This window comes from Gossypium arboreum, chromosome 10 (genome assembly GCF_025698485.1).
Source record: "Gossypium arboreum isolate Shixiya-1 chromosome 10, ASM2569848v2, whole genome shotgun sequence".
In the NCBI taxonomy this organism is placed as follows: Eukaryota; Viridiplantae; Streptophyta; class Magnoliopsida; order Malvales; family Malvaceae; genus Gossypium; species Gossypium arboreum.
In genome coordinates, this window is record NC_069079.1 from 16,202,180 (window position 1) to 16,274,268 (window position 72,089).

General features: G+C 31.4%; 4 protein-coding genes, 1 long non-coding RNA gene and 1 other non-coding gene across 8 annotated transcripts; all 6 read left to right on the forward strand.

Annotated features, from left to right (window-relative positions):
• The first annotated feature begins 586 nt into the window (after positions 1–586).
• LOC128282758 (small nucleolar RNA R71) lies at positions 587–693 on the forward strand. Its single transcript, XR_008273112.1, has one exon. It is a non-coding gene; the product is annotated as a small nucleolar RNA R71 (small nucleolar RNA).
• Positions 694–12,289: 11,596 nt separating this feature from the next.
• Positions 12,290–14,178, forward strand: LOC128281576 (uncharacterized). Its single transcript, XR_008271811.1, has 4 exons — positions 12,290–12,529; positions 12,638–12,728; positions 13,580–13,698; positions 13,885–14,178. It is a non-coding gene; the product is annotated as an uncharacterized LOC128281576 (long non-coding RNA).
• Positions 14,179–19,658: 5,480 nt separating this feature from the next.
• Positions 19,659–24,366, forward strand: LOC108489310 (uncharacterized). Of its 2 annotated transcripts, XM_053019880.1 has the most exons (14): positions 19,659–19,947; positions 20,056–20,121; positions 20,193–20,253; positions 20,335–20,459; positions 20,694–20,795; positions 21,223–21,297; positions 21,388–21,491; positions 21,598–21,679; positions 22,190–22,282; positions 22,823–22,887; positions 23,075–23,137; positions 23,231–23,311; positions 23,736–23,844; positions 23,934–24,366. In XM_053019880.1, the coding sequence occupies exons 1-11, from the start codon at positions 19,825–19,827 to the stop codon at positions 23,106–23,108; spliced, it is 930 nt and encodes a 309-aa protein (XP_052875840.1). In that variant the 5' UTR covers positions 19,659–19,824; the 3' UTR covers positions 23,109–23,137; positions 23,231–23,311; positions 23,736–23,844; positions 23,934–24,366. The 2 variants fall into 2 exon arrangements, with proteins under 2 accessions (XP_052875840.1, XP_052875841.1); XM_053019881.1 differs by lacking the exons at positions 23,075–23,137; positions 23,231–23,311; positions 23,736–23,844; positions 23,934–24,366 and having other exon boundaries at positions 19,661–19,947; positions 22,812–22,835.
• An 884-nt stretch (positions 24,367–25,250) lies between these two features.
• LOC108489311 (ethylene-responsive transcription factor TINY-like) lies at positions 25,251–26,091 on the forward strand. The gene has a single exon (XM_017793759.2). The coding sequence runs from the start codon at positions 25,341–25,343 to the stop codon at positions 25,887–25,889; it is 549 nt and encodes a 182-aa protein (XP_017649248.1). The 5' UTR covers positions 25,251–25,340; the 3' UTR covers positions 25,890–26,091.
• An 8,642-nt stretch (positions 26,092–34,733) lies between these two features.
• LOC108487623 (uncharacterized) lies at positions 34,734–39,711 on the forward strand. 2 transcript variants are annotated; one of them, XM_017792007.2, is made up of 7 exons: positions 34,734–34,983; positions 35,776–35,890; positions 35,983–36,053; positions 36,905–37,192; positions 37,399–37,441; positions 38,499–38,607; positions 39,316–39,711. In XM_017792007.2, the coding sequence occupies exons 1-7, from the start codon at positions 34,960–34,962 to the stop codon at positions 39,374–39,376; spliced, it is 711 nt and encodes a 236-aa protein (XP_017647496.1). In that variant the 5' UTR covers positions 34,734–34,959; the 3' UTR covers positions 39,377–39,711. The 2 variants fall into 2 exon arrangements, with proteins under 2 accessions (XP_017647496.1, XP_052876462.1); XM_053020502.1 differs by having other exon boundaries at positions 37,408–37,441.
• A 1,936-nt stretch (positions 39,712–41,647) lies between these two features.
• Positions 41,648–42,458, forward strand: LOC108487382 (18.5 kDa class IV heat shock protein). Its single transcript, XM_017791710.1, has one exon. It carries the CDS (start codon positions 41,663–41,665, stop codon positions 42,284–42,286), a length of 624 nt encoding a protein of 207 aa, XP_017647199.1. The 5' UTR covers positions 41,648–41,662; the 3' UTR covers positions 42,287–42,458.
• Positions 42,459–72,089: the final 29,631 nt, after the last annotated feature.

Sequence of the window (72,089 nt, forward strand, 5' to 3'; positions counted from 1 at the left end):
TCCAATAGAGGTAGAAGATGATGCTTGACCTTGTTGAACATTTTGCCTCAGCATAGGATGATTATAACCAGGTGGTGCATTATTAGTATTATGTCTCGCAACATTGTTTAAATCCCCCACACCTTGATTATTCCAACTATTTTGGATGCTGCTTCTACCCTAGATTGTAGGTGTTGAAATAAGGGTTATTATTCTGATTAAAATTACCTATGTAGTATACAGATGCTGAGTTGGATAGGCATTCATCAAACACATGGTCTTCACCAAAATAAACACATGATAGTTCAGTTGATTTCATCTCTTGGACTACAGTGGGCCTCTTCATTATTTTAATCATATTAGCTAAAGAAGATACATAGCTGTCAACGAAGTGATTGCATCAAGCACCATGGTACCAGCAGCTTTCTTACATGTCCCAACTCTCATGGTAGGATATTGATAATCATTTTTAGCAATCTTCTCAAAAATCTAATATGCTTAATTAAAAGATTTATTGAACAAGGTACCATTGGTAGAAGCATCAACTACCATCCTCGTATGTGCATTCAACCTAGTATAAAATATCTCCATGTGCGTCCAGTGCTAGAATCCATGCATCAGAGATATTTGAAGTAATTCTTTAAATCGTTCCCAAGCATTATATATCGTTTCACCCTCCGATTGCAGAAAAGATGTGATGTTATTTCTAAGCTTGGCATTCATATTTGGTGGATTATACCGTACCTAAAATCTCTGGTAAAGATCATTTCATGGTGTCGTTGCTCCCGATGGCAATGCATTAAGCCACGCTCTTGCATGATCTCTCAAAGAATATGGAAACAATTTAAGCCACAAGGCATCTTCAGGAACACTCTGTTCTCTAAATGAGTCACAAACTTCTCGAAAAAGTCTTAATCAGTATAGAATCTTCAGTGGGTAATCGCCAAACTGTCCTACTATTTGCAACATCTGAAACATTACCAGTTTTAGCTCGAATTACTGAGCTTGAATATGTGGTCTGACTATCCCTGGATTCAAATCATCCAAAATTGGAACAACATCTTCTTGAATTGGTCTATCTCGATCAGCTATCACACGTTGAATAAGAGGATCAGCATCCTAACCAATTGGATCATCATTGAGACCATGATTATTCAAACCAGGATTATTCACTTCCCTAGCCATATTACACAGCTCTTTTCACTTCCTCCACAAAGTTCTCTTCATCTCTGGGTCAAAAGGATACTCTTCGTTAGCAGGAATGCTTCTTCTCATACATTGACAGCAAACTTGTAGAAATTGAATACAACTAAATTAGCTAAAACTAAAAAAACAAAAGAAAATAACAAAACCAAATTTCAACAATTGCTAATCCTCGGTAACGGCGCCAAAAACTTGTCGATTGTGAATATGATGTGTGAATTGTGCAAGTATACACGTCGAACAAGTAATAAAGTGATAAGTGATATCGTCTCCATAAGGATTAGAATGATATGATTTGGTCGAGTTATTAAAGTGAGGTATGATTAATGTTATGACAAAAATACTGATAAGAATGTAGTGGTAAATTGAAGGAATAATGATGTGTGTAATATGAGTAACTAATAGATAATGAAAATTCTATGACAAGACAAGAGTAAGAATGCAATGGAAAATTTGAGAATAATTATGTGAAAATATGCAAATGAACAAGTAAGAAACTAAAAATGTTACGGCGAAGATACTACGGCAAATGATCGAGGGTCTACGATGTTGATTTGAAAAGTCAAGATTACTAAGATTCTGCCCTTTCTGACAGTAATGCCTCGGCAAAACCATACTTAATCTACTGCTCAGAAGAGTTCTAAAATAGTTTATTTCTTTCGAGAAAAAGAGCTTAAGTTACATTACCTTAAGTGATATATGTCTATAGGCCTTTAGCATAAGGCCCTGTACTTTTTTATTTTCTTTCCCTATGAACACTGCTCTATGTCTAAAGGCTACTACAAGTATTCAGTCGAACAATTGCTCATATCATTCAATTTCAATCTCATTAACCTAACCTTCTTAGAATTAGATTAATTTAATGAAAATGTTGTACATCCATTTATGTCTAGAGTTTGCAAACATGCAATTTTGTAAAAAGACCACTGAATGAAACAGTGTCTTAAAGCAAATCTACACTTCAGTCATTAAAGAAAATAAAAGTTTCATCAAGTAATCCCAACCCTATGAGATTTAGCTCATGGTTTGGCAATTAAAATTCAAATCCATAGTATCATTCAACATCATTTCCATCAAATCAATTCACGAAGAGTAATCAAGAAATAACGGAAGAACTTCGGGAAGATAGTTTCCACTTATCCAACCTACACTCCAGCTATGTAGTTTTCTGTGGTGGCTAAGAGGGACTGCCTTCGTCTTCTTCTTCACGTCTCTACTCAACTGCTACCCTCTATTTTTTTACCTAAGGATCTCCTTTTTTTTTCTTTTTGTTTTTCTACCCCCTTTATGGTTTCCTCCTTCAGTTTTTATAATCGTTTTCCCTACAGTAAATCTAATAGCCCGTGATTTTCTTCCCTCTTTTTCAAGTAGATATATCTGGTACAAGTTCAACTTGACCTAAGACCGATACGCTTTGATTACTGACTAGACATCTTTCCAACATTGCCATAGTATTCATGTTAACAAATTGTCCAACCTTTTGCCTCAGCAAAGCTTCACTCTTTTACTTCTTATTTCTCATCCTGCACCTATCAATCTACCAGCATACACAACCCTTCCACAAGCAATTGAAAATAACTAACATTTAAGTATAGTCTAAGCTTCTGATATAATTCTAAAACAAGAAAAATACTAATGAAATGTCCTAAAATGCAACTAAATGCTCCTAAGTATAGGCAATTAGCTAGATATAAAAGCATGAAATATAACTTTTTTCAAAAGTTATCAATAATGTATCCGCCCATGTAGAATCTAAGGTTTATTTCTCGTGATGTTTCTTAGTAAAGAAGAAGTGTGCCCATAAGAGTGTATGCCTATGAAGGGATACACCCCTGAGTTTTGTATATTGAGAAGCTATCAAGTGTATGAAGAAATCGTAGAAGACTTAATTATCTTTAAGAGCACACCTTTTGAGAGTTAGCTCCAAAGGTAAGGTATGTCTGGCTTGCTCGAATATTGTGCAAAATGGGTTCCGTAACATGATTTTCTAAGAGTCAATTGAATGGATTAGTTGGTCAAACAACATCTACATCATATTCTCTTTCATATTTTTCCTGGATTTTGTAGGGCGTTTACAGAAAAATTTATGTATACAATCAACACTTGTCAAGATCCATTAAGGGGAACTAAGTATATATATGGTATGAATGGAACATGCAAACGGCTTTTTTCCTTCTGTTCCACACTTAAGTTCTTCTTCATAAACCTAAAATATTATTTTCTTCTTCGTTAAACTAGAAGCTAAGGTTTTTGGGGTAATCAGTGGATATTTCAACCTCTTGGTAAGTCTGATAACTCTGCATGTTATGATTCTGAAAAAGTAAAGATGTTAAAAAGCATAAATATAGTCGGAAGTGAATAGGAGGCCTTGCATGGGCTGTATGTAAATGGAGTTTTAATATAATCCCATGTTCTTTTGAGTAGTTGCTATTACTGATTCGGGAAAGGCAATCGGATTTGAAACTTAGAGCTACAGTAAAGGTGAGTTTCATGTGAGTCTTTATCTTAACTCATGCATTGTTTATAATGTTAAACCATTAGTTGATTTCTTTTCAAGTAGCTGGTAAGTGTATGTGTGTGTATGTTAGTATGTGCGAGTGTGAATTATTGTAAAGATTCTGCATAATTTCAAATGAGACACATGAGTTGCTGTATGAATAAGATGATGTATGATATTTACGCATGTGAAATCAAGTATAAGAGAATATGAATTCATCAGGAGTGTGGAAATGATTATGGGTAAGTGTGTTAGACCATGTGGGAGAAACTTGTAGCACCCTCTGAGATAGCCCACTGGGACAGTAAACATGTAATTCTCTATAAATTTTGTGTTGCATATTCTTTGATGCCTGTATGGCATATTCTATAAAGCCTTCATGGAAAAAATCTGGTTAATCGCCTTTGTGGCGAGATCTAGGTAAGCTCTGAGACTCTCTACTAGCTGATGCTATGATGAAGATTTGGTAAGTTTGAAGATATCTCTATTTGGTTAGTTTTACGGCAAAATTGAATATGCTTCGAAGGCATTTCTTGAAAAGAGTTCCCGAAGTGTTTTTGAAGAGAGAATTCGCCATAGTAACTCATTAGTACAAATAACTTGGTGTAATCATATATATGGGTGGTCTATGTGTTTCATCAAGTCTGAGTTGAAGTTATCTAAATTATTTGGTATCCACCAAATCATAGTAGTTCATTGTGTGTACAGAGGTTATTTGGAGACTAAGTTGTCCACCAAGTTGGGCTTTCTAATGACAGGTAATAGGACTGTTTGGAATTCCCTAGAATGACTTAAGATGTATCATCCATCAGAGTAGGTTGTAGTTTGAGTTGATCCAACTGGTATCCTGATAGCTACCAAATTCAGTATGAGAATTCACCAAAGATGTGATCTGTATGAAGTTCATCTAGAAAGAGCAGTTAGTATATATATCCACTGGAAGTAATATCTGTGAGAATGTTATCCTGGGTGAAGTGTTCAACATCTATTTATGTGGAAATCTATCAAAGTAGGCTCTGTACGAATGTCTTTCTAAGGAATATATTCGATTTACAAAAAGTAAATGAGATCCGCTTCGAGTGGTGAAATCTGAGATCTGTCTAATAAGTGAAATGTCTTTAGGGTGGTAAAGTGTGGAAGTTGGTGTATATACCCGATATTAAGGAAGTATCTACCAAAGGTAAAAAGGAAATCTAGAATCCTCAAGATGAGGAATTAAACAATAAATGCTTCAAGGTAATATGGGTTGAAACTCACTAAGCTTGTTTGAAATTACAAGTGTTTTGTATGTTTTAGGTTCCACTTTAAGAGTGGGTATGTCAAGAGGGACCAAGCCAGGATGTGCCAGGATACTAGTTCGAGTTATGTCATTATGCATACAGAGGGTACCATAGGAGCATGGCACTTAATTCACTACGCCATGAAGAGTCTGTCTTTACCAATGTTTTAAGTTGTATCGTCCTCTACTGTTTTTGAAATTTTGATGTATTCTTAAATATTTTCTTTAGCCATAATTGCAAAAAAAAATAAAACACACTCAACGTTTGAGGGCTTTTGGTTTTGTGCCCTTGAACTTTTTTTTATTGACACATCAATCCAATTTTAATGGCAAATGTGAGTTGATCATCAATCAAGCTCCGATCAACGAAGTAAGCCTATATGACGTCATAAATGACAGCATTCTTTTTTTTTCATTTGTTTCCATCTTCTTTCTTTTCCCTTCCTCTATTTTTTTCCTTGTAGCTATTGTTACAATAAAAAAAATCTCGGTGTTTCAATTTCCTTAGAAACCCTATTAGAACTTGAAAAATAAGACCTTTTGATAGCACAAACATGAGATTTCCCAGCAGTAATTTGGGAGTAAGAATTATATTTAAAAGCTTTAGGAATAAGATTTATACCAAAATCCAGTAAATCCCAACAAAACACTTGTGAATTGTTCGCAGTAATGCCGTAGAGAAATCCTTCACCACCATAGAGAGAAGCCATGGAAGGAACAAAATTGAAAGTGGGAATCGAAGATATCTTTTTAGTTTTATCCCAACATCACTGGCACAAAAGAACCTATTTTCTCCCAAATCCGTCAAGATTGGGCCTGGTATCCATAACCAAAAGTCACAACAAAGAGCAAGGAAGAAATGAAAATGAAGAAAAATGAAGTAGGTGGCAGAAAATAGCACTTTTAGAGTGGCATGTGTTATAGTTTTGGGGGGTTTTCTTTTTTGTAAGTGAAGCTTTTGGAAAAGTGAAGTGTTAAATGGTGGAGTTGAAACTGAAAGGGAACTACAATTTTCTTTTACTACAACAGCAGCTACATGGAAAGAAAGAGAGGAAGGGAGAAGAAGAAAGAAGATGGAAACAAAATGAAAAGAAATAGATGGCATCATTTATGATGTCACATTGGCTTATTTCGTTGATCGGCACTTGACTAATGGTCAACTCACGTTTACCGTTAAAATTTGGGCTAATTTTTGAAAAAATCATAATATTGAGGGTGTCAATAAAAAAAAGTCAAGGGCACAAAACCAAAAGCCCCCAAATGTTAAGGTTTTTTTTTTCAATTAGGCATTTTCTTTATTTAATCTTTTTTTCTAAAGACAATTAATAAAATAATAAGAAGTATGTTTTAAAATGGCTATACATCGGTTATAAAGTTTTTACTAAGTGTTTATGTTTTGTAACATCTGATATCCAGATTTAATGTTTCGAGTTGGGTAGAAGGTGTTATAGAATATGCCTCTAGGTGTTTGATTTGTCAACAAGTAAAAGCAGAACATCAAGTTCCATTGGGGTTGTTGCTACCTATAACAATAACCGAATGAAAGTGGGAGAGAATTACGATAGATTTTGTGTTTACCACTCACGCCCAATGAGAAAGATGCAATTTGGGTGATTGTTGATCGTTTGACAAAACCAACTCATTTTCTGCCTGTCCGAACAAATTATTCGATGGAGAAATATGTTGAATTATATATTAATGAGATAGTGAGGTTACACGGACTGCCATCATTTATCATTTCTTATTGAGATCCAAGATTTTCTTTGAGATTTTGGGAAAAGTTACATTAAGATTTGGGCACCTGATTGAGTTTCAGCACTGCATTTCATCTTCAGACAGATAGACAATTAGAGCGAGTAATTTAGATCTTGGAGGATTTGCTAATAAGTAGCATTATTGAATTCGAAGGCAGTTGGGAAAGGTATTTACCATTAGTTGAATTTACTTATAATAATAGTTATCAATCTAGTATTAAAATGGCACCATATGAATCACTATATGGGAAAAAGTTTAGAACTCCTGTTTGTTGGACTGAATTGAGTGAAAACAATTTAGTGGGGCCAGACTTGATTAAAGAAATAGAAGAAAAGTAGAAATTGATTAAGGATAGATTGAAAGCAGTCTCTGATAAGCAGAATTCTTATATTGATTTCAAAAAGAAAGATATTGAGTATAGGGTGGGAGAAAAAGTATTTTTAAAGAGCAACCACGGAAAAAGGTTCCTCTGCTTGGAAAGAAAGGAAAATTGATTTCGAGATTTATAGGGATATATGAGATTTTGAAGTGTGTTGGTCCAGTGGCTTATCGATTAGCTCTACCACTAGAGTTGGATAGAATCCATAATGTCTTTCATGTTTCATGGTTATGAAGATACTGATCCAATCTATCTCATGTAATAAAACTTGAAGTTATTGAAATTTAGCCAGATTTCACATACGAAAAGGAACCAGTCAAGATTCTTGCACGAGAAGAAAAAGAATTAAGAAATAAGCGAGTCCCTTTGGTGATAGTGTTATGGAGACATCATCATGTGGAAGCAACATGGGAAAGTGAAGAAATAATGAAACAACAATATCCAAAGTTGTTTGAGTAAGGTAAATTTCGAGGATGAAATTTTATTTAAGTGGGGAAAAATGTAATGTCCCAAATTTATTGCTAAGTTAGGAACAGTACAAAGTCAGGTTAAGTATACTTGAGAATTTTAAAAATAGATAAAACATGACATTTGAATAATAGTATAGAAAGTAGTTAGAGCCGATAGAAAATTAAAAATACTTTTAACAGAAGAATAAAAAGTATTGGGGAAAAAGTAGAAAATAAAAATTTGAATGATTGCATTGAATTAAAGGAAAAAGGAGGAAGGACTAGAAGTGAAATTTTATCAAAATTGTAACACCATATACTCGATCCAATCACCAATCCGAGCTATAACGTATTACAACTATAAAACATTAACTTTATTTACTAACCAATCATAAATAATAAAATAGTTCATTTCATAATTCAATTACAACCATTTACATGTCATTCAATCATATTTGGACCTAAACCAAGCTTACAAAGCATTTAAAACAAACCGGAAACAATTCTAGACTAATTTGAAATTTTTACAAAAAATTCAGGTAAAAAGTGAAAACAAGGGTCACATGACTGTGTGGTCAGGCCGTGTGACAGAGCTCAGCCTATGTAGCTCAAGAACATGGTCGTGTGGCCAAACCGTGTAACAACTTGTGCCCATGTAACTTAGGGTCACACGGTCATGTTGTCAGGCTATGTAACTCTCTACGACCATGTGGACAAACTTGTACCAAAAATCAAAGAGGCTACATGGTCGTCATACAACCGTGTGGGACACACGGCCATGTGGCAGACCATATCCCAGGCCGTGTGTGCCCAAAAACACTTTCAAACACAAGCCATTTCACATACCAAAACTTAGACTCCAAGCTATGCATTAACCAACTTTCAAACCTATTCAAAATGTATCAAAACATGCCAAAACATACCAATTCACAATCAACCTATGTGCCTAACTAATATGCCCTCATTGCCACCACAATTCAAATATAAACAACAATCATTCAAGCCAAAACATAATCCACAAGTTAAACTCATTCAATCACTAATCAAGTTCTAAATACCAAATGCCAAAGTACATCCATTTATGTCAACCTTCAAATGCAAATATAATCCATTCTAGGTTCAAATTTTACCATAAACAAATATAACCATTTCCAACAATGCACAAAACATTCCAAGACACCTATTAACATAAACATTCCAAACCAACCATTCAAAATACATTTACCATCACACACCACATTCAACCAAAATACCAATTAGGATTTACATCAATACACATATTATACTTCAAATGGCACAAAATATAACTATAGTGCTTATAGTATACATAATCGAAACCCTATTTACATGCCACTTATAACTGAGCCAAAATAAAAAAAATAGCTACCGAATGAGTTGCCAGATAGTGTGATCTCCAACAATGTTCCAATCGAATGCAAGAGTCCGACAATCTACAAAGAAGAAAACCAAATAAAGTAAGCTTATGTAAAGCTAAGTAAGTTCGTAAAACAAAACATTACATACCTGTCAATTTAAGTTTACTATTTATACATAACATAGAAATTACAATCCTTTGTCTTGATCCATAATTTCTACCATGTCAACTAGTTAAGCCAGGAAAATTCAAATCATCAAAACATAACATGCCAAGTTTCATATATCAGTCTATACTCAACACAAGATAATTCATCATATCATCACATTTCATTTCCATTTCAATAATTAATTGTTTTGCCCAGAGAACAATAGTAAATTGATCTCAGATACACTGAAAGGTAATGCTCACACAAGCTGACAAAAGGACATTACCTAATACAATATATTGCTCACAAAAGCTTCAAAGAATCCGCAGCACATGCAGGATCTCAAGCCATTGGTATGGTATCTATGACTGATACATAGTACCTACTAAATATAACACCAACACAACGTGTCTACTACTGCAACATCAGTACATAATACCTGCTGGATATAAATGGCACATAGCCAACATCGATACATAGTACTTGTTGTATATAAATGGCACATAACTAACACTGGTACATAATACCTACTGTATATAACTGACATATAGCCAACATCAATACATAGTACCTGCTGCATATAAATAGCACATAGCCAACATCGATACATAATACTTGTTGCATATAAATGGCATATAACTAACAATGGTACATAGTACTTGCTGTATATAAATGACACATAGCCAACATCAATACATAGTATCTACTGCATATAAATGGCACATAGCCTACACTGGTACATAGTACTTGTTGCATATAAATGACACATAGCCAACATCGGTACATAGTACCTGTTAAATATAAATCCTAATGATATGTCATTTGTATCCTAGTTATTCATTGAGTTCACACGGGCTTTGACTTGTATTCTATAACCTATATTCTATAACCTTTTCATCTTTATACTATTATATCATGATCAATATGCCCAAATACATTTCATATGATATACCATTCAATTTACACATACTCATTTACCATGCTTTTCAAATCAGTCCTTCATTTCCAATTTCATGTTTTACCTCAATTAATCATGTTAATTATAATGTATATATACATAAACACATATATAATTAAATTCAAATAATTATAAACATAATAAATCTAATACGAACTTACCAACATACACTAGCTACTGACACTTCGATTATGACCACTCGACGACTTTTCCTTTCTTGCGATTATCAATTGATTGATCTGCTTCTTGATCTATATATAATAATTTAGCTCAATTAATCAATTCAAATACCTTAAATATTTAAATTCATGTATTTGACCATTTATCAACATTTTACACTTTTACCCTGAACTTTAACCTTTTATTCAATTTAGTTCTTAAACCCAAAACTTATACAATTGTCACAATTAAGCCCAAACCAATGCTAGCCGAATTTTTTTACTTATTCAACTACAAAACATATTTATTCAAATTTCATAAAATTTCATGCTAAGTTCAATGTTTTAACATTTTAATCCCTAAACTTAAAATTAACCAAAATCACTTTATAAAATAGTCTTTTTTAACACTTAACCTTATAAATCTATCATTAAACTTCAAGAACATAAAAAAATCATCAATGGAACATATCAAAACATTTAACAATTTTACAAAATAGTCCATGGGTTAGCTAGTTTAAGCTACAACGATCTCAAAAATATAAAAATTACTAAAAATGGATAATTGTTGGACTTACATGCAAGGAAATGAATGACCTAACTTTAAAGGTTTGAAAATGGGTTCCCAAGGTTTTGTTATTTCGAACATTTGGTGAATAATTTAGGTTTAAAATGATGTTTATAATTTTTTGGCTTAATGACAAATTTGGTCACTAACGTTTACATGTTTTGTCAAAATGACCCTAATTGTATTTTTGAGCCATTTTTTGGCCATCAACCTTTATTCTTTTTTTCAATTTTATTTTTTTAACATATTTTATGAAATTGCCGTTAAAAAAGTTAATGGGATGATGTGAGATTTCATATGTGGAATATTTTAATGAGATGTAATCTATACGAAAATATTGAATGTGTGCATTCATTTTGAAACTTTTTTATATAATTACATTTATTTTCTTTAAATTAAAAGTTATTTTTCTTTAAATTAAAATTATTTTTCTTTAAATTAAAATTTATTTTTTAACTTCATGAATTATTTATTTTACTATTTTTCACATGTAATTATTTTATTAAGTTACCTAAGTAATAGATTAGATCTCATTAAAAATATTTCACATCATTCCGTTAACTTTTTAACGGTAATTTCAAAAATATGTTAAAAAAAAGAAATTTGAAAAAAGAATAAAGGTTGAAGACCAAAAATGACTCAAAAATAAAATTAGAGCCATTTTAACAAAACATGTAAACGTTAGTGACCAAATTGTCACTAAGCTTAATTTTTTTATGTTTTATTTTATCTTATTTTATTATTTAACATTTTTAATTAATAAAAAAATTAAACTAAAACTTTCACCTACTGTCCATAATACTAAATTATGGTCTATTTGCAACATAAAACCTCCCACTTTTACTTTCTAAGCCATTTAATTAAGAAAAATCAATGGCGAGCAATTGTTACAACTTTTACAATTTAGTCCTTTTTACTTAATTAACTATCCAAACGTTAAAATTTCAGGAACAAATTTCAATACACCTATATAATCACTCAAAATTATTTAATAAAATATTTACGGGCTCGATTTGCAAAAATGAGGTCTCGATACCTCGTTTTTCGAAATCACTTGACTTTAGGGACAAACCACTTGTACTTAACTATTCATTCAATTAGCAAAAATTTATCATATAAAAATTTAATATTATATTATATTTGACATGTAACTATTAAATAATAATATTTATAGACTTTCGTCGATTTGTGATCTCGAAACCACTATTTTTGAAACTACTAGAAAATAGGTTGTTACAAAAATAAAATAAATTCATGAATGGAATTATAAGGAAAGTTAAAGAACTAAATAATAATTACTTAAATTAGATAATTATGAAAATCTAATTGGTTTGAATATTTAATTATTTATTATTTTAATTAATAAATTAATTAGACATTTTATAGAATATTATAGAAAGATGATGAAAACCATCCATATCATTTTCATCTTCACGCCACCACCATTTTCAACTTTTTCTTTACTTACAAATTTATTTTAATTAATAAATTAATTAGACATTTTATAGAATATTATAGAAAGATGATGAAAAACCATCCATATCATTTTCATCTTCACGCCACCACCATTTTTAACTTTTTCTTTACTTACAAATAGGCCATTTCCGCCATTTCCACCATTTTCAAGCTTTTTAAACGTAATTTTTCCAACTTCTTTTATGATTCCTTAGCAAAATCAGTAGAGAAGCCTATTAGCCACCTTAATTTCATGAAAAAAGTATCTATAATTGTCTTAGAGGAGAGAGAAAATAAGAATTAGGGTTTGAATTCAAGCAAGCAAGGTATGAATGATAAGTTTGCTCATGTTAGTTTCTTTAGTTAAGCATGAATATGTTATTTGATTATGATTTTAACAAGTAAATGTTATATGTTTTGATATGAAAATGAAGAAAAAGAAAAGTGAAGGATTAGTTGGAGAAAAAGGCAAGGAAGTAGGCAAGGAGTAAATAAAGAAGAAAAGATTTCATCCAAGCTTTGGTTGTAAGTGCTTCAAGACTTTTACTTTGATTTAATTTTAATTTAAGTATAAATTATGCTAAAATAGTTGATTTAGTTAATAATATGATAATATTATGTATTAAATTTGCCAATGAATACTGATAAATATGATTTAAATTTTATTTATGTTATTGAATTGAATTAGTATACTGAAATGGTAGTAAAAGAATTGAATAGTAAAATGAACAAAATAAGCCATGTGGATTTAAATCTTGAAAAGAAAATGTAAAAAAAATGTGATGAAATAGTGATCATATGTAAAGTAAATGTGTGGTGAAATTACAAGTTATAGTGAAATTTTATGGAAATAAGGACTAAGTTGTAAAAAGAGAAAAGTTTGAATTGTTTTTATTTGACTAAGTACAATGGAAAAAAATGTATCGAAAGCTCATGTAGACGAGATGTGAACTAGTAGGATATGAATGTCATGCCATTAGGAAATCTTATGCGCACAAATGAAATGTGGAACTTCGGTGCGAATGAAAGTGGCACTTTGGTGCAATTGAAATGTGACACTTTGATGCAATCGAAATGTGGCACTTTTATGCAATATTGTGATTATTTCATATATCCTATGTGTTTTATTTAGTCTACAATGGGCTATATAAATGAAACATGATAAGAAATTATTTTCAATGAAATCGATAAGTGAGTTAAACCTTGAATATTGATCTCATGCTATTTGGTATTGGTTTATGAAATTTTATATATATATATATATATATATATATATATATATATTCTAGCATTAGTTACTTTTAAAATAAAAAGTTTAATTCTTGTAATACTTACTAAGCAGTCACAAGCTTAACACGTTAATTTTCAACGTGTAGGTAAAGGTTAGATTTGTGGTGCTAGAGTGGAGGATCAACTTCAGCTCATCTCATCACATCACAAGCTTGGAAGAAAGCATGGTTTGAATATTTTGGTTTTAACTATGGCATGTACATAGGTAAAGTTTAATATGTATATAAGTCTTTTAGAGGACTTAATCGTAGAACTTGAAACTCTTGTTAATCTTATAAACTTAGCTTTATTTAGAATGAATTATGGTGAATTAAATGGTTCTTAAGATTGAAATTGATTTTATGTGAATGATATGTTGATTGTATTGGTTGGAATTTGATTTTTTGAGCAGAGGTATTAGGTGATGAAAATTGAAATATGGAAATATTGTTGAAAGAGGGGGCACATCACAATGATAAGAATTTCACTTCGTGACGAGGCAAGTCAAAGAGTGACGTTGCAAAGAGGAATCCCCCGACGTTGCAACATCAACCCAAAATTTTGGAAACTTTACATTCTAGTCCTTGTTCACACTCAGACCATTAAAAGAGTTATCATAAACCCGTTCATAACTGAATTTGTGTTCAATTTGTGTTGTAAATGTATAATGATCCTAATAATTTTATTGAGAAGATAAAAATGAATTGAATTTATTTTTTATTGCTTCGGTAACAAATGTAGCATTTTGATACTTTGACTTAGTGATGGTTTGGGTATAAGGGTGTTATAAGTAACATTCAACGTCTTTTATCGCTCAACTACTCCAAGGCTTCTAAGCTTTATACGCCAAGAAATTTATATAAAAGTATATTCGTACATGGTATGTTTTCCCCACTTTTTTTTTTTGGTTAGAATGTTCTTATCTTTCTTTATGAAAGATAAATTATTATTTTAAGGTTTCTCTTAAATTAGGTTTTTTATTGAGTTATATTATGCGGTTTTGGATAATTAAAGATTAGTGATTAAAATTTTATTATTAAATATGCTTGAAATCTTATTAAAATTGTATTATTCTTATATTGGGCTGAAACTTTAATTTTTGATATTGAATTTGATTGGTAAAGAAATAGTATAATGTTTGATATCTATGCAATTTCATTATTTTGAGTAGTAATTGACATTACTTTTGATTATTTGAATTTGTTGTGATTTACGCTTTTAATTTGGAAAATATGGTTGCTAAACTTTAGTCATATAAAATACTTAAATTTTTGATTGATATATTGGAATTCTATTATATTATCTAGATAAACTACAATGTTTTTAACTTTGTAGATATGCATGATAATTATGACAAGTCTTATATGAAAATTGAATTGATCACAATCTTCGTTCATCATCATCCCAATGAAGGGTTTGAATTGTGAAATAATTTAAAAGAAAGATATGCCATTGAATATGATAATTCTATCTAAAACTCGTTTTTATTTGATGTAACTGAAGGTGCAAGATTTTAAAACTGTAAGTATAACTTTGCAATATTTAGGATAAGTTTTCAATTAAAATTATATGTAGTGAATATAACTGATGAGGATTTGTTAGAGAAACTTTTTTAACTTTTCATATTTTAAATGTGCTCTTGCAGTAGTAATACTGTGAAAAAGGTTTTAGGAAATATTATGAATTTATATCATGTTTATTTATGGTTGAATAAAATAATGAGCAATTAAATGAAAAATTATGAAGCTTATCTCGCTAGATCTGCTCCATTTGTAACGCCCTTACCCGACCTGATCATCGAGTCTAGGTATAGGGTGTCACTATTAAACCGGTTTGTCTAGCATCAAACTTTAATAAGAAAATTTTCCAAAAAACTTTATTACTTTATTACGAATATTTCTTACAATCGGAACCTTAAACCAAACGTAATTTGACTACCTTAAAGTTTTAAATTCTAAGAAAACTACTTAATTACAATATTTCTAACCCTAAGGCGAAACCTCTGAAGGTACCCCTTTTATGTGCATAACATCTGATTGAAGGTGTTCCTTAGTTTTCTAAGGTCTGGCTTGGCCCCTCCTCAAGTTCCTTATTCACTCAATGAGTCTTGCAAACATAGGCCAAAAAATCACATAAGTTTCAAGAACTTAGTGAGTTCCTTTGCTAATATATAACTAAGCCCCCATCTTGCAGAGGTATTAACTAAAAGAAAACAAACATGCTAACTCCCTATTTTATGTAGACGTTTGTGCTTTATCTGGAGTGGCAGACTCTGATATGACTTTCACATTTCTTTATTGGCGAATAGATCGTTAAATGATCATTACCTGGTCGAGCTTATGACCAATCAGCTGGTTTGCCGATTTCTATTTGTTTTGTTATACTTACAGATTTTTACTTTTACCTTGCACATTTTACCTTCTTTCCCTTTTTCCATACATTTCTGGTCCTGAACAACCAATTACCTTTATCCTGACTCATAAACCCATAGTTTCAAAACTTGGTGAGTTGTTGCCCATATCGTCATCCTTGAATGTAAGTCTAATTGTATGCTTTATCCTTAATAGAACTCTCATTATATAGTACCCTTTAGTTGATTTTCTTATTTCGTAATAGTTTTAACGTATTTACTAACATTCCACTTATAAGGCCACTAGTAAAAACCCACGCCACACTAGCAGACTTAACCCTATTTCATATTTTCTACTTCTACCTTACACTCGGGTTGAAATGTTGTTTGGATTACTCCTTGGTAATCAGACCTATTGTGATACCTTGCTTTTAAGGTGTAACATGTTTATCTACAATAGACTATTTTGGCTTACAATATCTAGCAGATTGTTATCTGAGCGACCATTTGAGTTTACAATCTCCCTTATATAATGGTTCCCTACAAAACTAACTCTATGGTGGGTATACTCGCAATAGACTCTCCTCAAAAAGGAATAGTCTTGACAAATATAATTGTCACTTGGATCATCCTTATTAGTACTTTTTTCTATCAATAGGTTCCAACTAACCCCTCTAACATATTAGACTAGCTGGAGTATATACACTTGAACCTCCCCATATAAACTACGATTTCAACGAAGCCTTACACTGGGAGTGAATCTCTCGTTACTCTTTTAAGCCCTCTCTCTAACATACAAAGTTTTTTCAAGCACTTTCTAACTGTTATTAATGGCGAATCCTTATCTGCGATCCTCGAATAAATCCTCTTTTGTTTACCTATATACAAGGCATTACTATCACATCATTCCCATATCTGATTCTTGTTAGGTTACCACCATATGCCCTACTAGCTTCCATGGTTACCATTTTGGTAGACTTTTCTCATTTCTATTACTTTTGCCTTTTCCGGCGGATTCCTCAAACTCATTGGCTAGCTATCACTTGCTAACATTTGTATCTTTCTTCTAACCCTTTTTTCTTATTTGTGTAATTTCCCATGATTTTCGTCCTGGTGGACTATCCCGTTTTTATTTTCCCGACAGACTACCTCATGTTTATTGTCTCGGTGGACTCCATATGCTGTCATAGCTGAGCTATGGTTTTACACATCATACCTCATTTTTAATATCCTAACGAACTCTCTATGTTTCCATAGTTGAGCTATGGTTTTATACATTTTACCCCATGTTTAATATCCTGGCGGATCTTTATGTTGCCATAGCTAAGCTATGGTCTTACACATTTTACCCCATGTTTAATGTCCTGGTAGACTCTCTATGTTGTCATAGTCGAGCTATGGTTTTACATATTACGCCCTATTGCAATCCATCAATTCCTTCTCACTTCTAACCTTAATGCTTGAACACCATAGTGTCCCCTCCGCAAGCCCCAAAGCTTCGCATATCACAGTTTGCATCCGATAATTCCAGATTGCGTGTTGTGTTGTAAATATAGTAAGCAGTAGATATATGTTTTAATATTCATGCATTTTGTTTTTAATCTTCATGCATTTTGTCATTCATTTTGCCATTACATACAAATGTTAAATAACTGCCAGACTATGCTGAGTATATTATTATCAATGATGTTCGATGAGGATAATAACTCTTTGATTTATTTAGAAAATTGTGATAGTTGATTAAGCGTGTTTAACTTAGGATAGTTGCTTGAAAATTGATTCCTAAAAGTAGAATAACTTAAGTTCATTGTAATTAATCTGTAGTAGGGTTCTTTTAATGCATTTAGAATTTATTAAGCCTAAATTCAATAATTTGGTTATGAATAATAAGGAATACCATGGCGATAGTTTTACACTCCAATGTTTGAAACTGTTGAGTAGGTCAGTAATGCTTTGTTTCCTCCATTGTATTATTGATCAAAAAAACAAGTTCAAATAAGAGTGGTGAGTAAAAAATTTATTATTTGTATTAATAATAATGATTTAGGGACACTCCACTGTAGTTCTAGGCTAAGTAGCTAAGGAGGAAATTGTTTGCTCTATCCATCTTCTAAGTTAAAAGTCTTAGCTCCATGAGTAAACTACATTCAAATTGTGGCATGATATACTACCTAGAAATCTAGTGCATGCTCCATTGATACTGTCAAGTAAAGAAATCATGTGACAGGATGAATTCCCTAAAAAAAATATAATAAATAATATTTGTAATTAAAGTATTGAAATGACGGAATAAGTGAGAATAGAGAAACTGAATTTAGAGGAAAGATAACCTAAATACATTAGGAGAGGTCTGTTATAGTCAGAATTGCATAATTATTTAGGAACATTTATTTTTAGGAAATATTTTATGCAATTCATTTGCTAAACAAGCCTGTAAAACTTGAACTAATTTTTTTAGTAGAAGACTACTGAGAATGGAGGTATAGAATATATGGCAGATGGTTTACCAGTATACATGGTAACTGTGTGTTTTGGCAAATTCATGCATTCATGCATACTCATACAAATTTTGCTTGAGGACAAGCAATAATTCAAATTTGGGGTGAGATAACTCTTGAAAAAAGTTATATTTCAAGTCTTTAAAGTGAATTAATTGTTTGTGATAACTCTAAAGTTATATTTCACATCACAATAATATTCATATTAACATAATTTATTCATTACTTAAGTAATTATATTACTCAACATTAAAGATGTTGATTGGTTGGGTATCATCAAGTTTATGTATTGTATAAATATTATGCATGATTATCCAAATTTGGTTTCAAAAATCTCAAATTTTACTTAAATTACGATAATTTAAATACACTAATATTATTTTTGAAATTTTTATTTTTATTTAATATTTAATATGTATTTTTCTTATTAAAATTTTAAATATAAACAACTTAAAATAATTTTATATTATCATTATAATATTATATTTTTATTTTCATATGAAATTAGCTATGCAATATACCAATTAAGCTATTAGCTTAGTGACAAACTTGTGTGCGTTTCAAGTTGATTGGCATGAGATTCAAGGTTCGATCCCTGTGTTTGTACTAAAATCATCCATGCCACCTTCATATTGCTTTTATCTAAAACTAGAGAGCTTTTCCTTGTTCACTACAACAAACACAATCATGAAAAATCTTGTTTTTTTCGCACATTAACCTAACTCATTCTCCTAAATCCTAAGGTTAAACAACTTGATAATTTTTATTAGTCCCACACTCGAACAAACCCACCAAAAATCTTGCTCGTGCCATTGAGAAACCGTAACCCATTTCCTGAAACTCAGAATCTCAGGGTCATGTTTTGATTAAACTATAAAGCTTGGGTGATTTTTCTTAGACTCAATGACTCTTTCAAAGCATTGAGAAATTAGGTCTTATCCAGGACAAATTTAAATCCATTTTCCTAAATTTTAAAAACAAACACTAAACCATAACTTTAAAACTCTAAACTAACTCTCAAGCACAAAATGAACTCGCAAGGTTTGTTACTAATGTATATAATAAATTAATAAAAATAAATAAATTATTTAAATTATTTATGTATTTTAATTTTATTTGTACATTTCTAAATTTTAATTATTTTATAAATTTATTATAATATTTTGATTTCTTTAATTTTTTTATTTTGAAAAATTTATATATTTTTTTGAATGTTTTTAGAATTAGTATTAATAATGTTAAATGTTAAGGGTTAAATTTTTAAAATTAAAATTAAAATAATATTATATTTAAATATTATAGGTTAAATTTATTGTTGTACAATAACGGAAGCACCCAGCTGACGCTGAGAGAAAAAGAAAACCGTCTCCAATAGTTGGGTGATATACAATGGAAATTACTCAAATTAAAATATAGCTAAAACGCTGTCGTTCCACAGATAAAAAAGGCTATGAAAAATTTGTAGCAGACTGAAATGTAGAGCAAAGATAGAGGAAAAGTAGAAATGGAGGAACTGAGGAAGCTTGAACAACTCCACACAACTCTTACATTTATGCAATCTCATAACTTCGTTCGCTCTTCATCTCTCGATTCAAATCGCTTCATCGCCAATCTCGTCCTTCTCTTAGTAATCCCTTTGCTTTTATTTTCTTTTTTTTTTTCCCTTTTTCTGTTCTTTTGTTTTTTTCACATTTTAACTTAAATTGTCTGATTACTAATTAATTTGGATTTCCAGTTACAACCATGCGGCGAACTCAATCTTGACATGAAATTCCGTTTACTTTCTGAATATTTACCAAAAGTAAGCTTTCCCATTTCCCATTAATGGTTAATTTCCCCCCCTTTTATGCTAATGGTTCTAAACAATTGCAGATTTCAGTCAGCTTTCTGGAAGAAGCATCACAATGGGTTCGTTTTGAAACTGATGAAAGAGGTCAACCTGATTTCTATTTTTATATACATTTATTTTGGTTGGTTTGTGAAGTTCTGGACTTTAAATATATATATATTGCAGATTATCAAGAGGTTAATGATCCGTCCGGTAAGAAGGATTGCCTCCCATTGCAGATAAACCACGAGGAGGTAGCAATGGTGGGACTGGAAGCAATGGAACGAGCAAATTCTACACTTGAGGATTTTGTAAGCACACAAAAACACAATAAATTGGTCTTTTAAGTCACATAGTTTTATATCACTATCTGCAACTTCAGTATTGGCGCAAATGATAATGGGATGCATTAATTATGTTAGTAATGAATGAATGAACGAACACATAGGTGTGGCATTGAGCATGGGAGAAAATTTTACCTATGCTTTTGACAAATGCGTTCTATATAATTATCCCAATTAGTGATGTTATGATTGTGTTTGCAGTGCAGATCTTATTTTATGTTTCATGGAGTGGACATAGACAGCCCACTTATGATATTTGAATATTTCCCTGTTCTTGCATTCACTGAAAGTTATATTTATCAGGTAATAATCGTTATCCAAAGAAATTTTGTTATATTTACAAGTAATCTTTACATTCAATGCAGGAATATTGCATAAATTTCAATATATTTGTTGGAGCTAGTCTTATCGCTTTCAATGCAATGGTGTTGAGAAGTTGCAGTTGGAATTGGGCGAAATTTCTCTCTCTTGTAAACTTCCATTATGACAAATTAATTTTCTCTCCAAGAAGGAACGAGCCTTGCCTTGGCTTCCATTCCTTCCATTCTTGTCTTTGCAAAGTAAAATTGTTTTACTTCAGTGTAAAGGACATTCTAGAAGTTAGCGATTAATTCTCTTGTAACCTTTGGAAACATTGCAACCACTAACTTTCAAGATCTGATACCATGGCTTCTTTCTTCCTTTCTTCTTTCTTTCCTCAGTACTTTATTTATTTATTTATAATATGCAGTTAGATGGTTTGAATGAGAAGATACTCTCTATACCAACAGAAGGAGACACTTCTCTAGCAAAAGAATTTGAGAAGGTGATACTGAGATATTTCAAGAACTATTTCAGTGGTTAATCTCCTAATGATCAACTTCCACTGGCCCGTGAATTTTTTTGTCTAGTACAGATGAACTATCAGTGTTGGGCTGGAACATTTGCAAACATGTTAGAAAAGGATCCATTCAGACCACTTTTAAATGTACTTGAACTCCGGGGACTCCTTACTGACAGGTAACTTTTTTTCATACATCTATGTTGCTTGTTATTTCCTTTCTGGGAAAGAAGGGGGGAGAGACAGAAACTTATTTGGTTGACTTCTTTTTGGCAATGGATTTAGGATCAGAGAAGAATTTAGGTCTGGAGAGGAGTACTGGGCATTGGAAAGAAAGCTATGTTGTGCACTAACACACAAAATGGAGGTAGATATACCTCCTTAATTCTTGCTACTTTGCTCAAATTAATTATATTTTAACTTTTACTATTTCTAAAGAATTAAGAAAGAATTTTCTCTACCTAGTACTGATTTTCCGCACAAAAAGTAGATGACTACTGCTTTTCTTATTTTTCTGTCTAAACAGAAAAGGGAACAATGGTCTATCTAATGGTATTGAGTGAATAGATCTTTGATCTTAGCACTGCCTTGTTGAGCAAAGTTTCTCCTCATGCTTATGAACTGTGGATGGTTTTGACATATAGATATCAAGGCTTTTTGACATATAGATATCCAGGCTGCAAACCTTGCTTGAGGCTCTACATATATATTAGAAATGGGTAACATTTTAATAAATAGCACCGAGTTCTATGAGATGTGCTCAAGTAATGAATGGATAAAAGAATAATATCGTTCAAGGGGAAAGGGTTTAAAAGACTTGTACTAGTAGGAGGAAATGCACAAAAAATGTTTATGTATTAAATGTTTGCTTCTCCAGATATCTATTAAAGATGTCATGAGGGCAATTCATCTAAAGTCGTTTGACTATCGGGTGCTGAATCTTCTTCTGTATCAGTTAAGAGGTCAAGAGGTAATTTGCTGTTAGCCAATTTATACGTTTGTCTTTTGCATGTTTGTGCATGTACTTACATCTGTTTGATTTTTTGAACCATGCTGGCATTCTAACATTCTATTTTGGATGCAAGTTCAAAACACTATTTAAGGGTTTTGATAGAAGGGGAAGGAAAAGGAAATGTCTAAAGCACTACATAATTCTTTCTGACTTAATAAAATGACAACTAAAATGACAACTCCATGATGCCGTGATTTGCTATGTTGGTTTTCATCAAGTTTTTTGGAAGTACATACAATGATTCTTGCTTACAGTTTCTGCCTTACTGTAATTGTGATATTGTTAATCTTCAGTTTCAATCTTTAAACAATAAGCAGAACTGAAATTTTATATCTGCTTATAAATGTTATGCAGTCTGCATTCATACATTACAAGACATTATCAAAATGTATCCATCGCCTTTATGTTTTTACTATGATATATCTTGCACTCTATATTTTGTTTCTGGTAACTTAGATTAACAAGGCTAAATGTATTTTCTTCGAAGTTGTTTTAAAGGTTAATGACTTGCACATGGAATTCCTGTCAGTCTCTGAATTCCTCGTAGAAATATCAGATGATCTGTAAGTGTTTTCTTTCCCGTGTTTTCTGATTTTAGCTTAGATTTAAGTGGACAGTGTCAGTGGTATAGGCACTTTCAAACACACAGAAATCAACTGATTTCAATCTCATTCCTCTTGTGCCGTTTTCTCTTCATTTTTTTTTGGATAAGTGATGTTCTCATTCATTTTTGTTATAATATGCTGTAAGCATGGTGTCAATTATATACTCAACTCCCAGATGATATAACAATGCTCCAGGTTTGACTATGAGGTATTTCCGTTCTTTGATGTTTTCTAATTGTTCTGATTACATGATTCAGTTTATATGTCATATTCTTTTATTGTTTTTGTGGCTACGCTGCAGGATGACGTATTAGAAAATAATTTCAATATTTTGCGCATGTTTGTCAAAATATATGGACCTTCAACTGCCCCAGCTATGTTGGTGAGTATGAGATTGAAGTTATTTTTGTGAAAGAAAATTAGTAGTGTTTAAGGTTTGACTTTTGGGTGATGAACTTATTGCTTCGATTACATGGAACCTAGGTCTGAAGTGTGATGTTAAACATATGGATCCATTTCTTCCTATTTTCTCCTTGTTTCTAAAACCTAATCCTTGAAGTATCTCTGTCTGAATGGTATGGGGATAAGATCCTTTTAAGGATCCTCCAAATACATGGAAATCTTGGAATATACTAGTGTCGGATACTCACACCCAATTCCAAGTAACTTTTGCTTAAAATTACTTTTAGTCTCCACCTGATTTATCTTATGAGTGATTCTCGTAATACAGTCACTGTTAAAAGGGACAAGTTTCCCATACGAACTCTTATGTCAGATGGTTCTTCTCTTTTCCATTGACAATTCAGGCAAAAAACATAACAGATGCTGAAGAGAGGTATGACAATTTATTGAAAACTTTGGATCCTCAGTTGTCCTCGAAATACCAGAGAAGATGCGAAGAAGCCACTAAAGAAGGTAATTTGCAGACATTTAAATTTCGATATGGAAGCTCACCATCGTTGTTCTAGATGGATGCATTTAGGTATTAGTTGTGGAAATTTCAGGTGGCAAGGTTTCAGGAAACCCTCTTGGAACATGGAGTATTCCACCTGTGATAGTAAACGAGGATCTTTATCGATCAAACTGTCTAAATACTGAATGAACAGCTTAGGGGTTGAATGATCTAATTTGATATAAGAAGCCTCTAGTTTCAGGAGAATAGTATACCCTTCCTGTATCTAACTCTAGCTTGGATGGTGGATTTGGCACTATACATTTCCTTGAAAACCTGTTATAGTTGCAGTAATATGTTGATCCTGACACTGGTTTTTCTTTTATGGTGTCATGTATGTTTCACTGAAATACAAGGAACATTGGTTTGTGCTGAGTGTCCTGACATGTGGTACAGGGTTTTTGGTTCCGTTGGGTACACTCTATTATTATCTCAAATCAAACTTAATAGTAAGATGAAAATCGAGGTTGGAATTTTTTTTAAAATTTTCTTTTATAGTCAGAATGTACACTGTGTGTCTGAAACTGACAGTTTTTCCTTATTCAATTGCATTGCCAGATTGGCGACATACAGCTGGTTAAACGCGTTTCTATTATTATTATTATTATTATTATTATTATTTATCATTATTATTATTATTCTATATTTGGCGACAACTCGTTTTACGTCCAAAATTACCATTTTATCCATTTCCCCCCGCCCTCGTTCTGGATTTTTCACTTCCAATGTGTTTTTTTCCGAATAAATTATTTAAAAATTTTAAAAATAAAGAAATTCGATTTAACTGCTAGTTGTACCGATTTGGTAGGTTAATTGGTTTAAAAATCAATATTTCGATTGATTTTTATCAACTTATCAATAGGTTTTAGACTGATTACGGGGTTGAGAAGTATTATAGAAATATAGTAAAATATTAGAATAAATAATTTAATTTTTTAAGATTGTTTGTAAAAAGTATAGTATATTTTCAGTTTACACCTTGTAAATTTTTTAATGATGAAAAAGAGAGAGTTATTAAGAATTGAGCTTTATATTATAAAAATAAATTGCGATTAAAATAAGGTATAGCTAAATCTGAACTTGAATGCATTTAAAAAAATAATTTTTCTTTTCTAGATTTGAAGAAACATGAAATTTAAATGCAGATGAATGGAAAGGGGCAGTTATGTAAATTTGGAGGAATTGATGTAATAACATCTGGTGCATGGATGCAAACAAAATGCCAGCTATCATCCCTTAATCGTACTTTGTTTTAAGGCATTTTATTATAATAATAATAAAAATTAAGCATTTAAGTAGTATAGTGTAGTGTAATATTGGGGGGTACCACTACACTTTCCTTCCTTATCTATTTACACTCCTAACTGTCTGCTATTTATATGTTGGAGACTTACCTGCATTTTTGTACTAACCAAACAAATTACGGAAACTTCAATAATATATAGATTCCCATTCTTTCATGTCCCTCGCTGAGAAAGAGCTTTGCGAGTTTCAGTCACAAACGCCTGCCCAACCCCAGCCCAACCCACACCCTGTCGCCAAGAAACGCACCCGCCAAGACAACCACTCCCCGTTTCGCGGGGTACGTAAGAGGAGGTGGGGGCGTTACGTCTCCGAGATACGGTTACCGGGTCAAAAGACACGGATATGGCTGGGGTCGTTTGGGTCACCGGAGATGGCAGCTCGGGCATATGACTCGGCAGCTTTCTTCTTGAAAGGCGACTCTGCTATCCTCAACTTCCCGGAGTTAGTGGGGTCACTTCCCCGGCCAGAGTCTTGCTCGAGGAGGGATATACAATCCGCGGCGGCCAAAGCGGCTTTGGAGGAATCGGTGGGCAGGGTAAAAGATGAGGAGGGTCCGGAAAGCTTCGGGTGGTGGGATGATGTGGGGATGGCGGCGTTTGAGGAAGTGAAAGCAAGTCCGTTGAGGTTTGATTCAATGGAGGGAGAGCTGTTGTCTTTCATGGAGGATGATCATCATTTCTTCACTTCCTGCTTTGAGTTGTAAATATATATAAGAATGATTTTCTATTCTATATATTATTTGATATCTTCTTACCTTAGGCTTAGGGTCTTTGCTTGTTAGCCTGCATGGACCATGGTTTAGCTTACTTTATTCAACTTTTTATTAAATCCCTATGTTTGCAAGGCATAATTAGCGATGTTAGGAGAAGTTGATCTTCATTAATAAACTGATTTGAGGATGAAAACGTCTTTAGCCAATCCTTTAAATTCAATAATTGAAAAATACCCAAAGAAGAAGAAGCTCTCAATAGGGAATAGTCCTCCACCCAATGGTGGTAGAGCCACCAAGAAAGTGCAATTCAGGGAAAAAGATGGGGTGATGAAGGTGGAAATTCTAAGATGCATCAAACTGAGAAGCCTTTTTCTTTTAGGGACAAGCTGATGGATGCAAATATGGGCAATGAAACCGTAGAGAAGGATGTTATTGAGATTATGGAGGTGGATAATGACATTAGAAGTTCTCTGCTTAGACTTAAAATTGAACTCGATTGTTGTTTGGGTTGAGCTTTTGACAAAGATTTTTAGCTTCAACCCCATTCTCTCTCTATATTTTAATTATTGTTAAATTATAAATAAATAAAATCCAATTTCCAATTTCAACCTAGACGCTCAAAGCCCGACTTCATATCTCAGTTTCAGCTCTTAAACTTAGATTTCTAATCTTAAAAAACTCGTACCAAAATTTCTTTAATTTTAATGCGTGTTTTGGAGCCCTCCAATTTCAGCCATCTCTATTTCATGCTTTTCTTTCCTTGATAAGTCCCTGCTCTCACATGACACCTGCCTGAACAACGTGAGTCGAAAATCTTTTGATGTTTGCGTTTAGTTTTTCTTTTTTTGCTTATTTACTTCCATCTTCCGATATATGTTTTTTCTTTTTCTTTTGGCTCAAGAAATATTTATTATTTCTCTTTCTTTTCTTTTCTTTTTTGCATATTAATTTGTAATATATCATGTTTGCCTTGGGTTATCTTTTTTTTTCTCAATAATTTTCTTTTGCTTAAATTGTTTGTAATTTTTTTCTTCATTTTACAGATTGGTTTATTCTTATTTTGTAATAGTTCTATGTAATACTCTAAACTCTGCCTAGGAGTTTAAGTCGAATCTGGATGAATTACACCAACTATTGAAAACTAATTTTAGGAATTATCTAAAAAACATTCAAAATTTTACTTGATTCGTGGCAAAAAAAATTTTCAGAGTTTAACGTTGAAAATGGAAATTCGTTTTGTCGATTTGAGTGGTTTTATAGTTTCGCATTAAAAAATTATCAACTACTGACGAATTTAGAAAAAATCAAGTCGAGCTCAGAAACAGACTACAAACCCAAAAGATCAAAAGTGTTTTTACATTATTGCAAAACAATCCAAGCTCCTACACATTGTCCAGTCCTAAGTTAGAGACTTACCTGAACACACAAAGATAAAACCAAAAGGCGAGCTATAAAGCCCAATGTATAACCAACATGAATTACAATTAACAAAATATAGTATATAAATCAAAAAACTTAATAGCGAGTATAAAACCAAATCGGAACAGACCAGAGGATCACAAAGGTTGCCGTCATGCTAGTATAACAGAACAACACAAACCCACCAAAATAGGACAAAGTAGAACATGACAGAATAGAACAGAGCAGAGCAGAATGGAACAGAGCAGAATTGAACAGAGCTACACAAAGGATGTATGTTTATGCAGATGAGGTATTTTTCAAAATCAATCAGAATGCATACAACTCCGCTACACACCAAAATAGAGTTCCCCTAAAACTCAACCAGCCAAATCACACCAACAAATAATTGTGGACAATGCCACTAGAATTTTGTAGTTAAAACTGTCAGATCAGATACATGTGGTCAAGCCACTAAATTGTAGCCAAACTGCTAGAACAGAAACGTGGATAGACCACCAGATAATGCAGATGATCAAACTGCCAGAAACTTCCTCCTTTCACATCATCCTAAATCCCATACAATGTGTCATGGCATGCATATATAGAAGCAGAGTGATAAGCATGTAAGTAATGCTGCCGTACAGTAACAGAGTTAGTAGGCATGGGACTCTATGCGTTATAAAACAGATTTATCGAAACTTGACAAATAATATTAGATTTGCCATAAAGTCACATGCACGGTTATAAATTAGAATCAGTACCAATCAATTCAACATATTCGGATATTATATGTTCTTAAGCAACAAAGTCACGTAAAGGCGTACCAACAAACTTAACAGAATACATATCGTACCTGGATAATTCACATACATTTGACAATGGCACATTACGTTCCGATAGATCCTACTTACTTAGGTTCAAACATAACAGACATACATACAGTCGCAAGTTGTTCATTATCAGATCGTCAGGCATCAAGTTATATAGCCTAATTTAGATCATACGAACCCTATAGTAGGCCTATGTTTGTTTCGAACGACGCTTGTAGCCTGTGTCACTTGCCCGTGTGGTCCTAATTCGCAAACAGTGAGTTACACGGCTTGGACACACACCAATGTCACTGGCCCGTGTGAACCCTGCACAATTCATAACCACACATGGTCTGGGCACACACCCATGTGTCTCCAATTTTATGAATAGTAAGTTACATGGCCTAGCACACGGCCGTGTGGCATTGACAGTCTTGTTTTCTGACGACTAAAATTTGAAGAAGAAAGGGTTTCTGATACCCACCTATATTGATTCAGAGTAACAAGGATGAATTCCTGTCCTAAACGATAAGCAATTGCCCAACAAACGATTAATTCGCAGTCAAATCGCTAAAAACTAACATTCCAAAATCGAAGTTACATCGAAGAACTTTCGACACAAAACTTTAAAAAGAAAGAACAGAGGAATGGTAGAAATAGAAATGGAAAGTAAAATGAAAATAAAGCAATATCATCAACTTAGGAGGTTTTAGGGAAGTTTACTTAACCACTTGAAACTAACTACCACACAAAGAATTTCAAAAATAAAATATTCCTTATTGCTTCCCTAGAGATTTGAACACCAAACCAAAAAATACATAGAAGCTTAACCATTTAACCAATAAGCTCATTCTTGTTATTATTTGACTGAATTTAACTTATAACTCACATGTTTAAAGATAGGGATGTAATCAAAAGTAGCAAAATTTCAAGAGATAGGATCCAAATCTAGAACCTCACATACATAACTAGAACACTTAACCACTAAACCAAATCAAATCACTTGTCAAAAATTTCCGAAATCTAAACTCAAAATCAAGATATGACTACTCTTGGTTTCAAAACCCAATTTCTTCTAACGCAATTTTTGGGATGTTACACTCTAATTTGTTGAAATGGGTAATTATTTAAACTACTCAAGCTTGAGCTTTAGAGTTTCTCTTCATATTCTAAATTTAATGGTATTTTTCACTTCAAATTGATAATTTGAGTTTGATACTCACAAATTTCATCTTATTATAGATTTTGAGTGAAATTTATCTTATGTTTACTTTATTAATTGGTGTTATATGATTTTTATTCAACATTTTATGTTCTTCTAAATTTATTTGGATTGAGTTTAGATAAATAAATAAACATATTAATTGGTGTTATATGATTTTTATTCAACATTTTATGTTCTTTTAAATTTATTTGGATTGAGTTTAGATAAATAAATAAACATATATTTTAGGTCAAGCTAGTACGAGCCATACTTAAATAGAGAGAATATATATAAATATCTAGTCTAAGCTAAACTTGACACATGAATATGTGACCAAAACTAGAAACAAAATTCTCTCATTATTTCATCCGTGATAAAAGAGAGATGAAACTTTCTTTGATTTGAGCAGAATAGCTCAATAACTAGCTGTTTGAAAACCGTCATTTCTACCGAGACATTGAACGCGGAGGACAAATATTGTTGTGACAACAGCTGCAGGTAATTTTCCTATTATATTTCGTAACCAATTACAACCTATGGCTTAGGATCATCTTGTACAGACAATAAATATTTCACTCTATTATTGTCATTGTGAGTGAGACTAGCAAATATGTAAAATTGAGAAATTGTTAGTAAAAGTGGTCATGGACCGCAATCAGATATTAGTTTTTGAGAAAGAGGCAATCCGCATCATTATCCTTTTTATATGTAATGGTTCTAACATTAAACTTGCATGGTGCCTTCATAAATATAGTTGTTACTTTATGCAAAGCGTAAAGTGTAAAATTTATACAGGTTCGGAAGATTCACATCGTATAGCCATTTAAATGATAAACATGTAGAAAGGAATATATCTATGGATGACGTATATTTACTTGCAGTTTGCAAGAAGCCCAGAAGAGAATGAAGCCTCCTCACATCCTTGTTATCCATTTGAAGCACATTGAGCAGCTCCGACACTAGGTATTGTGTTTCCACTTGAGTTGTAGCTGGAAAGTCAAATTTGGTGTATTTGTTTTATGTAAAAAAAAATTAACCGTTGAATATATATTAATATATAAAATATTTTAGATCGATATGATAAATATATTTAAAATATTTACATATATGACAAATATAATTATATTAATAAATTCAACCGTTGAATTATTAAGATATTAATTATATAACTAATTACAAAAATCTATAAAAATTACTTTAGTTTTTATCATGTATAAATGGATTCCTCCCTAATTTATTAACATTTAATAAATTTTTATTATACAAGAAGAAATTATTTAAAAAGGCAAAAGTACATAGCGAAAAACAATTTGCAATACCTTTTTGGCATTGTTTTTATTATTCTACCTTGACTTAATTTTTAGATTTTTGTTTGATCAGGAAAGGTGGATGTTTTTGGTTAACAGTATTTTGGATTATGATTTCTTGGATTAAAGCAATAAAAGAAATGAAAGATTATTTTAATTAATGATAAATTAATATAATGTAATAAAATATTAATTTTAAGTTTGATTTACATTATTTTTGAAAATTAAAGATTTGTAATGTGTTCATCTTTAAATTTTAAATTGTGATTTCAATTTATGATTTTTAATATTATATTATTACTTTTCAAGCATTATGTTTTTGTTAAATATTATTTTCATTACTTTACTTTTTGAATTATTTTTCAACAACAATTAAATAATAATTAATACAAATTTATTCATCTAATTTATTATCTCAAATCATTATTTCGACACCACTAAAAAATAAATTGTTACATTGTTACATGCAAATCCTGTGAGACTTCTTTCCCTTCCTTCCTTTTCAATTCTATGGATAATGCTCAAAGTTATCGTGCAGATGAGGAATTCGGACGATAGGACTAGATGTATGATTAGAGCCTATTGCTCAAGTTTAGAGGTCCTTCTCCTATTACGCTACTTTATTTTTATTTTTCTAATTGAAAAATAAATAAATTTAATAGATAATTATGATAAAAAATATTTTATGTTATATCAGATTTATGAAATTTGAACGTAAGGTAAGTTTAATAATAATGTTAAAATTAAATAAAAGACTCCATTTATGGTGGAATAAAAAAATTATATTGTATTAGATTTTGAATTTTAATAGTGTTTTTAAAGGCTAATTTAGGGAAAATGTCCAAAAAAATATTTGGCAACATAGGTTTTTTTTTTTTTAAGTAGGGAAATAAGCTGATTTTATAAAGAGTGTATGAAAATGCGTCCAGCACAATTGGTAGGAAAGCACGCTTAGCTGGACGCATTTTCCTTCGAGTATGCAAAAAAACAAGTCTAGTTGGGTGTGTTTTCCTCCAACCGTAAATTTCCAATAATCAAATTTCAAATCTGGCCAACAGTAAAATTATAAATGGCCCAACAGTAACTTTTTTTCTTGTATAAACCTAGGTCATTTCCACTCTTTTCACTCAAATCTAATTCTCTCTATTCTCCCAAATCCTGTTGGGCGCACTTTCCTGCCAACTGTGTAGAAACACATCCAATTGGACGTGCTTCCACACTCTCTCTTCAAAATCGATATATTTCTCTAATTTAAAAAAAAAGGCTATTTTGCCAAAAAAAATTGACATTTTCCCCTAAATTAGTCGTTTCTAAAGAGTGAATGACCTTAAAATACTGAAAATTTTAAAAAAATTACCAAATTAAGCCTTTTTTTGAAAAAAATTTATGGGACTAGATCGATTTTCCGAAAACGCTTCCAGCGGGAAGCGTTTTCCCCCAACGATCACTCACCCCTACGACTATTTTCTCCAATGACTATTTAATTAGTCGTTGGTCCCCTCAACGACCATTTTATTTTTTCTATATAAACCCCTCCACACATTTCTTTTTTTTTTTTTAATTCAATCTCAACTCTCTCTCACATTCTCAAATCTCTCTTAAATTTCTCTCAATTCCCTCTTAATTTCTCACTTAAAATTTATTTCTCTCAACTCTCTATTTTTATTGAAGTTGTCTTAAGATTTTCAAAAAATATTTTTTTATTACAATTTATTTCGTGTTTTCTGAAATTAACAATGACATAATCTATAGTCCGTTTGGATGGCAAGCACATTTTTGTTAGCCAATTGCAGATTGTAAGAATTTTTTATTATATTTAATGTAATTTAATTTAAATATTTTCTTGTTATATTGGAATTTAATATCTTGTATGTGTTTTTTTATATATAGCCGAAAGATCAAATTTTGGAGACGTATATTCGTACTCTACTCGTTTCTCCATCACCTTTAACCGAACCCTACTTGCGAGATGCCAAATTTTTGCACGTGACTGTTATTGGTCGGTGGTGTAAATTGGACCCCAAACTTGTAAGCACATTGGTGGAAAGGTGGAGACCCAAGACACACACCTTCCATCTTTCATATGGCAAGTGTACTATCACTTTAGAGGACATACAGTTATAGCTCAGGTTACCAGTGGATGGGCTGGTAGTGACTGGGTTAGTTCACATAGCCGATTGAAGAGACGTATGTGAGCAACTTTTATGGAGGGTTCTGGAAACAATTTATGGAGCCCGAATAGATATGAATTGGTTAAAAAGAAATTTCGGTGGGTTCGATGAGGATTCGACTGAAGTCTAAAGAGAACAACATGCTCGGGCATACATCCTTTTGATTATTGTAGGTCTCCTCATGCCTGATAAGTCATGAAATTTTGTCCATTTAAGATGGCTTCTAAAACTTGTTGACTTTAGAGAAGTGAGCGATCTCAATTGGGGGTCATCTGTGTTGATGATATTGTATTGGGAGATGTGTTGGGTGTTTTTCCCTCTAGCAATTTCAACTCCAAAATTTTCCCCACTCAACCATCAGATATCCCAAGATTCCTAAGACGTATTTTCTAAATTGATCTCAATGTTCGAAAATAATGCACTAGAAAAAATAATGCACTGAACCTATCTGAATGTTCAAAAATGCATTGCAAATAAGGACCAAAACTCAGTTGCATTAAAAAAATTTAAAAAAATAAAAACTAAGATTTAATCAAACAGTGTAGTTGGAGTTTCGATTTTGAATCGAATTGAATTTTTCAATTCGCGATGGATGAAAATACAATGCTTCTAAATATCGAATTAAATAATTAGTAACTTTACATCTCAAAAAATTATATAAAAAAACCCTAAACTTTAAACTTAAAAAATATAAAAAAAAACCTTAAAAAAACAAAACCTTAAAAAACAAAACCCTAACCTTAAAAAAAAGAACACAAGGAAAATGTATCCAGTTAAAAGCGCTTTTCTGCAAATTAACTGAGTTGGGAAGCATTTTTGTAAAATCGGTCTAATCCCATAATTTTTCGAAAAAATATCTGATTTGGTAATTTTTTAAAATATTTCGGTATTTTTAAGTTATTCGCTCATTTTTAAGAGATAAATAAAAATTATTTTATTTAAATTTTCTATAACTCTTTTAAATTTAAAGTAAGTTTATTTTTATTTCGTGCTCTCCAAGTGTCATTTAAAGAGTAATATTGTTATATAAGGGTAAATTATACCAATAATCACTCAACTTTAATACACCTGATAAAACAGTCACTCTGATTTTAATTCAGTCACCCAACTTTCAAAAAGTAATAAATCAATCCTACTAATCATTTTCCATTACAGATGTAACAAAAAAGTGACCTAGCATTTAATAGGCCACCACGTTATTTCGAACCCAAATATATATATAAGTGTCATTTACGCAAAAAGTAAAAATATTAGCAATTTATTTAAGAAAAAAACAAAAAAAGAAGAACGAAAAAAAAAACTCAACTTTGCCTCGTCTAATGTGATAAGCTAACTGACCACATCGGCTAGTTTATTGGCCACATCACCTATCTCATTAAGCCTGTAACGAAAAATATTAATGAGTCATTGATTTGCAACTTTTCTTTAACGATATTAATAGGTGACTGATTTATCACTTTTCGATAACGTTAATGATTGATTTGTTATTTTTTGAAAGTGAGTGACTGAATTGAAACTTTACCTCGTCCACCGTGGCAAGTTGATTGGCCACGTCGCCTATCCCATTAGGCCTGTAATAGAAAATACTAATGGGTGACTGATTTGTCACTTTTCAATAACATTAGTAACTGATTTGTTATTTTTTTAAAGTTGATTTATTGAATTGAAATCAAAATGATTATTTTATCAGCTAGATCAAAGTTGAGTGATTGTTGGTCAGGGGCGAAGCCAGAAAAATTTTTTAGGGGGGTTAGGTGAAATTTTAATTTTTATAGTTTATATGTTTATAATTTATAAAGGATTAAATCAAATTTTATAATTTTAGAAGGGCCAAAATATAATTTTACTTTTATTAATTTAAAATTTTAAAAATTTTAAGAGACTAAAATGCAATTTTACATTTTAGGGGCTGCTTCCCCACTGCCGTTGGTGTAATTTAACCGTTATATAATTATATTAGATATATTTAGATTATTTTTATCATAGATAATGTTAATATAATATTGTAATATGGTGCAGATTTGTAGTAATCACGAGCCTTTTTCTGGGAAATAGGCTTGCCTTCTCAGCTATGGAGAATTCTTAATGTTAATAGAAAATGCACCTTTGAAACTTTCAGAGATTTTCTGTCTGAAATAATTCTCTGCTGCTCTTTTTCTTTTTCCTGCAATGGCCGCTAAATCGATCGAGGAGGTGAGTTTTCTTTTTCTCGTTTGTTTTTTTTTTTATTTTTTGGAATGTGTAGCTCTTAGAATTTTTTCTGTTTCTGTTATGGAATTGGAGCTGTTTTTGGACATTAAGTTTCTAATTTTGGATTAAGCTTCTTTAATTCTTTTTGAAAAGGAAAGACTTTGCTTGATTTGTCGGAAAAATAATGGAGGAATTTTACACTTAAGTCTGTTGCATTTTCTCCGGTTGCTTTCAAATTTCCTTATAACTGCATATCAATAGCAGAAATTTCATGGCCGTTATGATCTAGTTCATCTTTCATTGCTTTTTTCATTCACAAAACACAAATTCTTGTTTGGTTGCAGCGGAAATGTAGTAAAAGGAAGATAGATTACCTTCAATTCTTGCATTCTCTTCATTTTTTTATATATAAGCATTTTCGTTAGTTTCTTGTCGAATGGGATTTTTATTTATTTTTATTATGGCTATGCTAACCTAGATTATCTTGCATTGCCTAATTCCTAGTTATGATTCTAATTATTATGATTTCTTTTCTTGAATTGGTTTTGAAAATCAGTACTCAATTTTCAATAGAAATTCTTTATCACTACAAATTAGCAAATTGTATATTTATTTCCCTTTTAAATTCTAATGGTAAAGTTCCATCTTTATAGCCTTGACTTAGAATGGAATTCAAAATCTCACATTCAAATGAAATTAAAAGAGAGCTTTTCTTATTTGTTATGTCATCTTTATAGCCTTTTTTGTCGAAGTTTGTTTTGCAAATGCTTTATTTTAAGATACGGTTACTTCCAGGAGAAACCATTCTTATCGGGGATGGGGGGTGGAAGCACCAATTTACCAGTCAACATTGCATGTTTTGAGTTGATTAAGCCAAGCTTTGATGAGACCAACCATCATTGTTCTCTCGGTAAAGATTTCTGTGTTAGATATGGTATTGTTTACCTGGCCTCAGTTTTGATAATGAGCATGTTTAATGAATTCCTTTTATTGAAATTTCAGATGTGTTGCCTATTCTAATAGAGGAGACTTCATTTCCAGTAAGAGAAAAATGCAGCTTAAACACTTCACATGTAAGTTCATTCATAATCTGCTGCTGCCTTTTTCTTCTCCCCTATAAAACCAATCAAAACCAAATGACTTGGTCTAAAGGGAGGATTTCTAAAAATTGACTTGCTCTATTGAATACTTTGAGAGGCACTTAACCGGTGATTTCTTTCTTTATGCACATCATGCATCGTTGTTGATGGAAATTCAGGCTGTAATTTAATATATTTACTCTGAAGTGATGGTCATAAATCTGAAATAATGTCATTTACATGTTTTTATCTCTATATAAAGGTTTAAAACCTGTTTTTAGTTGTCTAGTAGCCATTTGATCATTAACATAAAAGGGTTTGTTTGGTATATTTGCTACAGCTTGAGAATCAGTTTCTCCTTTAAAAGTTAAAGTTAAGCGTACCACTCTTTTCAAGACCTGCACCTTAGCTTTGAGCTTTTCCTGATCTCCCTGGAATCAGTCTGATCTCTTGAAATCCCTCCTTTTCCTCCTCTCTTTTTGTTCTATCAGATTGGTTCATTTCTTGGAGAACTTCAAAAAGGAACTTAGATAAAGTTTATACAGCCGCCCGTCTTTTGAGATGACCTAATGTCAGAACTTATATTGAATACTTCAAATTTAGTCATTCTCCATGAGAATTGATACTGCAGTTTGAATTCCACTTTTTGAGTTCTATGTTTGTTATTTTCTAGATTATATATTTTCTAAACAGTAGTTTGGTTACTAATAATCTCTGTTTAAAATTTAGTTCAAACTTTTATTCTTTCATTCAAATAACTTATCTTAAAATGAGAATTTGGAAATTAATAAACTTGCTTTTTTATTTTCTCTGTGCTGCTATTAGTTTTCAGTTCCTTTGTGCAGGGCCAGGATGTCTATAGCATTTCTGTGTTGCCTGAGGAAGGAAACACGAGTCCAAAATGTACACCACAGTTAACTTTTTTGAGCCTCTTGGAAGTTCCTTTTCCATCTGAAAACCAGATGTGTTTGGATGCGAAATTGAGTTGCCACAACTGCATCAATTTGAAAGTGGATAGTGAAGATGCTTATTCATCGTGCATTCTGGATATAAACATTGAGAAAGAGCTTCCTGACATACTTACATCCAGTGATGAGATTGTTGGAAATTCTAAAACTGAAGGCGTACTGACAGTAAGTTCGATATTCCTATCTTTATAGCGTGAATCTTCCAGCAAATTTCTCCTTTTAAGATGGCATATTCAGTAAAATGCAGATCCTACATATAGTGTGGGATATGCAAAATTTAATTACTTAGTCATCAAAGCATTGATGGTTTTCCTTGAGTCTTGGTACTTCTTTTCTTCTTTCACCTTGATCTAGATCTCAATGAATTACAGAATTTGCAGAAGGTTTTGCAGAGACAGTCAAGCTTATATGTAGGTGAGAGTTCACTCAGCTTTGAACTGTTAATGTTTTAATTTGCAGGTCTGTAAGCATATGCTATTACCTATTTGGAACAAAAACTTCCCTATCTTGCCCATAATTGATATTGCTGTGCTTGCTTTATATTGCATAAGAAATGATTAATAGTTTCGCCTAAACAAGAAAACATTCCAAAGGATAGGACATTATGTTGGTAACCAAGCTGTTTAAATGCAATCCAGGTTTCCAATGTTTCTTGCGTATCATTTATTCACTCACTTGACTTATTTTTAGCATATGGGTTGGCTATAAACTAATGCAATTGGTAATATTTAGCCATTCACATGACTTGCTTTTAGCAAAGAGAAGGAAAAATTTTCGCTTACTTTGAAGAGGTCTTATTTTTTACAAGAGTTATTATTCATCTTTCTAATTACAAGTTTAAATTTGTATCAACTATTCTTTATATTATGTCTAACTATTGTAATACATATGTAATAAATAAGCTTTTTCCTTATATTATTACACTAATAACCAAACGAGGCATTAATGTGTTGATTCGACATCTAAACTTTCACTTCCAATGTGATTTATATAACTAGCAAACAACAGAGGTTCCCTTAGTTCACTGTTTCTATTGTTTTCTATTAGCGCCTGCCTGCAGGCCTAGACATTCACCCCTAAGAAGATTGAAGTTGACAAAAGAGCTTCATTTGACATGTATAATTCCAGTGAACTGATAACTGAGAACAAATGAACCAAATGCCAATAAGTAGGCCTGAGGTTGATACTTGACAACTCTATTTGTTTAAGTATTACTTCAAAGGGTTTTGAAGAAATCTAAGATTGAACTCTATTTAACATTTCTCCTGATCGCTAGACTTTTGTTTAGCTTTATGAATGTTTTTGGAATTGTGTGCTACCTTTTTTCTGCTGTATTTTGCGTTCCACATGTAGAACCATCTAGGTCTTTTGGTTATGCATATTGCATTTTTGATTCTTCATCCATTGGTACCACCTAATCATGCCATGTGGAACATATTTGGAACTCAAAAACTGGGTTTGATTTGAACAGAAAAATCATTGACTGAGAGGGTTCAAGAAGCACCAATGAATAGATGGAAAAGATATAAACGAGCTGCATCATTTGATTCAAGGAAAATATTCTTCCTTTTCTCAATCCTGTAAGGTCTTGAATTCCTAGCAAATAAACAGTTTACTTTTGAACTTCACATTTTTATTATTACTTCCATTTAGTAAGATTTTAATCATTGTTAGCATCTTTGAAATAACCGCATTGGTAATCAAATCCCATGGTTCTAACGTGATTGAGGAGTGAGAGAAATACATTAATAAGGATTATGTATAACCAGTAGATATCCAAAATTAAAACACTTAAGAACTAGTTGACATCTATGGAGGAAATATTTTGCTTAGAACAAGAAGGTTTAAGATGTTAGGGAGATCAACTTGAACTTGGGCATAAACAATTGAGTTTGAAGTTGAGCATGAAAATTGAGCTTATTTTACTAGGTAAATGAACTTAATTGAGCCTAATCTATCATGTTCAAGCAATTCAATATTTATTTGGAATCGAGCTTGAGCTTTAAGAGTAAAACTCAATCAAGCTCAAACCGAATTTCATGTCTCTAAGTCTGAGTTGATCGAGCTTCTTACAGTTGGAACTCCACTGGACTTGCGGTTACACCTCTACCCTTAACCTGACGGAGTCTAATATTTTTACAATGAAGTAGGTTTGCTCCATTGTTGTCAGAATTTTGGCAGTAATGCAGCACATGGTATTTGAAACCTACCATAAGGTTTCCTAGTACTAACAGTAATCAGAGGAGTCCCTTCCGATCAATGGCTTATTGTTTCCTTCTTTGGCTCAGGTCATGTTTGGGGACATTGATATTGATTTATCTGACGCTGAGAGTTACGGCAAACTATTGATGTGTTCAATCTACGTCAGTCAGGTTCAAATGTGAGTGCGGTATACAAGTGTGTTGAATTCTTTTTTCTAGATTTCATGATCATATCCTGTACTCATGTCTGGATATAGTACGAGTACCTAAAAGATAAAGTGAAAAGTCGGAGTAACATAGGATTCAATCATGTTTTGTACCTTCTTCTTTATTTTGTTGAGCATCTTTTCTTGAAGTTTATTGAGATTTCGTGTTTTGAGAACTGCTGCTTTATAGTTTAGCTTTCTAAATGTCAATATTATTGATTTTCCACTGTAAATATGACCAGTGATTCAGTAATTCATCATCTCTTTATCATTGTAAGGTTGTAAGGGTTCGTTTGTTTACATGGAAAAGGTTTTACGATAAAATAAGCTCTTTTTCCTGTAAAAATAACTTACTATTTTGAAAAGAGTAAGTCATTTTCCGGAAAAGAGTTCATTTATAGATAATTTTATATTTTATAAAAATTAACTTAAATCAAGCTTAATATTATTATATTGATAATAAATTTTATTTTTTAAAAATATTTAAAATATTATATTTTTCAATATTATTAAACATACATATTTAATTATTTATATTTAGTGATATAATAAATAATAAATTATTTAATATTTCAATTTTATTTTAATAATAAATTTTAAAATAATAATTTAAAATAATATTATTCACATATTATTGAAAATATTCAATACTAATATTTTAATAATAAATGTTTTGTAGTATAAAGGTTAAAATATATGTACACTTGTAATTTAGTCTTTGTACTTTTATTTTCAAGAATTTGTCCCTTTACTTTTCAAATTTGAAAATCAAGTCCAATTGTTGACATCGTAGTCATGTAATTAAAAATGACGTTGTAATGAATCAATTTAACATAATATTTTTAATATATACAAAACGATGTAAAATATAAAATTATAGATAAAAATAAATTTAATTAAACAATGAGAAAATAAGAAAATCTCAAATGCATGTTTGTTTAATTGAAAACAACTTTTATGAAATGTTTTTAAGAAATATACCAAACAACAGAAAATATTTTATACAGTTTCATCCAAACACCAGAAAATATTAGCTTTTCCAGAAAAGTAAATCATTTTCCAGAAATTATTTTCCTAAAATGTCAATAATATTTTCCTGGTTAATGCAATATAATTTTTAATTTTTTATTGGGTTAATATATCAATCAGTGCTTAAGTTTGATTTTAGTATTTAATTTGGTATTTGAGGTTTTTTTGTCTCAATTTGGTACTTGGATTTGGTTTCAATATTCAATTTGGTATCTAAACCAAATGAGATTATGTGGCCCAAAAAATTTTCAACACATGCTATAGTAAACAAACATAAGTACCAAATTGAACATATTGAAACTAAACTCAGGTACCTAATTAAGACAAAAAAATTTTAAGTATCAAAATAGAAAAACTTAGGTACCAAAGTGAACATTAAAGCTAAATTTTAGGTATCAACTTGAATACTAAAGTTAAACTTAGGTGCTAAATACAACATATCTTCTTTATAATAATATTTTGCGACAACAGCCAATTTTTTAAAAAAAATTAATTTTTTAAGTTTTATTTTAGTTCTATAACTTTTCACTACGTTCTGTATTAAATTAATTCTTCATAATAACATATGATCTAAATTTTTAAGTGAAATTATAACTAATTCATGTAAGTAAACCTGCATTTTTCATGGACTCCCCCACTGTGGGGCTTGTGCCGAGCCTCTTATTTCTCAGGCTTGACCGGTCGCTAGTAGAGGCTCGTTTTTCTCAAGTTTGACACTGTACACTTGATTCGAAGAGCATTTCTTGTTGGGGCTATGCGGAGATCCATCGGGAAGATTATGAGAAAAAACGCACCAGTTCATAGTGTTTTTGGTGGTTGAAGTCCAATGATGAGTTTGTTTTTGGCTTGTTTGAAATTTAGTAATGTTATTCTTATTTTTTTGTTTTGTTGTTGTAGCAGTTTTTTTACGACTAAGTGTTGTTTACATATGGTCTAATATTTGATCAGGTGTTACAGACATCTTTCACCAACCAGACTCCCACTCCAACTTGGGTACTGGGCTTGGGCTTAAAACCCCTTATACTTTTTATGTGTTCTGAATTTTTTTAACCTTTCGACCTGTAATGGAATCTTCATAGTTAAAAAGTAAAAATAATGGAAAAGCCTAGAATACAGTGCTCTAGAGTGGGCTAAACCTCAGTTGAAGCCTCAAACTCTCATACCAACATATCATTCTAGAAAGTGCCGGAAAAGACGAAATGTCAATTATGCCCCTGCTGGAGATTTCCTTTTTGTTCATTTCCTCATTGAGGTTGGAGCGCATTAAACTAGACTTTGCTCTTTCCTCTGTTTACTGTGTTTCCAAAATCAAGAGCTTTCAACACACTCCTTCACTCCAAACCCACCAGAAAGAAACCATGTCAATTGTCCCGATCAATGGCCAACAAGGCACACCCACTGATCCTTTCTCTCTTGAATTATGGGATCCATTCAACAACTTGGATGTTTTGAACCCATTCTCCCATTCTTTCCCTTTCCCTTTCCCTTCATTTCTTTCCACCCATTTCCCTGGTTTCTCCTCTGAAATTTTCCCCTCCTTGGGGACCCAACTCAATTGTGTAGAAACCCCAAGGGCCCATGTCTACAAAGCCTACCTTCCAGGGGTCACCAGAGATGAAGTTCTGGTTTTCATCGATGATGACAGGATGCTTCAGATAAGCACTGAAAATGGTAACTTCATGAGCAGGTTCAAGTTGCCCGACAATGCAAGGACTGATGAGATTGAAGGTTTTATGGAGAATGGGATGCTCATCGTCACTATTGGGAAGCAAACTCAAGCTCCGGAGAGGCCAAATGTTAGGGTCGTTGAAATCACAGAGTAATTTCACTTTTTTTTTTAATGCAAAATGTCAAGTGATGCTCTACTCTATGGTGTTTGTTGTGTTTTGAAGCTTGAAAAAATGTGTTTAATGTCAAAGAGTAAGTAGGTTCTTGTACTAGAACAGTAGTTTTAGTAGTAATAAAAGCACTTTTGTGTTGTGTACTTTGCTTCAACTTTGGTTTAAGAAGTTAGGAACAGAATTCAAGCCGATACAATACCTCAATTCATCACCGCCTGTCAGAAGATATTTGGATAAAATTAAAGATTAGATGAGTAGAGGATGTTGAGGTGAAAGAGAAAATTCCATTATTCAGGGGAAAGAATCTAAGTTTTGTTAATAGACATGAACAAGTTGAAACCATTTCGGAACTTCATTTTTAAGATAAAGAAATCGAAACTCGAAATGGTAAATTGTTGGAACTGGTAAAAGGATGAACAATTCCAAAGGGGCTGAAGATGATGACACCCAGGGATGGATGGATCCAGGTAGGGGTTTTCATGGGTCTGGCTATTTGGCAGATTTGAGTAAAAATATAGGCCCGAAAAATAAGTTTGGATAAAAAAAAGAAAAGCTAATTTAAAAAATAAATTTAAAAAATGAATTGAGTCTTGGGTCAGATAAGTCTTTGGTAAAATATTTTTAGCCTGGGTTTGGCTCTGCTCGGTTTAACTTGAATTTATTAAAGAATAAAAATTTATATATTTTTTTATTTTTGAATGTTATTTTTTTATTTTGTTACTATTTTATTATTATGTTGTTATTATTTAGATATTGTATAAAATTTATTTTCTTGTTAACTTTGTTATTATTTTAAAAGTATTTGTTAATTTTTTATTATTTTAGAGGTATTTATTTGTTAAGTTGTATTTATTTTAATGGTATTTAAGTCTATATATTTTTAAAATTTATTTTTAATTTGTTGAGAAATATTTATTTTGATGTTTTTAGTATTTTTGATGTATTATATAATTTTAAAATAATATAAAAATTAATATGGATGGGTTGGATCGGGCTTGAGTTTTAATATTTTTATTTAAGTCGAGCTTGAATAAAATTTTAAGCCTGTTTTTTGAAATCGGCCCAGCTTGTCTCATGAATACTTTTAGGTTCAAGACCCTATTATTGTGTCTAAGTTATAATTTATATTATCAAAATATTTTTATTTTTAATTATATAATAATTAAATATTAATATATGATAGGGCTTGAAAGGCTAAATTTAAAGGTTGAGTATGGATTTTAAAGCAAATTTTACAAATTAATTGATTTGGCTTATATCTATATATATTAGGTTTGTAAATTTTTTTTTTATATTTTGATTTATATGTCTTGCTAATGAATTTTGTTCTTTGGGTAATGTCTCAACATTATCGAGAGAAAAGAAAGGAATTTAAGGATTTGATGTCACGATTAAAAGCACAAAACAAAAATACAAATTATTTTCTTTTCAGCTCTTTATATGTAAAAGACTTTTCGCTAAATATTTTTGTATAAATTATGTTATTTATTTGACTTTTTTTCTTTTTCGTACCATGTTGTTGTTTAATATATTATTATAATCTTTAAGTTTTTAATTTGGAAAGAAAATATTTGAGAGAAATTGATATTTTTTATATTAAAAAAATTATAAAATGATGGTGATAATATTAGATAGTGTAGCGTGAAATAAAAAGTAAATTAAATATATCGCATCTAAGTCTCAAATTCTTACAATAACTGTAAATTGATTCCACCCTATTTATAATTTATTAATTAAATCTTTTAAATTTCCAATATTAAATAAATAATGAATGCAAACTTTTCAAATAAGAAACAAGTTGAGAAAGAAAATAAAAGATATTGAATCATGACCCGACCTTGTACCTGTGATTATGAAATTTAGAGTTGATGGTGAGAGGGTATTAAGTTGTAAAATTTAAAATCACTAGTGGAATAAATAAAAAAAAAAGGCATATAATTTCATCTTTAGTATTGCAGTATCCAGGTGATCCAAAAATTCAGAAGCATTCATTTATAAATCTGATGTGATAAACTTGAAACTTGTTACCATAATTTTAAAATACTATACTTAAATTGCTTTGAATAATCAAATATGCTGTCTTTAATCACGATTTTCTCTTACTTCAAATTTAACACAAAATAATTGAAAGTTATATTTTTATTTTATATGGCTCTACCATTGTTAAGTGGTGAGGTTACCTTCACAATCTTCATTCCATATTTGCCTACAAAGTTCGCTTTTTAAATGGAATATTTTAGATTTACATTACAAATTCATAAATAATTTTAATTATAACGATTGTATAATTTATCACAAGTAAAGTCATTATATTCATTTATGATCAGAACTCAATTGAAAATTTATATGAAAAATGTGTACACGAGATGTAAGCTTTATGCAATTCAATTGAAAATTTATGATTATACGATTAAATAGATATGTGTTTACAAGTTTAGTTTTATCATATAATAAATAATTAAAAATATTTTTACATGAAACAATAAAATAAAAATATTTTTGTTAAATAATAATAAGGGTTAAAACCATATTTTATTGAAAAATTAAAACAATATTTTACATTTAGTAAGAATTAAAATTATATTTATACTAATAAAATATGTATTTAAAAGATTTTATATAATAAAATAATGTTATGATTATATAATAACAAGATTAATAACATTATTTACTTTATGTAATTATTAAATTTATATTTATGTTAAATAATATATTTAATTTATAATCTATCTATACATATAAAAGTACAAGTTTAGAAAAAATTTGAACTACCTAATATAAACTTTGTTGTTCTTTATATTACTGAATTTGTCATTTTAAATAATTTTTATTATTTATAAGATTTATCACATTTTAAATAAATATTTTACTTTTACTAAAATATTTGGTTAAATAGATTTACATCTTAAGAAGATAGATCATACTTATTGATAATTATTTTATTCTATTAAAATACTTTTTATTTAATGAATATATAAAAAATTTTAAATTTTATATTAAATTACTTAATATTTAAATTATTATGTTTCCACGGCTTAATATATCAAAAAGCCCAGTAAAATAATTCAATAATCAATTGAGCTCTCAATAGAAAACAACACCCAATTGAACCCTTAATCAAATATAAGCAATCAATTAAGCTCTTGAAAAATCAATTTTCATGTAAGCCCCTAACATCCATTAACTCATGGCATGCTAGGGTTGTAACAGCCCGTTTTCATTGATATCGAAATAGTGGTTTCAGGACCACGGTTCCAACGAGTAAATTATTTTTTATTATTTTAATGTCTATAGGAATATATTTAGGTCGTATTAAAAATTCGTTAAGAAATTTTAATGTTTAAGTAGTTAACTAAATGAAAAGGACTAAACCGTAAAAAGGATAAAAGTTGACTTGAATGGTAAATATACCATTTATATGGGATAGTGGATCTGCATGGCAAGGTATTAATGTAATTATGATAGTTTTTAAAAGTTAAAATGGTAAATAATCAATTAAACATAAATTAAATAAAACAAAAGTTAAACTTCATCTTCTTCATTTCTAAACACCACCAAAATTACACCATTGAAGCTAGCTAGGGAATTCGGTCAAGCTTCCTTGTTTTCATGGTATGATTTTGAACCTTGTTTTTAATTATTTCTATGTTTTTAGATCATTTTAGCTTAATCTAGCTAGCCCGGGAGTCAATTTGTAAAATTGTTAAAGATTGAGGGTTATGCCATGAATGTTTTTGAATGGTTTTTGATGTTAAATGATAGATTATGAACCTTTGTTGAGAAATAAACAAGTTTTGTAAAGTGATTTTTGATTAAATTTGCATTTAGGGATTTGTTTGTAAAATTAGTAAAAATTCATGATAAATTTATGAAATGATGATTTATTTGGGTTGGATTAAGTCCCCAAAGATTTTGTTTAGCTTATAAGAGGGATTAAAATGATTAGATTTCACTTTGTGAGCTTAATGACTAAATTGTGAATAGTTAAAATATTAGGGGAATTCATGATAAATTTATGAAATGATGATTTATTTGGGTTGGATTAAGTCCCCAAAGATTTTGTTTAGCTTATAAGAGGGATTAAAATGATTAGATTTCACTTTGTGAGCTTAATGACTAAATTGTGAATAGTTAAAATATTAGGGGAAAATAGTAATTTTGAATAAATATGAAATTTGGATTGAATTGAATGTTTGAGGTTAATTGCAATACTTAATTCAATATAATTATCTATTTAGATCAAGCTAAATCACGTGCGGACCTAGATTGAGGCAAAACAGAAGCTTCGTATTAGCTCGATTTAATTTTTACGCCCTAGTCGTCGAGGTAAGTTCGTATGAATGACTATCATGTTTATGTATTTAAATTGAATGTTATTATGTTATTTATAACCCAAATGATCAATGTATAAACCTATCAATAATATGATGAATTGACGGATATCGAGTCCCGGTTGAACCTTAGGAATTCGTACGATACAAATGATAATCATTAGGGATTTCATGTTTTTGGTGCTGGTCTTGAATGTCCTACTGATGGCTGAGGTCCTGTATCTGTTGCGGATACTCCACAACTTGTGTGAGCAGCATCGTGTAGCTTACATTTCGACCCACAGCTCATGTGAGCAAGCCCATTTCATAGCTCGTGTGAGCAATGATGTAAAGGAAATGTTATGGTTATATGTTAAGGCATACTTCGTGTGTGCTTTCCCGAGTATCCGATGAAATTCTATATGGTTCAATAGGAAAAGGGATTGAAATGGTAAGTTTTCAAATGGAATTATGCATAGTTTTATGGAAAGAATGTATGAATGAAATGATGTATTTCATATGGAAAATGACTTATCATATGGTTAGTTCAAATGAGTTATGTACAAATGTGCTAACTTGTGTACTGATGGTGATGTATAGGCTTATATCAAGCTTATGGTTTGAACTTTAATGTACTTATGCTTTATGTTTTGCAAATTAAAATGGTAAGTTCTGTTTTGAACTATACGAACTTACTAAGCATTAATTGCTTATGTAGTTTCTTTCCTATGTTTTATAGATTATCGGAAGCTCGATCGGTTTGAAAGCTCGTCGAAGATCTATCACACTATCCAACATAAATATCGGTAGTTTTTGAATGTTTTGGCCAATGTTATAATGGCATGTATAGGTTGAATTGTAATGACATTTTGCTGGTTATTGGTATGCATGAGTTGTGGAAGTTAACTTGGTTTGTACCATTTGATGCCATGTTAGATTGTGTCAATTTGGTTATCTTGTGATGTACGTCTTGAATGACTCCTATGGTATATTTGGAATGCTATGATAGTGGTCAAGTTTATGGTATGTTTTGAAAAGTATGGAACGAGTATTTGATGATTGAAATTTGGTAAAATTGACATGTTTAGGTAGTGTTATTAAATGCAATTGAGGTGTCTTTGAATGGCATATTGGTTAGTTGAATTAGGACTCTTGAAATGGAAATTATATGTATGTTTTTATAGGGTTTTGGAACTTTGAAAATGTGCACAAAAAACCTAAATGTTTATGCATGAAATGGTATTGGAAATGACTTAAGTTTAGGAAAATTTGGGTCCACACGGTCTGAGACACGGGTAAGGGTAAGTAAAATTCGATTTGAATAAAAAAAATCCAAAAAAGTTTCAAATTTCAAGTTAATCGAATCGAGTTATTCAAATTATTCGAGTCAACTCCAATAAGAAATTTTGGGTTTCAAGTTCGAGTCGAGTTAAATTTTTACAATTTGAATAACTCTAATAATTCGAATAAAAGATTAGTATAAATATCGTTTTGGTCCCTGTCAATTTTGAAAATGAGCAAATTGGTTTCTCTTTTAACAAAAATTACAAAAAAAATCAAAGAAATTTTCAAAATTTGAAAATTATTTTTAACATTCAAAATATTTATAAAAATTCTAAATTTATATTTTTAAAAAATTATATTTTTTTAAAAATCTAAAAATCTAAAAGAATATTAAAAATTAAAAATTTATAAAATAATAGTTTTGGAATCTAAATAAGTTATTAATGATTCAAGTTTATCATACTAAAATATCTTATTTTGATTATTATTTTGTTTTAAAATAGTTTTCAAATATATATTGTTTCAAATTTATGTTATCTAACATGGAAATAGTTATATTGTACAATATTTTAATTTAACATTATTAATTTTTCTAATTTAACTTAAACGGTTTCACTCGATTCGATCGAACGTTCACCCCTAATTCAAGTTATTCGAAAATCCAAATAAGAAAAGACAAAACTACTTCATTTTGATAAAGATTTACATTTTCTAAAGTTAAAAGTCAAAACTATCAAGTTAAAAGGCAAAACCACGTTGTTTTGATAAATGTTTACCCATTAGTCATACTTTTCTTCCCGAATCATCCCACTCTCCTTTTTTCCTTTACTCAAAATTAATCTAAAAGTTTGTACTTCGTCTACTAGTAAAATAATCGGTCCATGTAAACGGAACATTGAGTATAAATAATAAGATTCGTTAATTGGACTCGAAATTTTTTGACTTAATTCAACTCGATTCGAAAAAAATTCAAATTGAGTTCAGTTGCTAAAATAGGATTCGTCAACTTGACTAACTCAAATTTTTTTTACTTGATTCGACTTGACTCGATCGAATACTCACCCTTGGACACGGGCGTGTGAGGCACACGGCCTGACGACATGACCATGTGTCATCTAAGAGTTCCTTTGTATGCAAGTTAGTGAGTTATACGGCCTAACACACGGGCTTGTAGGGCAACTCAGAGAGTTATATAGTCTGGCACACGGGCGTGTGACCCTACTCAGAGAGTTACATGGGCGAGGACAAGGGTTAGGACATGGCATAAGATATGGGTGTGTGCATCAACCGTGTAACCCCTATATTCAAAATTTTGTGACGTTTTCCTAAACTTTCCAAATGATTTCAAATTGGTCCTGAATCATTTCTATGGTATTTTTAGGGCCTCGAGGGGTCGATTTAGAGACGATATGTATGTATATGATTGATTTATGATTTGTTCATGTTATTGAATGAAGTTAAGTTAGATGTTTTTGATTGTACGGTAATGCTCCGTAACCCTAATCTGGCGACAAATATGGGTTAGGGGTGTTACATTTAGTGGCATCAGAATTACGTTTTAGTCAGTTCTCGGACTGAATGTAGCATATATGGAGTCTAGAAATACATGCCATGATATAACCTACGATAGTGTAACAACTCCTGACTTAAATTGAATTATGTTTTTATATAGATAATATGTCATCCAACCGAGCCGATTCTAATGAATTAGAAAGTAATACGCAAGCCTTCGTTTACAGGGCAACTTCTAGTGGTAGTAGGCCCGCGTCTGAGGACTGAGGAGAAGAGGCTAAAGAAACCTTCTTCCAGATGATGTCCAAGTGATTTACTGAGTTCGTGAGAGCAAACTCGTTGGCTTAACGACCTCCACCCCCACCCGTACCCCAACTAGTCCCCGTAGTTCCTCAGGGTTTGGATCAAATACGTACAAGCAAGCCTCCAGTTGATAAAATCTGAAAATATAGGGCTGAAGAGTTCTGTGGTACAACCGAAGACGATCTAGAGAAAGCTGAATTTTGGTTAGAAAACACGGTAAAGGTTTTTTATGAAGAAAAGTATATGTCATCAGTTTCTTACTCCAGTGCAGTCAGAAGCTTAATGATGCAATGGTTTGCACTCATCCCAATGTTTTACATGTTGTTAGTGTTGTCAGTAGATACATGGCTAGACTCGGTAAATTACACTGGCAAGCAATTAAGTGAATGCTCAGATATTTGAGAGAGACATCAAATACTTGTTTAGAGTTCAAAAAAAGTTCAGAAGGTCCAGTGGCTTCGTAAACTCAGATTATGCAGAAGATTCAGATCAAAGAAGATCCCTCACGGGATATCTATTTATTTTCGATAAATGCACCATTAGTTGGAAAGCCACACTTCAAGCCATTGCGGCTTTATCGACCACCGAAGCTAAATATTTGACAATCATAGAAGTTGTGAAAGAAGCCATTTGGTTGAGACGTCTATTCAGGAAGCTAGTTAATAAACACTATGTGACTATTGTATATTGTGATAGTCAAAGTGTTAAACATCTCACTAAGGATTAGATGCATCACGAATGAACAAAACATAGACATTCAGTATCACTTTATTCGGGAGGTGGTCACTAAAAGAGATGTTCAGATTCACAAAATTGATACATAAAATAATTTAGCCGATATGATGACCAAAAGCCTTCTAGTTTCCAAGTTCAAACATTGCTTAAACTTGGTCAGTATCTTGCAAAGAACGAGTTAGGCCCTTGACAGGGCTTGACAAAGAAGGTGTTGCAGAAATACAAGTCAATGTGAAGATTTGTGGAGTGTGTCTCGCATTTTAGACGAAAATAGAGTCGACGTCGCCATGAGGAAGAGCCGACGTCCTGGCGATGAGACACACGACGTCCCAACAACGAGACATGTGACATCCTGACGAGGCGATACACTACGCCACGATGTGATGACGTGTTCCCCATTTAACCGAATCCCCATTTAACCGAATTTCTTCTCCTAGTTAAACTCTGCTATCTTTTCCCAGTCGAATGCTAATAACTCAAGGAATATTTTAATCATATTAGCCCACGAATTTTAACCTACAAATATGGCTTTTAGCTAGACCTGATCATGGGTCGGGTCACCCGGCCCGGCCCCAAGGCCCGCCCGAAATGTGGGAGTGATTTGAACAAAAATATAGGCCCAAAAAATAGGTTTGGACAAAAAATTAAGGCCCATTAAAAAATGAATCGGGCCTCGAGTAAGGCATTTTTGGCCCAGCCCGGCCCGAATCCACTAAAAGACAAAAAAATCTACATTTTTTAATATTATTTCTTGTTGTTTTCTCCCTATTTTGCTACCATTTTACTATTATATTGCTACTATTTTGTTGTTATTGTTTGGATATTGTATAAAATTTATTTTATTATTAATTTTGTTATTATTTTAGAGACATTTGCTTGTTAAGTTGCATTTATCTTAATCTTATTTAGGTATACATATTTTTAAAAACTATTTTCAATTTTTTGGGAAATATTTATTTTGATGTTTTTAGTATTTTTGATATATTATATATATTTAAAAATTATATAAAAAATATAAAAATTAATATGGGCAGGCCGGGTTGGGCCTGAGTTTTAGCATTTTTATTCGGGTTAGACTTGGGCAAAATTTTAGGCCCATTACGGGCCTAAATTTTTAGTTGAGCCCTGCTCGAACCTGGCCCGACGCATACTCACCTCTACTTTTAGCAAACCTAGAAAGATTTATACAAAAGAGAGTTTAATGAAATTTTTAGTTTTAGTCAGAGAGCTTTATATTTTTTCGGGATTTAGGGGCTTGTTTTGTATTTTCTCCATCTTGTACTTTTCTTCGATTATTTTCTGTTTAGTGAAGTTTTGTTTTGCCCGTGATTTTTTATCTTCTTTAAAGGAATTTTTTCACATAAATATTTATATCTAATTTTTTCTATTTATTCTTATTCATTGCTTAATTCGAATTTATCACAAACATATAATGAAAATCTAACTAGAGCATTAAGATAATTAATACCTAAATGGGGTTTGTTTATACTCCTCTAGTGATATGTGAAGGTAAAACTGTGATTACACAAAACAATATAGAATGTAAAACATGATATATATATATATATATTTATGTATGTATATTATTCAATTCATACGAGATTACCGAAAAAACAATGGGTTTTCCAGGTTAAAGAAATGGTCCCAGGTTGGGGGGTGAAATGGGGGAGCAAAGTAGTGTAGGGTAGGCAAGCAGCGATTTAATAACAAAACATGTCCAAATGAAATGAATAATATATATTTAATATTAATGGATGGAGACATCACCGGCCGTACAGTTGGAGGACGGCATTGGTGTGGAGATTCAGGTCTGCCTCCACCCTCACACGTCACCTCTACTCTACTCTACTCTTTTGCTCATCTCATCCTTAAGTCACCATCACGTACCTCTGCCCTTTTCTTTAATTCCTTTAATTGCGCTACATACATACCTCCAAAATCAATTCAATCCATTATATGGTTGGATTTCATCATTTCAACTTCTAAATATTCTTGATAATTAAATTATAAAACCTATTTAACTTTTATCTTTTTTTTTTAATTACAATTACAATTACAATTACAATTACAATTACAATTACAATGTAATAATATCAACTCCCTCAAAATTATTGTTGACTCCAATGACTCAGAATATAAACTATCCCAATACAGAATATTATCACCTTCCTTTTCTTTTTCATCGTTTGATCTGAATATGACGTTACCTAATTTAATTAATTACATTATGAAAGGGAAAAGAGTGGGCCAAAAAGTTATGTGGCTTCCTCTTCCGAGTGAGGGGGCCATGATTCTCCTTAATATGGGCTCAGGATGAAGAATGCACCATATTAGTATTAGAGTAGCCTTTTATACTTGAAAGGGCAAACCCGACTTAGCCCACCCATTTTGTCTCTTCTTCTTCCACTTTATCATTCTCAAATTAAAGCTTTGTTGTGAGGGAGACACTCCAATCCATTTGCATCCAATTTTTAGACAATTTCTGTTTTTATGTTTGAGCTTCACTGCTCGCTTGCATGCTTTTTTTTTTTTTTTTAAATATATTTTGTATGTTTATTTTATGGTTTATGTTTGGGATTCATAGTTGACCCTTTTAATAATGTCGCCTTTAATGTTTGAACTTGTATTTTTCTTTTTAAGTGCAATATGCCTAATTACTACACCCCACACTTACCGGTATGCTGCTTTCTATTTTTATGTGTGCTTTTCTTTTTTGGGATTGTTATTCATCCAAAAAAACAAGAATTAAATTATAATCTTTTAGGAGATTAAAATGTAATTTTACAATTATATTAACACTTACATTTAAAATTTTTAAAAGAGTTAAATTATAATTTAATTATTTTGAGAGTCAATGTCATTATTAGACCTTGTTTTACGATACAATGCCTAAAATTGCCCATATTCCCTCCTTAACCTTTAAATGAAAGGATAATGCGCTTCAACACACTCAAACTCATGTCTTTTTATACTAGCAACAATGTCGATGCCAACTGAGCTAAGACTCAATCGATAGTACTACCTTATTGATTGGTATAAATTGATAAAAATTTAATCGTAATCAATGATCAATGTCTATATCATTTTAAAAAATAATGGGTTAAAGTACTTGAGAGGTCCCTCTTTTATAGGAATTGGATTAAATTAGTGTCTCTATTATAAAATGGATCAATTGAGTCCCTATATTATTAAAAAGAGTCAAATAAGTCTAAATTGTAGTAGAGTCAACATTTATTTGTATAAAATTACCTTGAATTTTTTTTTCAATTGTAGTCCAATTCTAAACAAAAGATTTTATTTATAGAACCATAGAAAATTTAAAAATATTAACTCTATTAAACAACAAATGATATTTTTAAACAATATATATTAACTCTATTTCAATTTAATATTATTTGATTCTTTTTAATAATATAGGAATAAATTAAACTATATAATAATAGAAGAATTATTTTAATCAATTCCATAGAATAAAGAAAACTTGTCAAATACATTCACCCAAAACAATGCTACTATCTCTAATTAGGGTTTGTTTAATTGGTATTTAAAAACATTGATTAAAGATTATTTATTTAGAAGTCTTCTTTACGTTTAATATATTACTTTTACTGAATTAAAAATATATATTTTATTAACATTTCCTCTAATTAAAGACTTCACTTTTGAAGTTTTAAATTTGAGTTTGATGAAAATTGTGGAGAAAAGTATACTTTCAAAACACAAGTCAACTACTTGAACTTTTTCTGAGAAAATTACTATATAATACAACAGCAAAAGATGAAAATTTAGTGAGGGAGGGATTTTAAATGGAAGTGGGTAAAGGAGAACATGATCACATCTGAAAATGTTAAAAAGTAAAAGCATCAGAATCTCAATAATATGAAAAACATATCAAAGAGATTAATAGTAGCATTTTGATTCATCTTTTTTATGTCTGTGATATAGACTACTAATAATTTATTGGCTTAACTTTCTTTTAAACAAATTTGTTAAACTGGAGTTTGGAGAGTATTCAGGGGGCTCGCTCTCCCAATCCTCTCTACTATGTACTCTTTTAAAGTTTTTAAAATTTTAAATGATAAAAATTTAATTTAATCCTTTAAAATTTTTAAAAATATAGACTATTCAAATGGTAAAATTATATTTTATTATCATAAAATTACAATTTAATTTCAGTCTTCTAAAATTTTTTTTTTACTTCGCCCTTGAATGGAGTGGATTTTTCTTTTGAAAAGTGGATGCGGGACGAGGCAAGATGGATTTTTTATTTTGAATAGTGGATATGGAGTAATTAAGGTAACTGGTTGCCTCATCCCGACCTGCTCCATTATATGAAATTACCATTTTATTGTTATATATAAACTTATTAAAAGGGTACAAATGTAACAACATAATATAAAAAATTCATATATTTTATGTATAAATAGTTTTTGAAGAATTATATTTAAATATTTACTTGACTTTAAAAAGATTGAAAATATTAAAAATAAGTAGCAAAATTTAAATTAATGTGAAACGGGTGAGTTGGGGATGAATGTATCCAATATACTTAGAAATGAGTTTCCAAAATTATACATAGTGGAGCAGACTGTGCCAATTATGGAGCGTGATGAATTTAATAATATTTACCCTCATCCTCATTCATTGCGATCCCTAACTGAATTATATGACAATTTTAATTTTATTTTATTATTATTATTATTATTATTATTATTATTATTATTATTATTATTTTGCTTATACGCCCAATTTAAAGTGGTGTAGAAGTCATGCAAGTAAAATTAGTATCAACTTTCATTTTGCTTATCTAAAAATATTATTGAAGAACCTTGCAACCTAATATTCAATACCAGAAAACTTGCCTTCCTAAATCCAACGTTTTTGCTTGCTTATTTGGCATTTCACATGGGTAATATAAGCCACATGATATTTCTTAAAGAAATGAGATTTTCTTAAAGAAATGTCATATAATCAAATTTAATAAAACTCTTTGACAATATAATTAATTGGACTTTAATTATTAAATAAAAAATTAAAATTATATTTTTAACATTAAAAGTTGAAAAATTAAATTTTAAATGTATAAAGAGTATAAAATTAAAAACATAATTAGTCATGATAAAACAAAATCATAATTATACTTAATATATCACCATTGATTTTTTAGTGAAAAAAATTGATGTTACTGTTTAAAAATTAAGATATTTATTTTTTAGGAAAAAAAATTATAAATATTAAAATTTGAATTCAAATCTACTAAGTGTTCTATCTTACAAATAAATACTTAAATCAACTTGCTTAAGTTACACGTTTCAACTACGGACTACGGGTTATTTGCTTACAAATATAGGTATAAACATCTATTGAATCACATGAGGAGTGATAAAAGGACTCATATTTAAGATTTCAATTAATACTTTTCTTGAATTCGTCTAAATCACCTCTTTCCCATATTTTTATGAGTATATATATACATATATGAATATACAAGGACATGACAATCTCACTTTGAACTTATCAAAATCTATAATTAAATGGAAATTTGTTGATGACAGAAATCAACAAGCGAGAAAGCTGATAGAAAATGTAACAGTTGGTTTTTCGGTCATATCGAAAACAATAGTTTCGGAGCCATCAAATCTGATGAGTAAGTTCGTAAATATTATTATCGAATATGATTTTAAAAAGGTTTTTGATATGGTAATTTATGCTATTTGAATGATTAATTAAGTTCAAATGATAAAACTCTAAAGTCAAGTAGTTTTAAAAAATGAGGTATCGAGACCTCATTTCTATAAACCGAACCATAAATATTTTTATAAATATTTACAGTGTGCCATTAAGGTGTTAATAAAGTTTCGTTGAAAAATTTTAACCTTTCGATAGTTAATTAAGCAAAAAGAACTAAATCGTAAAAAGTGTGCAAATTTAATTCTACTAACTAAAGATGTTTAATTGCTATGGAAAATTAAATTCATGGACTAATATGGTAGATATACCATATTATATATATGAGTGGGCGGTTGGCTTTGTCTTATTATGAAAATATATATGTTTTATTAATTAAAAAACAAATTATAAGGTAATAAAATAAACTAATGAAATCACCTATCTCTTTTCAATGTTTTGCCGAAATTGAGAAAGAAGAAAGCCATTGTTAGACTTTGAAGCTTCTTTCAAGCTTCCATGTATGCATGTAAGTCCATTTTAGCCCCTTTTTTAATAATTTTTATGTTTTTGAGATTATTGTAATTAGGTCCAATTAGCCCGTACATTCGATTTTAAAACTATTAAAGATGTTAAATGATGAATTTGAGATATTATTTGTTATTTAAAAGTATTTTATTGAGTGATTTTTGATGAATTTTCTAATTAGGGACTAAATTGTTAAAATAGTAAAAGTACAAGGATTTGATGTGAAATTGTTGCAATAATGGGCTGTATTGGATGCCATGAGTTTTTTACTAGGCTCAATTTTGGGTAAAAATGGTTAATTTGCATGTTTTAGGCTCATGGGCTAAATTAAATAAAAGTAAAGTTTTAGGGGTAATTTTGTAAAAATATCGAAAATGACTAAATTGCATAAAGTACATTTTTTTACTATTTAAATTAATAGATTGAATGCAATTATTAATTTAGATAAAGATCGAGTGGAAAATCGAGGAGAATAAAAATTTACCAAAAATGCCCCTGTACTTTGACATTTCTACAATTTAGTCAGGTAAGTTCGTACGGTTAAAATTTAACATTTATATAAATAGGTGATTGGTATTACATGATATTATATACCTATTCCATTGTTGGAAATGAATCATTATCTGAGTTATAATATTGAATTTGATGCTTGGTTTGAATTGAACGTGGGATAGAGTACATTCGTGTTTTGGTGCATTATAGGGGTTTGGAGTGGAGATGGTATTGGAGGGAGATATAATATATTACCCAAGTAAATTGAGGTTCAGTATTTGTTGCGAACTTTCACATTATACTTTTTGTTTGGTGTGATTCGAGTGGATCAGCTCTTATAAGTTTCTGTTGGTGTGCTTCGGGTGGACCAGCTCTTATGAGATACTGTTTGGCGTATTTCGATTGGATCTACTCTTATGAGCTTCTATCTGGTGTGTTCGGTCTATCTGACGATGTACTCTTACACGTAAGTCGTTCTTCGAATGAAAAATCTCGATAAGATAATATGTTTAATAAATTTGAAAAATATGCTATGTTGAGATGGATGATAAATCCAAATGAATCATGCTCAAGTATAATGGTTATCCATGTCAAATTCATATGAATCATGTTTAACTGAACTAACATGTGTTGTTGATGTGCTTAGGCTTATGCCAAGCTTGTGGATATGATTGATATTTATGATCATGGTTGTCCTATGCATATGAAATGAGTAAGAAAAGGGAATGAAACAATAAGTACGTAATTGAAGAAAAGGGAATGAAACAATAAGTACGTAATTGAGATGTATTATGATGTTATAAAAAGTTTAATGTGATAAATGATGTATTTATATGTGAGCAAATTGCGTATGCTGTGGATGAATATACCTATATCATGGATAAATACACTAAGTTGGGAATTGATAATATTGTTTAGACTTATGATAAACATTGGGAACAGAATGAAAAGAGAGTAAATTGAAAAGTGTATAATCTTATAGAAAGGTTGTTGATTATCTATTAAGTCCTCTAAAATCCTATCACGTTATAAATGATAGATATATGTGACATTAATGAACTTATTAATTTTTCAGTTGTTGTTCATATCGATCTATGAATCTTATGGCATTGGCATAGATTTATGTTTATTCTATAAAGTTTATTATTGAAGTGGAGTTTTATGCTTAAAGTTTATACGAGCTTATTAAGCATACATTGCTTACATAGTTAATTTTCATTTACTTTACAAATTATCGAAAGCTCGATCGGGTTGGAAGCTAATTAGATATCCATCACACTATCTATCGAGTTTTTTTATATGTAGATTTTGATGCTTTGGTAGTCGTTATAATGGCATGTATAGGTGGACTGTGTTTAATGTTTAATTGATGATTTTGGAATATATGTCATTTTAGTTGATGATTATGTCATGAAATGTTGCCTTGGATTTGAAGTACTTAAGGTACTATTGATGTATTGTTGGTTGGGGTTAGTATGGTCAAATTGATGCATGTTTTGAAATGACCAAAATTGGTATATGTAATGTATCTTTAAATGGCCAAAATGGTACGCGAGAAATTGATCTCAACATGGTCAAAATATAGTTCACTTTGGAAAGCTTTAGAACTAGATATGCATGATGCAAATATGGTTTATAAATGTCGGTTATTTGGTACTATTTGGAAATGGTTGGTTTATGTTATTTAGGTGATTATGATGCATGAGAGGAATAGTCCAAATGGTAAGGTTATTTTAATATGGTATGAATCTATTATGGTATAGTTGATATGTATCAATTGTGATATGTTTTGGCACGGAAATAAAATAGTTGATAAATGGTTAAATATGCACATGTTTAGGAATGTTTAATGTATAAGTGTTTTGTTCTTGCTGAAATAACCATTATGTTCGGCTTGTAAATATGGTATTTTGGTTGATGAACTATTTGTCATGTTGGCATGTATATATGTGGTTTTATGGTTGATGACATGCTAGCATTTTGGTGCTTCAATGGTTGATGTTGAAATGGTTAAGTTGTAACACCCCTAACTCGTATCCGTCGTCAGAATAGGGTTTCGGAGCATTACCGAAACTTTTAGAACATTTTTCAAACAAATTATTTAAATTACTATTCATTAGCCAAGAACATTCAAAACGTACCTTGATTGGAACTTCGAGACCCAATACGAGCATTAGAATCGAGTCGGGACTTAATCAGGAGCTCTAAGAATTTTTCGCGACATTTCAAAATTTTTCCAAGGTACAGGACTCACATGCCAGTGTGGTCCAAGGGACACGCCTGTGCTAGAGGCCGTCTTCGACCCCGTGTAACTCTCTGACTTGTGCACACGGCCATGCCACACACCCTTGTGCTAAGCCGTGTGGTTAATTAATTTAATTTGAAATTAGGTCCAGGTTTCACACAGCCAAGACACACGCCCGTTCTAGCCACATGGCTGAGACACACGCCCGTGTCTCTGCTTGACAGCTCAATTCTGAGCATTTTGTTTATCAAAATTAAGGTGCAGGGGACACACGGCCTAACCACATGCCTATGTTACCAGGCCGTGTGTCACACATAGTCTAGACACATGCCTGTGTCTGTCCGTGTGGACAAAATGAAGCTATATATAGCTCCATTTCTCACCTAAAATTTCACCCAAGACCTGCACTTGAAACATACAACCAATACCAACCATTCCAAGCATTCAAATTTAACAAACTTCATCATTCAACAAGACATATCATTACATGCATATGTGTTTATACACTAACCTTAGATTAACTTAGGCATTGGCATCATTTGATCACATATACATAACATATCATATATGAATATATCATCATAACCTACTTAATCATTCCCAAAATAAGCCATTACTAGCCATTCCAATGGCTAGGCTACAAAACATCATTTTCATACCACTAATGGCCAAGTTGTCCTATACATGCCATTATACCAAAATGATTTTACTAAGTATACCCAAATTAACTAGTTGATAGTGTGACGATGCTAGTGATCTCCAACCTTCGCGAGCTTCCAAACAGTATAAAATAGGGGAGAAATAAACAGAATAAGCATTACATATGCTTAGTAAGTTCATATAACGGAAACTAAACTTACCAATCCCGTTCATTAAATCTAAGCATACAATAACAAGTTCCCATCCATTTGGCTAAATTGCCTAAACACATACAACAAATCAAAACATGTTAGTCACAAAGTTTACATATACATCAAGTAAGGATAGATGAACTCATCATGCATTACTCTTTCAAGACATTATCATTTCATTTCATAATTCTCATGTCATGTCAAGAGTTTTATGTTCGTTAAATCATTGAAATTCCGATGAATACTCAGGTGGTACACTCGGGGTGTACCATTCAATAATTCGTCAATTCTTATTTGAGGGTACCTCTTAGGGCACTTAACCAAGGAACACACTCTCGAGCCACATATCGTATAAAAGGATTACCAATCTAGGCTAAATCCTTTATATAGCGTATGCTCAAAAGAGCTCGATTAGCATTACCAATCCAGGCTAAACCGTAATCGTAGCGTATACTCGAGAGGTATGATATGAGGATTACCCATCCGGGCTAAATTCTTTCTATAACAAGATTAATAGGATTACTCGTCTAAGCTAAATCCCATCCGCAACAAATGCAGGACCTTATTCGTTTCGGGAAAGCGCATATAACCATCGAAATTCAATATTCAATCAGGACTTAACCCTTTTTGCACCATCTCAAGCATGTATGAAATTTTTATTATAACATTCAAATAATGTACATCATTCCATACATACACAACATTCAAATAAACATATTTACATGCTCAATTAGGTTACACGAACTTACCTCGACACTTGTTCGCATTAGAAATCTACTAATCCAAAACCTTTTCTTTTCCTCGATCTAACCTCGAATTAGTGTTGTTCAGATCTTTATATATGAATTTAATCATCAATTTCACACATTTCATATTTAAATGGACTCAATTTAAGTTCTAGGAAAAATTACCATTTTGCCCCTGACTTTTCCATAAATTTCGATTTCGTCTCTAGGTTTAGAAAATGAAACTTGTGCAATTTACTCCCTATTCCAAGCCTAACCAAAATTCCATTACAAATTTTACAGCACTTGTATTCATAAAAATTTAGAATTTTTTCTTTAATTTCACAAGTTTACATTTTAGTCCCTAAATCATGTTTCCATCAAAAATCACTTTGTAAAATTTATTTATCTATCAACAACCTTTCATTTTCTACCATAAATTTCTAATTTTCAACATATACATCCTTGAACCATTTTCCATACTTTGATAACTTTTCAAATTAATCCTTCAAATAGAGAGATTAAGTTATCCCGGTTTCAAAAATATTAAAATTACTAAAAACGGGACATGAAAACTTACCCAATTAGGCCTTGAAAGTTTCCTTTCTCTCTCCTAAGATTTCCATGTGTTTTTAGGTTGAAGATGATGAGAAAATAAGATGATATTTTCTTTTCATGTTTTAATTAATTAAGTATTTTGCAATTTTCAATTTAGTCATTGCCATTTTTCTATATTTTCATGGATGAGTTACCAAGAATCTACATACTTTTATTTAATGGTCTAATTACCATATAAGGACCTCAAGATTTGAATTCCATAGCTATTTAATCTTTACAGCTACTAGAATTTAACTTTCACATTTCATGCGATTTAGTCGTTCTCGTAATTAAATGCTTAATCGATAAAATTTTTGTATCAAAATCTTCACACGACATGCATATTATAATACGGACCATATAATGAAATAAAAATAAACCTTATTTTTGGATCAAATTTGTGGTCCCGAAACTACTGTTCTGATTGCACTGAAAAATAAGCTATTACTCCTGGCCAAAACACATGCCCATGGGAAAGACCGTATGTCACACACATCCTAGCACACGGGCATGTAGCTTGGCCGTGTGACTATAATTTGTTCATGCCTTGCAAAACAGAGAGTTACACGGGTTAGGGACACGGGCATGTGTGACCACACCGCCTACCCACAAAGGCATGTGACCCTTGTACATGGCAAAAATCTTCTGAGTTTTGTAAAAATTACTCAAGTTCTAGGTTTAGTCCCGAACCACTTCCAAAGCATGTTTGAGCCTCGTAGGCTCGTATTAGGGGCTTTATGATTGAATACAAATTTAATTTGGTTAAAATTTATGACCCGGAATTGTATGATTGTTTGCGATGTAAACCAATAATGCCTCGTAACCCTGTTCTGGCATCGAATACGGGTAATGGGTGTTACATAAGTGATGATAAGTTTTGATTGACTAAAATTGGTCTATTTAGATGTGTTTGGCATATGGTTAATTGTGCTATGACTTGACATGAAAATAAGTAGTAGTGTATACTTGGTGAATGACTAGATTATGCAAATGTTTAAACATTTTTGGTTGTTGTGTTTGAGGTGCCTTTATGGCATATTGGTTGAATGGAAATTGGTCATTTTATGCATGGTCGAATATGTTTTGATACCTTGGTCATATGTGCATATGGCTTGTTTAAGTGTACTTGAATTGGGTGAAAGAAATGGCTTGAATTTGGCATATTTCTTATCCACACAGCCTAAGAAAAGGACGTGTGTCTCAACCATGTGTGACACACAGCCATGTGACACAACCGTGTATCCCCTGTAGGTTTTTAAAGGCTGCATTTTGAGTGTTACAAGGTCTGGCACGCGATCGTGTGGTTTGGCCGTGTGAGCTAAGTCAGAGAGCTACACGGACATAGGCACAGGCAGGGGCACGGTCGTGTGTCCCTATTTCAAATGTCCACACGGCTTGAGATACGGGTGTGTGTCTCAGCCATGTGAGTCACACAGCCTGACCACACGGCCATGTGACCCCTGTAGTATGAATTTTTCTATCTTTTGCAATGAAGTTCTAAATTTTTTGATTTAGTCCCGAATTATTTCTAAAGTCTCGAAAAAGGGATATTATGCATGTGTTCGATTGGATTTTTCAATGATTATTAAATGTTTTGAAATGAATGTTTTAATGTTATAGTTTTTTGGTAATACTCTGTAACCCTATTCTGACGACGAATACGGGTTAAAAGTGTTACGGGAAAGGTAATAGTTCTCCTTTGAGGGGCAGAGAGTTGTGTTATGGTGGTGAAAAGGGCTGGAAGAGTTGTAAGAGATGAGTGATAGATGAGTGAAGAGTTGGTTTAGTTTAGGATGTTGCTTTAGAATGACCTGGTTAGAAGAATGGAAGGCTTATATATGTAGGACAAAGAAGATGCCACGTGTCAATGCCTTACTGGTAGCGAAGTCATATCTTATTGCTTTTAGTAGTGATGGATGTGATCCTATAGGGCATGAGGCTCTAGGTACTCTTAACGAGAATCCATGTCAGAGGTTCGCTCAAAGGTGACTCCATGTTGGAGGTTCACTCAATGTGAGATTCACTCAAGGGTGACACGTATAGCCATTTGTAGATGTGTTATAACAATTGCTTCCATAGCTGAGAGGGGGGTTATAAAGTGACCTCTATTGAGTCTATTAGATTTAATAGGGTGGTTTGCCAAAGTTGGAAAAAATTTTGAGAATTTGAAATTTGAAATTATGATTTGCGGCATGCTTTGGATTGAAGGGTGTAGAGAAATATATGGAAACGTATATTAAATGATGGCATACTAATTGAGACAAGTCATTATTAATGACAGTGATATGACTATGTCACATTTGTCTCTAGTAGAAAATCCCATTATACATTTTTTAGAAATGTGTCTAAGTGTTCATATGATTGTTTGGCTATTGCACATATATAGAATGTCAAGGGTTACTTTTATCTTAAAAATATAGGGACTTCAGGTTTATTTCTTTATCTTTTTATTTTCCAATGTTTGATTTCTCTAAACTTTTCGATGTGTTGTTTATGGTGGTGAGAGTTAAGTTTTCTTTATTTGTATTTGGTATGCTTCCTTTTTTATTTTCTTTGTTTCTTTTTAGTTATGTTTTTATTTATACATTTGAATATTATGCTAGAGATGACACATTAAGGCATTAAATAGCACCAATAAGGCCTCACGATGTCCCTTTAGAAAGTGAGGAGTTTGGGTGTATTATAACAGTGGAGTAGATGAGGAGTTTTCATGAATATAAGGGGATTAAAGTTGGTTAAAATTTTAGGTACGAGTTTTCAATCCCAAAAGGAAAGTACTGTTTGAGTTGGGTTGATTTAGAAGGGGAAGGTTTGCTTTAAGTTTTGTTTCCCTTATATGTATTCGAGGTAAGGTTCCATTTGCCCCTTCACCATTTTTCCGTTGAGATTCTGAAATCTTACGAGGTTGCACCTAGGAAATTAATGGGTACTTCTTACTGGGCTCTAGTAGCATATTTTGTATACTGTTGTCAAATGGAGGAAGGGTGTTTTATTTATCTATTTTAAAAGGTGTATGTCATATCTCATGCAACCTGAGTTCACCAAAAAGGTTTTTTCATGCTAATGGCTTCTAAAGGTCAGGCTCAAGAGTTTGCGTAATCTGCCTCTAGTTGGGAGTGCAAATACAACTCATTAAAAATAGAGCTTGAGGGTAGGGTCTCTCAATTTGAGGACCAAATCAAGGCACAAAAAGAGTATCACTTAGCAGACCTAGAGAGGATCCAAAAGGAGAACGGTGAAGCCCTGGAGCAATACAAAGTAAAAATTGTGGCGAGGATCACAGATTATCTTCCAAAGCTGAGGTCCAAGTACATCCTTCATGCTTAAGTTGTCATAGGCCTCTTTGATGTGAGCCGAGTAGACTTGAGTTGTCAGCTCGAGTACATTAACGAAAACCTAGGCTTCAATGAAATGAGTCCTTTTGGAGTCAAGTAGGAAGAGTTTCATTAGAAATGAAAAGATTCCGACAGCTTCTTTTTCCTACCTAATCATGAGCTTTTTACACCTATTCCATTCAAAGAGGCTATTAGTGAGGGGGAGGAATACGTGGAAGATATGACTGATCCACATGTTGAAGATGATGTTTGATTGCCCTTTTATATTTGTATTGCTCATCGTAATGAAAATTTTCACTATTTTTCTTTCCTTATAATTTACTTTTCATCATCTTGACTATAATCCACTAATCATGTACTTATATTTGTCATACTTACATTCTCCTATCCTTTCTTGAGCGACTAGGCCAGATCTAATATAATCATGTGTAAAGGGGTTATCTTGTAACAGTTACGTCAAGAAGATTGGCTAAACCGAAGCTTTAATACCATTAAATTTGTAGCACCCTCTTCCCGACCCGCTCCTCAAGTTTAGGTATCAGATTTCACAATAACCTGAATGACTTAATGAGATTTCTTTTCTGAATTAAATTACATATTTAATCAATTCATATTAACGAATGATAAAACCTTAAAGCTTCACTTTCATAAAGAAATTATAAATTTACTGGACCAAATCTTAAAAACGTAAAATGAAACTAAACCCATAAGGAAGAGCCTCTACAGGTGCCCCTCTGTACACATGCAAGTTTTTGACATTTGCCTTACTTCTAAAAAATTTTGGCTTGGTCCCTCAAGATTTCTAAATCTGTAACAGCCTAATTTTCAGTGGTGTCGTAACAGTGATTCGAGATCACTAAATCCGACAAATGAGTAGGGAATATTATTAATTTAGTGAGTATAAGTTAAATGTGAAGTTAGGAAAAATTTTGAAATAGTGAAATGTACAAAAATATATATATTAAAATAATTAGAATTGAAAACGAGGTATCGAGACCTCGGGAATTTTAAATCGAGCCATAAATATTTTTATAAATATTTATGGAGTGTTAATAAGTTAGTATTAAAGTTTCGTCAAGAAATTTTAAAGTTCTGATAGCTAATTGAACAAAAAGGACTAAATTGTATCAAATGCAAAATTGTGGGAAATGATTAAATAGCTTAAATGATAAAAGAAAGAGGGTTTAAAAGGAAAATAGACCCAAGGTCTATTTGGGCCAGACGGCACGAGCATGAAATCACCAAGAAAATAAGGGCAAAATTGCAAAATTTACTTAATAAAGCTAGGACTAAAGTGGAATTATCTAGATTTCTCTTTATTTTTCTGCATTATCATCAACAAACACCATGGAAGAGTTCCCTTAAGCTGGTTTTTCATATTTTTACTGCAAGTAAGTTCAATTCTTGACTAATTCTTGAAATTTTTGTGTTTTTGTGACTTTTACAACTAGGTCCATTTGTTGAATTCATTAGTTCTTGATTCTATGAAAGAAATTGAAAGTTTCTATGAATATGTGCTGGAAGGATATGATGATTTGACATAGAATTAGAGCTTTAAATTGTTTATATGCTGATTTTATTGAAAGAATTGAATAGAAAGTGAATGTTTGGGACCTAAATTGTAAAAGAGTTTGAAGTTAGAGTTTTATGTGGAAATTCTGAATTTCAATAGTTATGAAATAAATTATAATGTCTAGAAAAATTATTAATTTAGAAAATTATCTTAATTGAGGGGTTAATTGAGCAAGGACTGAATTATATGAATTGGGAAATTTGACGTAAAATGGAAATCAACATTTTGCACTAAAACTGTTTTGGGCAGCAGCAGTAGTTTAACTTTGAAAAATCACTAAAAATTGTATAAATCGAATTAGAGGATGAATAAAATATTAAATTAAATCTTATTGAGTCTAGTTTCTTATAAAATAAATTATGTAAGCAATGGAATTGTAAATCATGAGATACAATAACTTTTGTGAGACAAAGTCAGAATGATTTCGGGTTCCCCTGTTCCGACTTTGGAAAATCATCAAAAATTGGATAAAAATAATTAAGGGATTAAATTTATGTGTTTAAAATACTTAAAGAGACTATTTTCAATAGAAATAAGCCAGGACATCATCCGAATCTCGTACGATGAGATAATTAGTCCTTAGTGAAGAAGGGTCAGAACTGTCAGACAGCAGAATAGGGGCAACTTTAAAGAATAAACTGTACTTATTGGCTAAACCAAAAATTCTGAAAATTTTATGGTAATAAGATAAGTAAGTCTAGTTTCAGGGAAAATTAGCGTATCTTAATTTTGATTTCTTTAGCTTAAGATATAAATAATTTAGTGACTATGACGCAAATGGACAGTTTTGAATATACATAAGTAAATAGTGAAATTATTGATAATGTTACTTGTTGCATGTTATATAAATTAAGGATGTGGAATGGAGAGGAGGAGGAGGAAAATATGTATGAATATTCAGCTAGCATCGCTAATTTGTATGTTTTAGGCTCATGGACTAAATTGAATAAAAGTAAAATTTTATGGACAATTTTGTAAAAAAAATGTTAGAAATGACCAATTTGCATGAAATGGATTATTTTATTATTTAAATTACAAAATTTAATGAAATTATTAATTTAGCTCAAGATCAGGGAAAAACATGTTTTAAGGATTAAATTGAAAAGTGTTGAAATTATGGAAAATTCTAACATTTTATAGAATTCATAGGTTGTTATCAATTTGTGTGAGAATAACGGCTGGAAATAAGGATTAAGTTGCAATAATTTTATTTTATTTTAACCTAAGGATGAAATCGTCATTAATTAAAAGTTTAGGGGTAAAATGATAATTTTGTTTAGAGCATTAGTTGAATGTATTATAACATGAAATAAATGAAAACGACGATCAAATTTCTTTATAAAGATCCGGATGACTTGAATATGAGACTTGAACGTGAAAAAGAAAAGATATCGGATTAATGAAATATCTGATAAATGAATCGGTAACTCAGGTAATGCTCCGTAACTCTATTCCGGTGACGGATTCGGGTTAGGGGCGTTACAAAATCTTTAAATGACTTGAATTTTAGTAGAAAACTTATAAGTTCGAGGAAACTTAGTGAGATCCGCATACAGAAATTAAGAAAAAATGCAAGGCGTCCAGCTCAAAATTTAATCCTTTGATATTTGCAATTAATATCTCTGACGGACGACACTTGGCAACTGCTCAAGTGGCTTCGACATTTGCAGTATTTCCCACATTCTAAGTCCTTTCTACCTTTTACTACAAGGGCTTTCTAACATCACTAAAACTTGTGCTCTATCAATCTATTTCCTTTGGAGACTTTGTAGAACATGCAGTTCCTATGTCACATCTTAAAATCCGGCTTAGTAGTTTTAGGCTTGTAAAATTGAGTCTTTTAACAGAGCAGTTGTGTCAGGTATCAGAAATTAGGATCGTGAGTTATTAAGGAATTAAAATTACATATTCGGGTTTTTATTTTGATAACTAGTTTAAAGAAAAAAATAATTTTGAGGTCTAATTTGAAAAAAAAGGGTTTTAATTGATTTAGGACTTAATGGGAAAAAGGGAAGAATTATGAGTGACTAAAAGGGCAAATTGCCGAGTTTTTGAAAATTGGTCTTCTTCTTTGAGTCATTCACATCTTCGTCCTTTTAAAACTCCAAAGCATTCAAAGTTTTTTTTAAACTTAAAACTAAGAGATTTCTTTCAAAATCAATTCATTCTTTTGTAATTATTAACTCCCCAAACACCAAAACAACCCCTAATTTCAAACGATAAACGTGTTTTCTACCCCAAGTTCACTATTGTTCTTCTTGAATTAGAGTTGAAGATCATCGTTCTCATCAAATCAATGTAATATTCTAACTTTTTATGGTTAAAGAAAGAGTGCTATTAATTCAAATCGAGTTTTAAACGATTATTTTTAGATTTGGTGTTTATAAAGTATGTTTGGATTCAAAAATGGAAAATCTCGTAATCTTAAGTAAACCTGTGATTTCAAAGTTATTTTTTATTCATTCTAAGCTAATTAGAAGTTACTTCACTTCAATTTGATAGTTCATAACCGAAATTTTAAGAATCCAACGTTTTCCCCTTTTACGTGATCTTGAAAGTTTCAAAATTTTAGAAAATTTAGGACCATGGATTTATGTAAAATTAATGGTTTAGATATGGAATTAAATGATATTTAATGTTTGAAATTGAAATTGAGGATTAGAAACAAGATTAGGCTGTCAAAACTATAATTTTGACAAAGCTAGCTAGTTTTCAGTAGTGAAAATGGAGACGCTTGAATTGTATATTTCTTGTTGTTTGGTTGTGTTTAAGGCTAACCTTTGATGAGTTTTCAATGTTTTTATTGCGTGTACAAAGTGTCGGATCAAGTGAGAGCCTCTACGAGCAAGTCTAAGGGCAAGGAAAAGTTAGTTTGAGCTTTTGACTTGTAAGTGGAAGCATAATTAGTGAGTGTCCAGATTCACTACTGGTATGCGTGATTCATAGCATTAAACGGGAGTTGGGAATAGCCTAAATCTCTATCCTAAGTTCCTAGTGTAAGCCTTATACTTTTTGCCTCATGAAAATATGCATAATTTTTGACAAGTTGTGGAATGTGATGTTATTGTGATAGGTAATGTGTGTATGAATACTTATATGTGATATGTGATAATCTGATTTTTAATAATGTGGTCGGATATGTGATGGCTCAATAAGCATAGTTGTGGCACTTAAAGTGCAAATAAATATGAATTCGATAAGCACGCATTGTGTACAAATTTGTTATATGAATTAATGATTATGAACAAAGATTATGTGCATTAAAATAGTAATTAAATGAGTGTATTTGTGTATATTTTGGGCTTCTGATCTTTTGAAGCCGTTAGATATAGTTAGCATGACGTAGGATTGTGAGTACTCACCCTTGTGTTTTGTGATTTAGGCATTGAGGCCACTAGATAGATTGAAGGGATAAGGGAATGTTGAGCTAAGCTCCATTCATCTAGATATGTTAGTGTGTTGGAGTGTTTAGCTTTATGCTACACTTATGGGATATGTTAGACTCTTTGATTCATTGGTGTAATGGAGATCCGTCTATACAATGTATGGTGATAGAGTCCACTTTTATGTTTCATGTTTCCAAGTTGTCAAATTATTATTAATTGATTAATACACTAAAATGTTGTGTGTAAATGCCTATGAATATATAAGTTATACTTGTGGGTCATTAAAGCATGAGTACGTTGTTTTGTCTTGATGAATTATCGATAAATGAATTATGTATTTGAATTGTATGTAATTGCATGAGAGAGTATGTGCGAGATTTATGAATTAATAAAGCATGAATTTATTATTTGAACTCGTAGGAAATATGGTTGTACATGTATCTAGTTGATCTTACTTAACATGTGACGTTGTGTATGCTTAGCGGTAGTTCCAAACATTCACTGAGCTTATTTAAGCTCATACTCCACATTAAAATCTTGCAGATAAGTAGTTTTTTTGGTGTGAGTGGAGTAGCGAAAGAAGTGATCTAAGCAAGGCAATATTTTTGAGTATGTGGGTTTTTGTGATTCTTTTGAACTCATTGAATAAAGGCAATGTGAGTTAGAGATTTAGTTTTGATTATTAACATTATTTTATTAATTCTATCTTGGTATTGGATTGACGAAATATGGATGTTGTTTTGGACTTCGTTTGCGACTAAATTGATGTTTTGAGATTAAGGTTGATAATGCATGTTAGATATTCTTATTTAAATGTATGGATGTGGCATGATAAATGTTTAAAGGATGTTAATAAGTTCAATTAAATTATACTATAATTGTGTGTTGATTAGAACATTGTTTTGAGCATGGATAAAAATTTAACTTGTAAATTTTTTGTATTTTAGGTAAATGTATCGATACTTAGAATACGGATATCGATACCTCAAAGTTGGGATATTTTCAAAATTTGACAAAATCCAACTTTGGTATCGATACCCAAATACGAGTATCAATACTCGTGAAAAAAAATCAATATCTGCTTATTCGGTATCAGTTCCTACGTGGTATTTTGAGATTTATTAAAAATGAACCTTAATTATGGTTAAAACTATATCTATTTTCGTTTAAATGTTTAAATGTTTAAATTAGCCATGAACTTTTCTTTAAATGTTAATTTTAGTAGTCGTCACTCTTATTCGTAACTCTATATGCATGTGATAAAGTGTTGTTGGTTGATGTAGCATCTTGTTAATCGAGTCTGACAATCAAACTAGGTGAGCGATGTTACATTTAGTGGTGTCAGAGCCTAGGTTTTCTAACACTTGAACCTAATTTGTTAATGTTCGAACTAGGGTTACGAAACCCATGCATCTAGTAACCCATGTATCTAGAAACCCAAGTAACTAAATTTTCTTATTACCTAAACTGTTTGATTTGGATACCTCTATTTGAATTTGCATGAATTAGTTTGATTTTGGGGTAGGATTGGGAACACATTGCCTTTATTTAAATTTTTTTCTTACAAGGACATGCCTTGGATCATTTCCCCACCACTCACACATTTGGTTTGTTTGTGTGTATTAAATTAGATACAAAATGCCCTGTAGGCGTGTTAATGTGAGTACGAACATATTCGTACATTCTGAGTGAATTAGCTAGTGAGTTGGAAATTTTGATAAGAGTGCTCGATGAGGGTTTCATTTCGATCAGACCAAGCAGCAGAGCACACGGTGATTGCTTTAAAAGATTCATCAGAGTTGCGCAACGAAAGTGTGGAGGTTGCTTTTAAAGTACAAATAGCATATATTGTGAATAACCAAATGACGTGTCAGCAGAAAATTTAGAGGACGAAATTATTTTTAAAGGGGGAGAATTGTCACATTCTAAAATTGGACCTAATGGTTTTGGGTTTGTAGAATTAGGTTTTTTAACTGAGGGATTGTGTCAGGTATCAGAAATTAGGATCGTAAGTGAGTAATTAAGGAATTAAAATTACATATTCAGGTTTTTATTTTATTAATTAGCTTAAAATGAAATTTAATTTTGAGGTCTAATTTGAAAAAAAAAAGGGTTTTAATTGATTTACGATTAAATAGGAAAATGGAAGAATTAAGAGTGACTAAAAGGGCAAATTGCCCAATTTTTGAAAATTGGTATTCTTCTTTGAGTCATTCACTTCTTCTTCCTTTTAAAACTCCAA

Excerpts from the sequence above, each read along its gene's own strand:
- LOC108487382 (XM_017791710.1), top strand. The coding sequence starts at position 41,663 with ATGTCAATTATGCCCCTGCTGGAGATTTCCTTTTTGTTCATTTCCTCA.
- LOC108489311 (XM_017793759.2), top strand. The coding sequence starts at position 25,341 with ATGTCCCTCGCTGAGAAAGAGCTTTGCGAGTTTCAGTCACAAACGCCT.
- LOC108489310 (XM_053019880.1), top strand. The coding sequence starts at position 19,825 with ATGGAGGAACTGAGGAAGCTTGAACAACTCCACACAACTCTTACATTT. Across the intron at positions 21,298-21,387 it reads TAGCAAAAGAATTTGAGAAG|ATGAACTATCAGTGTTGGGC; the intron begins GTGATACTGAGA and ends TGTCTAGTACAG. Across the intron at positions 21,492-21,597 it reads CGGGGACTCCTTACTGACAG|GATCAGAGAAGAATTTAGGT; the intron begins GTAACTTTTTTT and ends CAATGGATTTAG.
- LOC108487623 (XM_017792007.2), top strand. The coding sequence starts at position 34,960 with ATGGCCGCTAAATCGATCGAGGAG. Across the intron at positions 37,442-38,498 it reads ACAGTCAAGCTTATATGTAG|AAAAATCATTGACTGAGAGG; the intron begins GTGAGAGTTCAC and ends TGATTTGAACAG. Across the intron at positions 38,608-39,315 it reads TTCTTCCTTTTCTCAATCCT|GTCATGTTTGGGGACATTGA; the intron begins GTAAGGTCTTGA and ends TCTTTGGCTCAG.